Here is a 71,873-nt window from a genome sequence, read left to right as displayed (position 1 = left end):
AAACCATTTTGTTCTCAGCCACCGGCGGCCTCGGGCTGTGGAGGAAGTTTCTCGTGGCTGGTTTGATGGGTCCCCCTTGACATAGCTCAGTATGAAATAGCTCAGCACGGCTGCCCCATCTCGCCTGTTTATCCATTACTATGCGATTCTGTTTGACAGTTACCTCGGGTTGGCAGAGCACACTAGCTGGCTCGACCACAAGTTACCTGAAAGTATTGCAGCTAAGCATCCAAGCCTCTCTCAAAATCAGCCAGAAAAACAAAAGAAAAGCCATTCAGAAATACTTTTCAAAAGTTGTTTTTTCCATGTAAGACCCCTGTGGTTTATAGTTGCATAACTAGCAGCCATTCCAGGGGGGGGGGGCGCTTAGCCATCACTGCATCTCCATGCCAGAGAACTCTTTACCTGTTAAACGTCTGCCTGACAACGTCAAGCCAATGTGGCAGGAGGGGAAATGCAGGAGCTTTCTGGGAACTTATGAAGCTGCCTCTCTCTACGTCAGATCTTTCTTTGGTGCATCTAGTTTAAGCATTGCAGCACCGGATTTAGGGCAGTATGGGTGGTTTCTCCGCATAGGGTGCTGAGCTGGGGGGGGGGTGTTTGCAAAATAATAACAACAATTTTTAAAAACCTATATTCATACAGATACCAGCGAAAGGAGCAAGGCAGCAGTAAATCACCCAAAGCAAGTTGGAGTTAATTCTTTATTAGCGAAAGCAGGATCAGCACAGCAGGGTCAGACCTAATGAGCACAGCAACTCACCACTGACAGGTCTTACCCCCATGAAACAATTGCTGAGAATGAAGGTCTCTGCCTCCCCACAGCCACCTAAGTCCCCTCCTCTCTAGGGTTTTCCCCAAGTAATCTGAGACCACGCCTGCATGATGCTAACATCCTCTGTCCTTTTTATGCCTCTTCTGGTCCTGGGAGACCGGGGGAAAGGAACGTGTCACAGCAAATGTGGGAGACAGTTGTTTCAGTTCACCAGCCTCTAGCCTCTCCTGTTTCAGTTTCTGATTCTGAACTTCTCTCTGCCACAGACTCTCCCTGCTCACTCTTCAGTTTCCAACATCTCCTCTTCCCAGTCTTCTTCCTCTTCTCCCACTCATCGTTGTCCCACTACCACTTCCTGGGCCCTGAGCCTCCTTCCCTTGAGAGTTCCCCAACTGGTTCCTCCCACCATTCCTCTGCATCCAACCAGTGATGCCTCCTGAGAAGATCCATATTACCAAAGTCCACCCCTGACTGATGGGCTAGGTTTTAGGCTGACCTGATCCAGCAGGCTCTTCTGACATCTCCATGTTGTGCATGGATCTGGTTTTCGCTCCCAACAAAGAAGCAAGAATCAGAAAATTCTGTGCTCCTGTTTCTATTTTTGTCAGGCTCTGCCTGAGAAGAGGCACCCCCCTTTTCCCCGCACACTCATGCAGGAATGCCTCTCACCTGTGCAATGCATAGGCATGCCACCCAAACACCAAGAACACTTCCTTATTGCCAGAGCTATTATTTTCGCTCGTGCATGCAGCTCTAAACGAAGAACTGGTTAATTCAAACTAATGCAATTAATCTGCAGAGATTTTGAAAACGAAATGGGAAAGCCGGAAGCGGCCCTGCTGGAGACTTCCCATTGCCGTTTCGTCCTTTTAACAGCCAGCAATTTATTCGAACTACTTTGCAAGCAGCTACTACGCGGCGATGTAAATCACGGCAAGGAGACCTATTTCACACTGTGCGCTGGCACAGCCGGCAACTCCCAGGCGAAAGCCAACTGCCAAAGTATATACCGGTTAAGATATCCCTCAGCTGGTGCTGGCGTGGGTGGCCCCACCGCCAAGGCAGGAATAATTTAAAGATGCCAAACCAGCTGTGACTGGTGACTCTACCTGAGGTGGTGAGTTATGGTGCACAAACAGTTTATCCCCCATGCAGAGACTCAACTCTCTCTTTTTGGTCTGGCTCACAAATGACTCTCAGCTCCCAGCTCCCACCATGATTTCTGGCCTCGGCTGGGTACCGTTAAGCAAGAATTGCAGACTGCAAGGGGCGATTATTTGCAATCGGTTTGCTGCCCACTTTTTGGCATCCACACCAGAGTCTCCAAGCACTGCTGAGGCCTCGCTTCCCTGCAAATGGCTGGGAGCAGAATTAAAATGAAGGTGCCAAGAAAGGAAGACAGAACACGGGTCCATTCTACTCAGTATTGTCTGAACTGACTGGCAGCTGCTCTCTATGATTTTAGCAAGGCCGGATCAAGACCCTTTAGAGGCCCTAAGCGCTGAGAAGATTATGGCGCCCCTTATGTGTAATTCAAAATAAAAGCAATACTACACTGTAGAAACCACAGCATGGATTTATTGCAACACATGACAGGATCTGATTTCCTCACTTTATTTCAGTCTACGTTAGTAGGACACCCCCTGATATAAGTGGGGAGAAATTGTAAAAAGAGAAGAGAAAAATGGAGGAATTCTGTAGAGTGGAATGTAAGGAAGTCTAACAAAATTCTGAGTTTTCCCATGTTGACCACTTCAATGCTTTTCTTCTTTTTATGTCAAACATTCTTTTTTTAAAAAAAATCTTTTTTGTGTGTGTACTCCTCCTTTGTTGGTGCTCTATGCACAATGTTCAGTCTGCCTATTGGAATCCAGCACAGGATTTCAGAGTGGGTTCTCTCTTAGCCCTACTTGGTGCAAGGACAAGACAGCACCCAGCCCATTCCTTGGACAGGAGCTGTCTGGGTGATGTTAACTTAGCCTCCACTACACCTGAGAGCAGCAGGTTAGCGGAAGGCAGTTGGCAAGGGACACACAGCTTTGGCCACCCTGCCCGCCCCGCCCCCAGCACTTTGCCGCCAGTGATTGAAACTCCCATTGTTCTAGGAGCATTTTGCAGCAGGGAATATCATTAGCACAAGCAGTTTCTGAGCTCTGGGCGCAGTATTTCAGATTACAACTGCAGACTGAAAGGAAAGGAGGACCTTTTTTCCGCCTCCCCACTTCTGGCTACTCTCTGAAGACTGGAGAGGAGACCCTCTTAAGAATATTAGGGGGTGGGCAGGGGAAGGACTAGACCGTGTGAAAAAGGAACATAATATTTTAGCTGCAGTTCATTCGTTTTCAGCTTTGTATTGTTATGAAAAATGTACCCCAAAATGCGTTGCCTTTTAAGAAGGACAGACGCGGGTCGGAAGCTCCAAAATTTGCACTAAGTTCAGCTCCGCCGGGAAAATGACAGAGACCACACGATGCTGTCAGGAAAAACAAACTGATCCCTTTATTGCAGAATGCAAAGCTACAGCTGTAGGGTCCCTGCCTCTGGAAAGAAGGAAGGAACCCCGGAAAATGGTAAAGTCCCCTTATATACCCTCCTGTCCCTGCATGGAAATCTCTGGACTGGGAGGGAGGGGGAGACAAGGGCGACGGGTGGGGGATCGGATTAGCTGGGTGCGGAGATGACTTTCCTTTCAGATGGAGAGATGTCAATCGCTCTTCTCCTGTCGCTGATGGTGCTCCCTGTTGTTTGGCAGGAAGGGCAATCAGTCGAGATGGGTGCAGAGGTGGGGCAGTTCCTGGCAATTTCCGTGGGGTGGAAGTCCGCCCGGCAGGTGTTTTCCTCCAGGCCATGGAAGGGTGGGCTACGTAGAGGATGGCAATTTATTTGAATAAAGTTGTTCCAGCTAATCCCTCTATTGTCCGTGTGTCCTTGAATGGGTATAGGGTGGTGGTAGGGCAAGGTTCAGGTGGGTTGGGATCATACAGGGTTCATACAGAAAATATACCTGGGAAACATACCTAATACAGGGATTTCTAATTAAAAGGTAGCAGTCCTGACATATACAGTTCTAAGATATAAAACAGCAATTCCAATACAGAGAGATACTAGCAATTCTAATACAGAGGCAGCGGATAGAGATTTCATGGTAAGAGAACATATAATAGGCTGTATTATTAACTTGAGTAGAAAAGTGTCACTTTGGATTTGGGCGGTTTCCCCCCCTCCTTCTTCTGGAAACATTGTTTTGTTCTGGGCGGAGGGGAGGTGGAGAGGGGAAATGTGTGAGTTTATGCTAACTGTTGTGCATATGCAGATCCTTAAGCCTTCCTTCAGGCAGGGTCGCGTCCTAGCGGGAGGGGTGGGGAGACAGGGAAGATGGCATTGAACAGGATTCTGGGTATTGCAGCTGTCAAATTCTGTCACCCCTCTCTGTTCATTAATAATGGTGTCCTGCAACCCCCCCCCATATGATTTTATAACAGTATCCTTGTTATAAAAAAGCACACCTACGGTAGATATTCCGTAGTTGCACCCATAACCTATGTTTAAGGTGCCATTTAGCACCTAGCGTTCATATCTCAGTTTCTAACACTGCTTGCCGCCTCTCTCTCTCTCTCCCCCGGTATTTGCCATCTGAGGCTGCTGCATCCCTCTGCCCAGTGATCGGGCCGGCTGTGTCAAAGATCATTTGGTGTTTCGGACAAGCAGCCTCTGTTTGGGGTACATTTGCCCCATATACGGCGGAAGGAACCCCAGACCTTCTAATACTCTGGAGACACAATTGTTCTTTTGCCCTTTTCCCTTGTCTCCACACCTTGACCAATGAGGGAATTCTGGAAAGTTCGCCCCAATCTTGTGATGTTTCGACTTTACTGAGCTGGGTTATTTTTCTTATGGGCCAATAGAGCAACATTTGCTTTTGTTGTCATGGGTTGGTTTTATCCTGTTGGCTTTGCTGTTATCTTTTCTTTCTTTCTTTCTCTCTCCCCTCCCTCCTTGATTCTATTGTGCATTTTAATCATCTGAAAGTCACCTTGGGAGCCTGTGTTACATGCCAGAAGGCAGGATATGCATTTTTTAAAATAAAATAAAATAAAATACACCCAGGTGTAGAAAATATGTGGTTGTGGCAGAGAAACACCTCCTGTGTACATAACTCCATGTTTTATGTTTTGTTTCCTGTATTGCCTTCCCAATATGTTTCTCATTTGTGGCGGCATTTTTCCCACTAAGCATGTTTGAGCTGCTACAAAGAGGAAATGCATAAAGGTCAAAGGAAACAAATTCACTTGAAAAATGGGAACAAATAACGCAGCCTTGAAAAGCTGGGAAAGGGCTGGGGAGTGGAAGCTTTTCTGAGGGTTTTCTGTTTATTTGTTTGCTTGTTTCCTCCCCCCTTTTTTTGCTTAGTTCCCTCCCCCCCAATTGCTTTTAAATTGAAGTTTATTTCGGATTTTAGAGGCCGCATTCACTCCCAGCTGAAATGCAAACGCAAATAGTTCTGCAGCTCGAGGCCCCTGGGCCAAACCCGGCTCTCTGCAGAGGGCCGCTCCCCGCTCCCTGCACTTGCCAATCTAGCAGCAAAGTGTTATGGAAAAGTAGTTGCTAGTGAGCCAGCATGGATGGATGGTAGGGGTCAAAGGGCTCCAGTCTTCACTCCCTCCCCAAAGGCATAATTCTCACTAATATGCTACACCTGTGTCTGGACTGTACCACCTCAGACTATAGGTGGAGGCTAGCCCCAAATGCTCCTGAATTCTCTGCAGACAGAAGACTAGCATGTCAAGTAGATGGATTCCAGCCTAGAAAGGCTCTAAGCAACCTAGTTTCCCCCTTGGCATGCCATTTTTCTATGTGTGTGTGGGGGGGGGGCTTTTTCTTTCTGCATAAAGGCATCTGGCCAGAGCTAAACAGTGGAACAGATTCTCTCGATAGTTGGAGGGCTCTCCTTCCTTGGAGGTTTTAAAGCAGAGGTTGGACGGCCATCTGTCAGGGATGCTTTAGTTTTAGATTCCTGCATTTCAGGGGGTTGGACTAGAGGACCCTTGGGGGTCCCTTCCAACTCTATGATTCTGATCCTTATACAGGTAACCAGTGTGTGGGTCTGCTCAATTTGCAGCCCAGATGCCAAATGTCGATGGGGAACTTCAAGCACACCCAACCCCTCCCTTCTTAGGGCTCTTTATCTTTAAACTGGCCTGGGACCAGACGACCCTTCAAACTGAGGACTCTTTCAAGATCAATAAGTGTCCTCTGACAGCCCTTCAAATAAAAAGACTGTCCTGTGGTCAAAAGTGCTCTGACACACTGGATAAATGTACTGCTTTTATGGGTGCTTCTGTTTTCAAAGTACTGTGCACCACACAGATATTTTATGAGAGGGTGGCATATAAATATTTTGATAAATAAGACAAATAAATTCTAGAACCACACGTTCCAAAACATCCCCAGCCCATCTTGGTAAAGTACGTAAAGGAGGATGCAACGGGCATGGGGGCGTGGGAGAAGAGTTCTGCTTTTAATAGCCATGTATCATGAGACTTCATCGGAAGACCGCCGCCTTAGCAGTGATGGTTGGGTTTTTGGCAGAGAGACCTCGATGGATTCAGAGCAGTCCTTACCACGTGCAAAAGTGCGACTCACACACAAAGAGCAGCATAACGGCCAAACAATGTCCATAGTGCCTCAGCAACCAGGCCACAGCTCTTGAAGAGTATGTCACATTGCAAAACAGGAATGTAGGGCTCAGGAGCCTGTTCTTCGTTCTATAACCAGAACTATTTATGTTCACTCATAGAGAGGAATCTAATATTGCAGCTATCAATATTGTGCAGCAGGAATGAACAAGATGCATGGAAACGGACTCCTTTTGGAATAAAACATGGTCTTCTAGACCCATTAGATATCATTCAAAACTTTACTTGCAGAACGTTCCTCAAAGCAGAACAAAAATATCAAAGGTATATCCAAATAATTCCATACAATATTTTGTGCTTGTCCAGCACAGGCTCAGCATCTTATAAGAAATAAAAGATAATTCCAAACAGACCTAGAAGCTCTCTCTCTCTCTCTCCCAGCCTCCAATTTGCCTGGAGCTCTATTCACACTCAGAGAGGCTCATTTACACATACTCACTCCCCCTAAACCTGGGGACAAAGACTCCAGCCACCACCCTTCCAAGATAGAGATTTGCAACCAATACCTTCATCACTTCATCACATGTTCAAAGGAAAACATTCAGTAGAATCATAGAATCATAGAGTTGGAAGAGACCACAAGGGCCATCCAGTCCAACCCCCTGGAAACACCATCAAAGCACTCCTGACAGATGCCTGTCAAGCCTCTGCTTAAAGACCTCCAAAGAAGGAGACTCCACCACACTCCTTGGCAGCAAACTCCACTATCGAACAGCTCTTACTGTCAGGAAGTTCTTCCTAATTTTTAGGTGGAATCTTCTTTCTTGTAGCTTGAATCCATTGCTCCGTGTCTGCTACTCTGGAGCAGCAGAAAACAACCTTTCTCCCTCCTCTATATGGCATCCTTTAATATATTTGAACATGGCTATCATATCACCCCTTAACCTTCTCTTACGAGCAGAGAACATTCAAAGTTAGATATCAACCATGCTGCCATGGGAAAAACCTAATGTTAGCAAGACACATTTAACCATTCTCCCATACCCTCCAACTTTTATTCCATGAAATGAGAGGTGTCCTAAGGAAAAGCAGGACATTCCAGAATCAAATGAGAAACTGGGATGGCTTCTGTAAATCTGGGACTATTCCTGGAAAATAGGGACACTCGGGTCTGTTTCTACAACATAGCTCAGGTCCTCTGCCAGCTGAGTTGTGCATAGCAAAAGTGTGGCCCTTTGATGCAGCAAGTTCATAGGAAAACATTAGGTAAAGGTAAAGGGACCCCTGACCATTAGGTCCAGTCATGACCGACTCTGGGGTTGCGACGCTCATCTCGCGTTATTGGCCGAGGGAGCCAGCGTACAGCTTCCAGGTCATGTGGCCAGCATGACAAAGCTGCTTTTGGCGAACCAGAGCAGCACATGGAGGGTCTAAGGTTAACTAAGATGGATCACAACCACAGTGGTATCACCATACAAATACATGGTAGAAAAAATAGGGGTCGCCATATGCATGTTTGTGTTAAAGGTGGGCTGGGGTCTTGAAAGGTTGAGGACTGGTGGTCCACGTTGATGGGCAGGTGTCTCTCCAGGGTTTCAGGCAACACACATTCCCAGCCCTCCCTGGAGATGCCAGGGGTTGAATCTTGGACCTTCTGCATGCCAAGCAGGTGTTCTAGCATCTGTGGCCTTTCCCCATCTATGAGAGCATCCACTAAATGTTGGCTCCTTATTTTCTTGGATTATTATTATTATTATTTGCAGGATGGGGGACTTCGCCATATTGACTTATCCAACACCACTTGATTTATCCGTCCTCCCAAATCTTCCTTTGTCCTGGCTCTGCTTCTCTCGCCCCCCGCCCCCCGTTGGTTCTGGTGGCCCTCGGGCGGCATATTCTTTTATTGACAAGAACAACTTCCATACAATAAAGTGATTTTGAGCTGGAGTCCTCCTGAGAAGGAGGTATTAAGCAATAAATACTTGGTTAACGTCCCTCTGCAGCTGTTCTGTGTTTCGGTGGATGTGAAGACAACTTTAGCTTAAGATTTAGTGATTGAACACTCTCCATTAACAACAGTAGACGACGACCATCGATCTTCAAACCATCGTGTTATGACAATTTTGCCATTTAATTGCTTCCATGGGAGGAGGGCGCGGAGTGCGGGGGAGGGGAGAAAAGTTCCTAACGAACCTTTGAGTAGATCTGGACAGCTATTATAGGAGTCTTAAGTCTATCAGATAATCAAGGAGGGAAACGGCTCCATCCCAGTCAGATTTTCTTATAAAGCAGAATGCATGTACATTATCTGATGCTTTTGATATACTCAGTTGCTCTCTTTCATTTACTCCTGTCATTAGCAGGTCTGCCACCCTGTCTGAGACATAATATAAACTTGTCCACTTAGTGGTAATTATACAAAATGGGTCTATTAACCATTTCTGAATTCTGTGCAAACTTAAATGTAAGTGCCTCGCCTTCGGGTCCTCCTAGATCATAGATCATAGAGATATGCATAGAAGGGCTGAGTGGTTTGGGGCCACATCCGTACCACACATTCCAAAGCACCATCAGAACCACCGAACCATCATGGCTTCCCTCAAAGAACCCTGGGAAGTGTCGTTTGCAAATGGGGTTGGCCGCTTGTCAAGGACCTCTTGCACGAGGCATTTCAGGTCTTGATACCAAGGCCTGGCCTTACGCTCAGATCTCAGAGGCTCTTTCAGGCAAAGAAAGGCATGAAGGTTGGCTCCCACCATGGCTTGCAGGGAGCATGCAGCCCCTGTTTGGGCCAAGCCTGGCTTAAATCCAAGGAGCCTGAATGTCTGCCTTTGCTTCTTCCTTTCTGCACTTCGACCTTCAGCTCCTCTGGATCGCTGTAGCAATTGCCCCATGGGCTCCTAAGATGGAGAAGACACCCTTCTCCTAGCCTAGATTTAGGAACGGCAGCAACCAGGAAGGTCAGAAAATTCTGCTTGGCTTTCTTCATTTCCTTCCCCCCCTTTTTTTTGTTAAAGGAAGGGGCTGAAAGCCTCAACTTTCCGAAATATCTCGGCCACCCAGAGCAAAAGAAAGAAAAACACTTTCAGCCATCCCAGGTGATGGGTGACGGCCACTTGCAGGCCTAGACAGAGCATGACATCATTTCAAGAGCTGTCTCCAAGAGCTGAAAAACCAGAGTCAGAAAGAGACCATGGCTCCGATAGCTACGGCGAAGTCTCCATCCACCCGCCGGGTACCCACTCCCCCACCCCACCCCCCATGCTTTCATTTCTGCTGAGAACCGCATGGCAAAACTTACTGATTTTTGTCGCTTTGTTTTATCTCAACAAAGCCAAGCTGCCTTTAGCTGGCGCGGTTTGTTCTTTATCAAGCCATTCTGTTTATTGTCACTGCTCCGCTTGTGTTGCCATGCCTGCTTTTTATGTCAAGATACCCTTGAGTGGTACGGGGATAACAAACAGCTGCTGGAATGACTACCAGACAAACCCTTTATTTCAGGCCGACGCAGCTGCAGAGCGCGATTGAGCAGCCTCCCCTTGACATCCTGATCAGAAGCCGCAGTCGGGAGGAAGACCAGGAAATCTGCTGGGCCCTCGTTCGGGACGTGGAAGCCAGACCCAAAATCTCCTAGAAGAGCCTGAGGAACTGAAGCTGCTGATTTTATTATTACTTAAGAGAGAAAGCAAACGCCTAAGGACTTTGCCAAAGGGATCAAAGGACAACGCTCTGAGACCTCCAGCAGATTACCTATTGATTGATCACTTGCCTCGATTCGCTTGCACAAAGCTTACACGGAGGTTAGATTAGGTCTGCAATTGTCCTGATTGGTTTGCAGTCAGGTTATATGGTGACGAGAGCTCGGCCTGCGTTCATTCTGATTCGATTGCGAGGTGTTTGCATGTCTTCCTACAAATAATTTGTTGATCTCATTCTTTTCGATGCATTGCCCAGCCAAAAGGTCATTTCTCTCTCTCCCCCCCCTTTTTTAAAAGTGCATTTGTTGTGGCAGGTTGGCAAAGCGCTTTAATCCATTTAACTGAGAAAACCAAAATTAAAGTAAAAGAGCCATCCCTCCGACATCACCAATGGCTGCATTGTAAGAAATTCCAAAGACAAATGCTTGAAGTTTCTCTATTCCAGCAACTCACCCCAAACTGAAATGAAAGCTTTATTTCCAGTTCATCTCAGATCCCTTTTAAGTCCCTAACTACAAAGCCAAATGTGCACAATATTGCACCCGGGTTTTGCTCTTGACCAGTGCTTTCTTTTTCTTAAAAAAATGTTTAGGGGTACAGTGGTACCTCCGGTAACGGACCCAATTCATTCCGGAGGTCCGTTCTTAACCCAAAACCGTTCTTAACCTGAGGCGCGCTTTCGGGACTTGGCTGCTCACATTCCGGGGCAAAGTTCGCTACCAGGAGCACCTACATCCGGGTTAGCGGAGCTCATTACCCGAAGCGTTCGTAAGGAGGACGGTACGTAACCCGAGGTTCCACTATACTCTCATTTTGACTCAAGAACATCACCATTTTATAGTTCACAACAGGGAAAATACCACACATCCACATTCCACACTGCTTCACACATTAAATGCTTACTTCCGTCTGAGCAGGGCCATCTCTAGGCCCAGGCTGGGTGGCACAAGGCGCCAGGGCGCCTGGCCACCAGGGGCGCAGAAGGGGCGCCGATATGCTTCAGGACTGAGGAAGCTCAATGACCCTGCGCTACTGCCGCTGTTGGGGGGGGGCACCAGAGGATTTTTGCACCACAGCGCTGGATACCCTTAAGACGTTACTGTGTCTGGAAACACCGTGACAGGAAATGAGGCCACCATTAGGGTAGCAACAGAAATGACGATTCACCGTGCTAGAGAAGAAACTAAAAAAAAAATTAAATGTTTAGTTTCTTCTCCCATTAGATTCACAAAATGTTTAGGGGTATGTGTATACCTGCAACCCCCCGTCGCCCCCGTCGCCGCAAAAAAGTACTGCTCTTGAATCCTTCTTGAAAAAATACTGACCGTCTCGGGAATGCCCTGGATCTGTAGTCGGTGGCACAATATCAAATGTTCAAGACAGGTCTTCTTGTTCTCTGCAAACCATCCAAATTCTTGGAGACTGTCTGAGACATCTTGCTGCCTGAGGCAAAGGGAATTGTTTTAACGCTGGCAAAGGGACAGTGTCCTCCAGCACACCCGGGGGCAGGCAGGCTACTGTTGTACATGCCACGTAGCACACACATAGCTGTATTCTCCAAGAGAGGAATGACTGGGGACCCAAGTGAAACTGTCGGCGGGGTGGTCGCTGCTGCCCTCCAACATCTGCTGCCTAGAATGGCTGTCTCACCCTATTAGGCAATGGTGGTGGGACCAGCCCTGCAAATTCTGCAGGCAAGCAAATCAAAATCCATAAACTGCATGCAGCCTTCTAAAATGATGCAAGCTGAGAAAATGTTTGCCATTCTCTTAATATGCATTTAATAATAATAATAATTTGGCTAGCAATAGGAAGAGGGGAAAGGGTGCAGACACCCTGTCTTGTATCTCTGAAAATCATAGGGTCTAAGCCAGGCATCCCCAAACTTCGGCCCTCCAGATGTTTTGGACTACAATTCCCATCTCCCCTGACCCCTGGTCCTGTTAGCTAGGAATCATGGGAGTTGTAGGCCAAAATATCTGGAGGGCCGCAGTTTGGGAATGCCTGGTCTAAGCGGGCATGATGAAAATATACAGAAATGCTGCAATTTATGGGGTTTGTGGGGGTTTTTTTGCCTCCCACCCCTTTCAAATTGGGGACTCTATGGCTCTAAAGATGTTGATAGACTCCAACTCCCAATGGCCACAGACAGAACCATGTCTTGAACATGGGCAGTTACTCTTAAGAAGAAGGGCCCTGCAGGATCAGATTAAGCATGCATTCTGCTTCCCAGATGACAACTACAGTTCCCAGAGTTCCCTGGGAACTGGGATGGATTGTTAAACCGCTCTGAGAATTGTAGCTCTGGGAGGGGATGGGCGTGAGAACTCTCCGCACTTAACAAACTACAGCTCCCAGTGGTATTGTAGCACTTTAAACATATGTCATGAATGTGGCCTCAGAGTCCTTGATCTCACCCCTTGAAGGAGGAGGATCGAATCCAGGGGTCAGCAAACTTTTTCAGCAGGGGGCCGGTCCACTGTCCCTCAGACCTTGTGGGGGGCCAGAAAAATAATGAATTCCTATGCCCCACAAATAACCCAGAGATGCATTTTAAATAAAAGCACACCTTCTACTCATGTAAAAGCACGCTGATTCCTGGACCGTCCACGGGCCGGATTTAGAAGGTGATTGGGCCGGATCTGGCACCAGGGCCTTAGTTTGCCTACACATGATCTAATCCCAGGGCCGTGACAACACTGCTGCTGTTGCATTCCAACATTTGTTTGCACACGTGCCAGTTCAGCAACGAAAGTGGGGACAGAGCTGTATGCCTTGTGGCCTGCCTTGCACACTGAAAGCTAGATTATGGTCTGCAGCAGCAGCAAAAGACCAAGTCCAGTCATCTTCTGCACGTGGAAAGGGAGAGGGTGCCATCTTGTCCCGCATTTCAGGCAGCATAATGCCCTGAGCTGGCCCTGAAAGGCCTAGACATGTGGCCCATTTCTAAATTGAACTGTTTTGTTCTTGAGCTTTTGCTATCTTTTCTCTCAATCCCCAATTTTCACTTTTACATACCCTCCAACATTTCTCGGACGAAAGGAGGGACTTTCTATTCCACAATTATCTTAACAATGTTTTTTTTATTACCGGTATTTATACCCCGCCCATCTGATTGGGTTGCCCCAGCCACTTCGGGCAGCTTCCAACATATATAAAAACATAATTGAACGTTTTAAAATGACCCTATACTGGGCTGCCTACAGATGTCTTCTAAAGGTTGTCAAGTTAACTAGTTGTCTCCTTGGCTTGGGGGTTGCATAACTCCATACACACCAGCATTTCTCCAACGAAAATAGGGACGTCCTAAGGAAAACTGGGACATTCTGGAATCAAATGAGAAACAGGGATGGCTTCTGTAAATCCGGGACTGTGCCTGGAAAATAGGAATGCTTGGAGGGTCTGTTTTTATATTCCTTTACCTCTGAGTTTGCTGACGGCCATTCCTAATAGCCACAAGGCAGCCCCATGCCACTGATCAAAAACAAAGAGGGAAGGACTCTCCAGGCCTTGTGTGCTCTCCTTCTCTTCCTAACGGGTGAACAATTGTTAGCGACTGCATTTTACATTTTATCTAGTGTTCCCACTCAATCGCAGACATGCCCAGGTCCTTAGAAGCCCCCAGGAACAGATGCTCTGAAATCTTGACAAACTCCAGCCTTGCGTAAAAGGACTCCCGTCTCTCCATTTTGTTTCATTTTGCTGTTTACAGAAGGAAAAAGCTAGTGCCTTTCATTTCAAGGTGATTGGCCTTAAAATGTTATTCACAGGACCCGTGTCCTCCTGCTAAACCCACTCCAGTTTCACTTTGATTCCAGGCGCACTCGTCTTTATTGCTATCACAGCTGTTTGCCATAAAGCACTTGTTGCAATAATCTATTTATGTACAAGCCAATTCCCCCAAGGTCGCGTCACACTCTCCTGTGACCAAGAAACAACCCAGGCCTGGGAAGGCAGGGCTAGGGGATTCAGGCTGTATTTTTCTAGGGCTTCCATTCAGTTCTAGCATTTACAGACCCTTGCCTGCTCACCAGGGGAGGCTGAACTCCCACATTAAAGATATTGTTGAATTCTCCCCTTTATTTTCCTACATAAAGTGCAGCACTTGAGGACAATATTGCATTGTGTGCAAAACCAATCAGAAAGCAACTGCCTCTGCACCAAGAGGGAGCAAAGTGTTCCTGTGTGCAGAGATGCCCTTTCAGCGGCCCCTGCATCATGCAGGCAAGCCTATTCCTCCATCATAATACAGGGTGATGTTCTTTAAAAGATTTGTTGTTGTTTAGTCGTTTAGTTGTGTCCGACTCTTTGTGACCCCATGGACCATAGCACGCCAGGCACTCCTGTCTTGCACTGCCTCCCGCAGTTTGGTCAAACTCATGTTCGTAGCTTTGAGAACACTGTCCAACCATCTCATCCTCTGTCGTCCCCTTCTCCTTGTGCCCTCCATCTTTCCCAACATCAGGGTCTTTTCCAAGGATTCTTCTCTTCTCATGAGGTGGCCAAAGTATTGGAGCCTCAGCTTCACGATCTGTCCTTCCAGTGAGCACTCAGGGCTCATTTCCTTCAGAATGGATAGGTTTGATCTTCTGGCAGTCCATGGGACTCTCAAGAATCTCCTCCAGCACCATAATTCAAAAGCATCAATTCTTCAGCGATCAGCCTTCTTTACGGTCCAGCTCTCACTTCCATACATCACTATTAAAAGATTTACACAGTACTTTACATCAGAGGTGTGTAAGGTGTAGTACAAAAGCCAGCGTTTAGCCTTATTCTTCTGTTTACAAGTTCTGCAGTGTGTGCAACACAAGGTTCCCAAGATCTTCCATGCCAAATCTGTTAGAGTTCCATAAACCTTTATACCCTGCTGGTGTATTTGGAGCCTCTGCTCCCTCATTTGTGTGTTTAGTAAAATCAAACGAAGCAGGGTGAAATATTTCTTTTTATTGATAACCCTCTGTGTAACAGGGTTTTGGGGGTTTTTGCATTTGATTTTCTGACATGCACAGATTTTGAGCATGCAAATGCAAAATTAAACAGAAACGTGTGTGCTCTCGAGGTGGAGGTTTTGACCAGATGAAGCCGCCAATCTGGCCATTGGTCTATCTGGGCCGGTGATGTCACTGCCACACACCTCCCCAGCACCTGCTGCTCCTCATTTAATTGGAGATGCCAGGAGTTTAACCCAGCAGCTCCGGCATGCAACGAATGTGCTCTTCCTCTTAACTATTTCCCCTTTCTCTCTTTTTTCGAATCCCCTTCCCTGGGAGAGATGGCCGGGAGAGTGGGGGAGGACTCGGGGAATGTTCAAAAGCAAATTTGCTATTTTTGCACCGTGGATATGTTTCGGAGTTTCCAAAACCTCTCTTTCCTGATAACAAAGCATCTCTAATTCCCTGGTACCTGAGATAAGAAGGTGCCATTTGCTGGCAAGCCAAAGAATGTGTTCAAAATCGCATCAGGGGGAGTGCAGGTGATTTAAAGACATGCACATACCCCTCCCCACACACAAATATGCAAAGAGCCCTCCCCTGTCTGCAGTTCATTCGCTGTCCACTACGTGGCAGTAGTTTTAGCACTCAACCCACCCACCCCACCCCACCCCACCCCGCAAATGAAGCAGAGTTCAAGTGAGGGAACAGCGCCACCAGGGGAGGAGCTGCAGGGCTGCAGCCGCTGCGTATTTCTGGGGAATCTGAATGGAGGGGGTTTAATCAGACAGGGAGCGAGAGAGATAAAAGGAGAGGCTTTTCAGAACTGCCCATATATAAGCTCTGTGTTGGTGGGGTGCATGCAAGGGGGGGGGATGTGAATAAAATTTGCATAAGTGCCAAGCTGAGAACCATCCCCCTTAATCCCCTTTCCTACACTTGTCAGTTACACTCATGCTGGAGAGTTCAAAGATGTTTTACCGGATGAATAATTTACAGGAAAATGTGTTTTGTGTAAGTCTCATATTTCGCTTCACCTTCAACAGAACATTTGGGGCATATTTACTAATTTAAGACATGACAGGTGGCTTTCAAACGCGACACAGTATCTGAGAGATTCCCCCCCCCCCGGCCCTCCCTTTGCTTTGTTGAGAGAATGCAGGACTGCCTCGCAAAAGCTCGGGCCATGTTCTCGCACCCGCTATCCACTTTGGGGGCATCTTTCTGCCTCTGTTTCTGGAAGGTGTGCAGAAGAAGTCATTCAGGAACCAGCAACTGGCCGCCAGAAGACTTCTTCTGGGCCCAAAGGGCTGGTCTGCAACATCACCCTCACTGTTCCCTGCCTTCCATTATGCATTTCAGCCGCTTCCTACATTCCGCGCATCACAAAATACGGCCAGAGGCGCTTTGACGCTTTCCTCCCGTCTCTTCAGAATGAGCAACATTGGAAGCTTGAGGAAAGCCTACCCAACCTTTCCAGGAGGCATCGCCAACCTGGTGACTTCCAGAGGTTCTGAACTGCAACCGTTGGCTAAGGCGGTTGCAAGCTACAGTCCAGAACATCTGGAGGGCACCAGGGTGGAGTAGGAGCTAGGGCAGAGATAGGAAGCCAGTGGTTCTCCAGATTTTGTTGGGCCCCAATCTCCTCATCAGCACCAGCCAGCATGGAGAAGGGCCATGGATGGCCATGGGAGTTGAAGTCCAACAAATATTGGGTCAGCGGGAACACAAATATTGGGGGAACGGCTGAAGTGGGGGGGGGGGTAACAAAAGGAGCACAGTAGAGGACCTGCACCTCCAAGAGCTCAGAGCAAACCCTAGGCAAGTGATCTTCTCCCCCTATTAGAAAGAGCACATTAACCTTCTGATCTGGGGTAGAACAATTTTGGGCATCAGCAGAGCAAATCCTGGTGGTTGGTAAGGATGGGCAAATCTGTCAATTTCAGTTTCTCTTTTCCCCCCTAATAATAACTTTAGTTTTGCACATTTCCACATTGGTTTGCCATTTTTAAAAAAGTCCTCATGAAAAATTCAGCATTGTGGGAGGGTGCGTGAATGTGCATTTTTTACATGCAATCTTGCCTGATATACACTTTTTGGCAAGGCACATTTTCCCAAAATGCCTTTTTGCATTTTGTTCTCACCGCTATATGCATTTTTATGCACACTAGGGTGTGATTTTTGTACACCTTACTTGGCCAGAGAACAACATTGCAAAATTCAGAGGAGTGCAAATTTCAAAGGGCCTGCTGTGTTTTGGTACACATAGTGTTTGAGAAAATGTGAGTTTGGTAGGTTCACCTTTCAATGCAAACTGATAATTAATTCCTCCACCATCCATCTCCTCCTGCCTTTTCTCCCCTCCAGTTGGTCACTCCCTGCGGCTCCCTTATCTTGGGTTTCCAAAAGATTGGGGCAGTGGGCTTCTGTTCTTAGGGAGAATCCACACCCTTGAGAGTCAACGCTAGCTGTGCAGGCCATTTATTGAGCACTTTGTAGACAGACGGATGCGGACAACCGCCACCACTCAGTATTTATCTATTTATTTTTAAAATGGCAGGCTGCTTTTCAAATAAAACGTTTCCCGAAAGCAGATTAAAAAGAATATGCCCAAACAAATAAAGACCTAATACCATTTCCAAGCCAAGACATTTCAGAACAGTAACAAAGGGATGTAGCCAACATTTGTCATACCATGACCCATGGAGATTAATGGGCATGAATAACATTAAGGCCATTGATTTCAATGGATCGACTCAGAGTCTGATTTAGTTTGATACAACCGTTAATATATTACCAAAAAGGGCCATGAACTAACATAGCCATACTAACAATCCTAGACTGTATCCTTCTTTTGTTCCCATTCTTTCATTTGCCCCTTCCTTTTTCCTTCCTTCCTTTCTGTTTCCTGTTTCCTTCCGTCCTTCCCTGATCTGGCCATTTGATCAAGCTGACTATGACCTAGTTGAGGTGGTTTGCTCCTCCCTTTGCAGAAGCTGGAAAGCAAGTCAGGGAACCAAAGGTAAACCATTACATGCAAAATATGAACTATGGTTTGGTTGGTTTCGTATAGGCTGCTTAAAATAAAAAATGGCTTCCTAACCAGTCAGAATCTGTGGGCAGCTTTAAACCATATACCCTGGCTTGTTTGGAAGTATTAACCATAGTATCTCACCTGGTTCGGATGCAACAGGAAGCTGCAGGTACAGGTTGTTGGGATATCACCATTGGGAGGTCCAGCCGGCAGCTCCCTCTTCGCCTCTGTCACTGTGATTCCCAGGAAAGGCGACTCAGGGTCTCAGCAACCTGAGCACGCAATCGGCAGAGATGCCCACGCAGTTTCAGCGGAGACGATAAGGCAGCAGAGAGGCATTTTAAAGTGGTTTACTTACCAGGGGCGTAGCCAGGATGAAAATCAGGGGGGGCAAGGGGCGGGGAGCAAGGGCGGGGCCAAGGGGCAGGGGCGGGGCCACATCGGAGCAGCCCGAAATCGGGCTGCTCCGACTCCCTCCTCCCCCTCCGCGATCGGAAGGGACGAGGGGGAGCCAGGATCAGCCCGAAATCGGGCTGCTCCGACTCCCTCCTCCCCCTCCACGATCGGAAGGGACGAGGGGGAGCCAGGATCAGCCCAAAATCGGGCTGCTCCGACTCCCTCCTCCCCCTCCGCGATCGGAAGGGACGAGGGGGAGCCAGGATCAGCCCAAAATCGGGCTGCTCCGACTCCCTCCTCCCCCTCCGCGATAGGAAGGGACGAGGGGGAGCCAGGATCAGCCCGAAATCGGGCTGCTCCGACTCCCTCCTCCCCCTCCACGATCGGAAGGGACGAGGGGGAGCCAGGATCAGCCCGAAATCGGGCTGCTCCGATCCCCTCCTTCCCCCTCTGCAATCGCTGGGGCAGGTGGAGGGAAAGCCCCAGAGCCGCGCAAAGCGGTTGCCTGGCTTTCCCTCCGCCCTCCCCACAGTCAGCCGGCTAGAAGGGACGTCTCCCTTCTCCCTTGCTGGCTGTGGGGCGGAGGGAGGGAAAGCCAGCCAAACGCTTTGCGCGGCTCTGGTGCTTTCCCGCCGCCCGCCCCACAGCCAGCCAGGGAGAAGGGAGACGGCACCGGGCGGGCAGTGGGGCAGGCTGGCCAGTGGCCCTGCTTCTAGGGGGGGCAATTGCCCCCTCCTGCCCCCCCTGCCTACGCCCATGTTATTTACAGCTATATTACAGCATGCGTGAAGAGAGAGCGAACGATGCTTTCTCTCTTCCATCAGATCAAAAAGTACAGAACAGAACTGAAAGTACAAACGGAAATACCTAGACATGTGACATATATCAGCAGCAACATGCCTAAGCCTTAAGGTGGAACTGAATCTCCTGACACAGGTAACTAAGGCTTCTGTCAGGAATGAGCCAGCTCCTAATGTAACTTTACAGCCTGCTGTAGAACAGAGAGAGTTAGCACAGGCTGAACAGCAGTTCAGACAGGCGTGAACAGGAAAGGAGACAGTTCGTCAAAGCAAGAAGAGGTTGGAACTGATCCAATCAGTCTGAGGAGTCGAGGAATGGGAGGGCTGCTAGATAGGAAGCAAAACAAGAGACGTAAGGGGCGAAAGTTCAATATCTTCTGTAGAAGTCGTCTTCAGAAGGGTCATCTTGAGTAATGATGCCAGAGGCTTTGTCAGAGCCATCCAGAGCTATCTGTTTGTTTTTGCATTAAATCCTCCTTTTTAATTACCTACGCTTACTGTGTCATCAAGCTGGGAACCTGGACTCCTGACAGCTTCCTGACTCACACAAAGGATCTCATGCGCAGCCCAATTTATTAAGCCAAGACTCACTAGTCCAAACACAGCCTACTGTATATGTAATATCCAACTTTCAGAAACCAAAGCCAAATTCCGTTTGTACCTAATTTGTGAGGATGAGCTAATCCATAAAGAGGAGTAAAAAAGGAGTAACTAATCTCAGTTCTGTTGAGGGCCACATTTCCCAAGGGTAGTCTGTTGGGGGCTGCCTCCTAGTAGGGTGGGTGACCAATGGTGGGGAGGGTGAGAGCCAGGAGTGGGGATGCCACCTCTTTTTCTCTCTTTACAATACATACTTTTCCTTTCTCTTCCTTTCTGACACCCCATTTTCTCCCCACTCACCCAAAGGGAAAGATTGTTCTCTCCAGATGTCTGAGCTGAGGCCTTTTGAAATCAGACTGAGGACTTTAGGTTGACCACCACTGCTGTAAATAATTTGCAGGGAGCAATGACTCGATCTTGATCGGGACATGACCAGGCATCACCCCAGGACCCGATTGCTTTTGCAGGCTTTCAGGGTGCAGTAGAGAGTCACCCTATTGATATAACTGTTAGCGCTGGTTGTCTTATGCTTTGATTATTGCATGTCAGAAGGCGGTTTTAATTTTGCTTTGACAGTTGTGTTTTTGCATGCTGTGAGCTGCCCAGGGCTCTGAACAAGGAAGGAAAATATGATATAACGATAATTAACTGGTTAATATTTAAGAGCAGTCCTGGTGAAACAGACGAAATATCCACTCAGAGCAGAATCCTGTTTCCAGCTACACTGGCTGTGAAGCCGTCTATTTGAAGGCATCCTCCCCTTGAGGCCTCTCCAATCCAAGTTTGCTTTAAAGATAAAGGCAGGAAAACAGGTGGTGGGTCTTGAAATGTCCCATCAACAGTTAACAGCCTCCTCCACTATGATGGTATATATATTGTATTTCTATATAAATTACACTCGTACCTCGGAAGTTGAACGCCTTGTGAGTTGAATGTTTTGGCTCCCAGACGCCGCAAACCCAGAAGTGAGTGCTCCAGTTTGCAAACATTCTTTGGAACTTGAATGTCTGACGTGGGTTCTGCAGCTTCTGACCATACCTGCCAAGTTGCTGTCGGAGAAATAAGGGACTGGGCCGGAAGTAGCAGGCCGGAAGTAGCGCTGCCGCCATTTTGGAACTGGGCGGAGCATGCTCAGAAGTGACTTTTGATGCTGCTTTTCCCAGTTCCGAAATGGCCGTCGCGCCAGAAGTCGCACTGCAGACATTTTGGAACTGGGCAGAGCAGCATCAAAAGTCGCTTCTGAGCATGCTCCGCCCAGTTCCAAAATGGCCGCCACGCCAGAATAAACCAGGGGAAAACAAAAAAAATCCGTTTTTTCAGCTAGGAACAGCTGGAAAAAAGTGGATTTCCCGGGGAATATGGGAGACTTGGCAGCTATGCTTCTGACATGACAGGACATTCTGGGTGGTGGCTCCCTGCTTTGAGGAATGCCCTTTCTAGTGAGGTGCCTTTGTCTCCCTCACTATTAGCTTTTAAGAGAAATTTAGGACTCAAACATGAACCAGGAAAAAGAGGCTTGTGTGAAGCTGCTGGTTTATTAAAAAAACTTTAAGCAACAATACACACCTCTCATCCAAATCGTATTTATTTTGGGATCATAAAGAGACAACCCCCTGCTTTCTCTCACACACATAAGGGATTATGGAGGGAAATTAAATTTTATTTTCCCCACAAAAAGTTCCTGGAGTATTTGTAATTTGGTAGGCTTAATCCATTCTTGAGGGGATCCTGCACCTGCAAATTTCATCCACTTTGGCTAAAAAACAGGGAGCTGTAGCCAATTTTAGATTCCCCATTCGAGAACACAGAGTTTCATTTTATGCTGTGCAATTTAGAACCCAAAAATACAGATAGATGCAACTGAAGCAGAGCACAAAGCAACTCAGATGCTGATTCAAGGTAACTCTTGGGGCCCATGAATACTCCAGTACTGTATATGGAAGTTGCAGTTAGCAGCTATACCTAGTAGTCATGAACACTGTGCACTTCTTTTGAACTTTGAGCAAGCACCCTGGAGACACCGTTGGTGGATTATTTCAAAACCTAGGAAATTTCCATCACAACCTGTTGTGTCTCCTTTCATTAGGCAACCATGTGATCATCAGTCTGTAACAGCAAGTCTAGGACAGCAGCTGAACAACTTGTGACTCTATCTCTGGATCTTACTTTGCAATGGACACTTTGGAAGGGGAAAAACATTCCAGAAAAGTTACAAGCAGTTTAAGAGTTACAGGCAATTGAGACGGAAACATGGAAGGTGCCTAAAGAAGCCAGGCTGGCTATCTAAAGAACTTTTGACTGAGTTAAGATTTAAAAGGGATATGTACAAAAAATGGAAAAGGGGGGAAATCTCCAGAGAGGAATTCAAACATATAGCCAGCACGTGTAGAGACAAAGTCAGAAAAGCTAAAGCACAGAATGAACTCAGGCTCGCCAGAGAGGTTAAAAGCAACAAAAAGGGCTTTTATGGGTATGTCCGTAGCAAAAGGAAAAACAAGGAAACAGTGGGGTCACTCAGAGGAGAAGATGGTGAAATGCAAACAGGGGACAGAGAAAGGGCAGAACTCCTCAATGCCTTCTTTGCCTCAGTCTTCTCCAAGAAAGAAAAAAACGCCCGACCTGAAGAATATGGAGCAGATGATTCAGCAGGGGAAACACAGCCCAGGATAAGTAAGGAGGTAGTACAAGAATACTTGGCTAGTTTAGATGTATTCAAGTCTCCAGGGCCAGATGAACTACATCCAAGAGTATTAAAAGAACTGGCAGAGGTGATTTCAGAACCACTGGCAATAATCTTTGAAAATTCCTGGAGAACAGGCGAAGTTCCAGCAGACTGGAGGAGGGCAAATGTTGTCCCTATTTTCAAAAAGGGGAAAAGAGAGGACCCAAACAATTACCGCCCAGTCAGCCTGACATCAATACCAGGAAAGATTCTAGAGCAGATCATTAAGCAAACAGTCTGTGAGCACCTAGAAAGAAACTCTGTGATCACTAAAAGTCAGCATGGGTTCCTGAAAAATAAGTCATGTCAGACTAATCTGATCTCATTTTTTGACAGAATTACAAGCCTGGTAGATGAAGGGAACGCTGTGGATGTAGCCTATCTTGATTTCAGCAAGGCCTTTGACAAGGTGCCCCATGATATTCTTGTAAAGAAGCTGGTAAAATGTGGGCTAGACAATGCTACCATTCAGTGGATTTGTAGCTGGCTTACTGACCGAACCCAAAGGGTGCTCATCAATGGCTCCTCCTCATCCTGGAGAGTAGTGACTAGTGGGGTGCCACAGGGTTCTGTCTTGGGCCCAGTCTTGTTCAACATCTTTATCAATGACTTGGATGATGGGCTTGAGGGAATCCTGAGCAAGTTTGCAGATGACACCAAATTGGGAGGGGTGACTAACACCCCAGAGGACAGGATCACACTTCAGAATGACCTTAACAGATTAGACAACTGGGCCAAAGCAAACAAGATGAATTTTAACAAGGAGAAATGTAAAGTACTACACTTGGGCAAAAAAAATGAAAGGCACAAATACAGGATGGGAGACACCTGGCTTGAGAGCAGTACATGTGAAAAGGATCTAGGAGTTTTGGTTGACCACAAACTTGACATGAGTCAGCAGTGTGATGCAGCAGCTAAAAAAGCCAATGCAATTCTGGGCTGCATCAATAGGAGTATAGCATCTAGATCAAGGGAAGTAATAGTACCACTGTATTCTGCTCTGGTCAGACCTCACCTGGAGTATTGTGTCCAGTTCTGGGCACCACAGTTCAAGAAGGATACTGATAAGCTGGAACGTGTCCAGAAGAGGGCAACCAAAATGGTCAAAGGCCTGGAAACGATGCCTTATGAGGAACGGCTTAGGGAGTTGGGTATGTTTAGCCTGGAGAAGAGAAGGTTAAGGGGTGATATGATAACCATGTTCAAATATATAAAAGGATGTCATATAGAGGAGGGAGAAAGGTTGTTTTCTGCTGCTCCAGAGAAGCGGACACGGAGCAACGGATTCAAACTACAAGAAAGAAAATTCCACCTAAACATTAGGAAGAACTTCCTGACAGTAAGAGCTGTTCGGCAGTGGAATTTGCTGCCAAGGAGTGTGGTGGAGTCTCCTTCTTTGGAGGTCTTTAAGCAGAGGCTTGACAGCCATCTGTCAGGAATGCTTTGATGGTGTTTCCTGCTTGGCAGGGGGTTGGACTGGATGGCCCTTGTGGTCTCTTCCAACTCTATGATTCTATGATTCTATGATTCTATGAGTCTTATCGTGTAAGCCAAGCATGTGAATTAGCTCTAATTATATTATTCATATTTGCTTCTAACCTATCCCTTTGCAAGGACTTAAGATGGGCAAAAAGACTTTAAAAGCCAATTATAACCTGATAAAACCATGATAATATTTCAATTAAAATACATGTGCCAAAGCAAATTAACAAGACTTCATGACTGCTTAGGCCTGGCCATTAAGGGCAGCAATGCAAGTCTTTCTTGGCATGAAGAGGAACAAGTATGCCAGCCCAGCTTAAGACATTTTGCCGCCTGAGGCAGAGGAAAGGATGCTAGATTCCCCACCAAATTTAGGAGCATAGCACCCAGCACTGGTCATGCTATTTTGATGCCTTGTGCAGCACCTCTCCTACTCCCTAGCAGGAAAAATACTACAACAAACTGGGGTGACTGGTGACCACTGGGACTGGAAGACAAAAGGGAGCCCAGACTATAGCCAATGGCAGGTGGAGCCAACTGTGGCGATCAGCCTAAAGTTAAGCCAGGTTATTAAGGGTTAATCCAAATAGAATTGTTAGAACCCAAGGGGGAGGGCTCTGGCAGAGTATAAAAACCCCACCCCTGGAATCAGTTAGTCAGAGTTCGTGAAGGAATTAGTTGGGTAGTCAGTTGGTCGGTTAGTGAGAGTTTGTGAGGTAGTTGGTTGGTTATTAGTAGAGAGAGAGCTGGTTTTAAACATTGAGGTGAAGCATAGATGGTGGATTATAATCAGACAGGATAGAGAGTTTGTGAGCTTATTTACAAATATATATTTAGTTGTCTTTAGCGGTAATAGGCCGGTAATAGTATTAATTAGAGGTAATAGGCCGGTATAAGAAACATCTGTAATTTGGAACATTCTAAGACTCATACTGAAACCATTACGCTTATGTACGCACAATAAAGCAACATCTTTTTACTTTCACATTATCCTGGTCTGAAGTGTTTTGAGTGACAGCAGATATTTATTTTGTCGTTGGCGCATCATCAATAGACCGTAAAACGTCCGGGTCAGGGTGACCGCGACACCAACTAATTCTGGTTCCGTCCCCATTCCCTATCTTCTTCTGTGTTGAGTTCTGCAAGAGGCAATGCTGACACAGCCAATGCCACCCCCTGGACCAGCTGCAAGTGGAAACCAGTTTATGTTGGTGGGGCAGCACCCCATTTGCCCTAATGGCCCAGCCTGCCAAGTGGGAGGGTCAGCCCTAGTCCTCTATTTTAGTTCTTTCTCTGTAACATTGAGGACAGTGGTTCCCAAACGTCCCCCTCCCCATGGACCACTCAAAAGCTGCTGACCCCTGGGCAGACATCTTTGTGGTTTTTCTGCCCATTGCAGCAGTTGTAAAGTGCCGTGCTAGACATTGTTTGGTTTTGAGCTGCATCTTTACGGATGCACTGCAGAGCTCCCAAGGGAAGCTCACGGACCACTGCTAATCCCCTGCTTTAGGGGACACTCGCTGTAATGATCTCAGGCAGGCAAGCAAGCCCCGATAAGAATTAATGAGTCTCTGGCAGTTTTATGGTACGTTTATTTACAATTAGCATCCAGAGCGTGGCTCTAAGCCTGCCACTCTTAGCTATGAGTTGGTTCATGGGTAGGGAAACTAAGGCCCGGGGGCTGGATCCGGCCCAATCACCTTCCAAATCCGGGGTGGTCCGGGAATCAGCATGTTTTTACATGAGTAGAATGTGTGCTTTTATTTAAAATGCATCTCTGGGTTATTTGTGGGGCATAGGAATTCCCCCAATATATATATATATATATATATATATATATATATATATATATATATATATATATATATGTATGTATGTATGTATGTATATATGTTGTCCGGGCCCCCACAAGGTCTGAGGGAAAAGGCCCCCTGCTGAAAAGGTCTCCACCCCTTTCACAGCACTATATAAAAGGATGATGTCATATAGAGGAGGGAGAAAGGTTGTTTTCTGCTGCTCCAGAGAAGCGGACACGGAGCAATGGATTCAAACTACAAGAAACAAGATTCCACCTAAACATTAGGAAGAACTTCCTGGCAGTAAGAGCTGTTTGGTAGTGGAATTTGCTACCAAGGAGTGTGGTGGAGTCTCCTTCTTTGGAGGTCTTTAAGCAGAGGCTTGACAGGCATATGTCAAGAATGCTTTGTTGGTGTTTCCTGCTCGGCAGGGGGTTGGACTGGGTGGCCCTAGTGGTCTCTTCAACTCTACGATTCTATGATTCTATATGAAGGGTGCCAAAGTCCCATCCTTCCTCTCTTGTACTTCAATTGCATTTTAACCCTTCCAGCTCTTCTGGTGGTTGTACTTTGGTGGTTGAACTCTCCCCCCCCCAGCTATCAAAGGAAGATCCCTCATAGCCTCCCTGCTGGTTGCATAGCAGCCCCCTCAATGTCGTCTATCTCCTCCCCTCCCTCTGCCTGAGAGTTCTCTGAGTCTGCTGCTCTATCTGTGTCTGGGAACTCTTGATGAAGGGGGGCCCGAACTAACCCACTCCTGCTCTGTCTGTGGCTGCAATCCCTTGTCTCCAGAGGCGGGCTCTGGCTCCCTCTGTACTGGCATTCATTCATCTCCATCAGACTCTTCCCAGGCATTCGATTCAGCCATGTCCCTGACACCCACCTTGGTCAGGATAGCATTGCAAAACACATGTCCCCAATCCCTGCTCCTGGAAGGGACGGAGAAATGCATAGCACAATAGGGAGGTAGAGGGCAAACCGATAACAACCACACATTCTTCTTCTTCTTCTCTGGTGATCACTCGTTTTAACAATGAGTCCATAAGTGACTGCGGAGGCCAATTCTGGATCCACATGTCTTTCCACAGTGGGGACATTGGTTTCCAGGCGGGAGTTGATCATGGTGTGGATTTGCCAAACGTGCCTTCCTCTTAGCACGTTTCTCCCTTGCGTCCTGAGTTCAAGTATCTTCAAAGCCCACAACACCTTTGGTTAAAGGCTGTTCTCCAACTGGAGCACTGTGTTCCAATGGCATGAAGTAGTCACTTTGAGAAGACTACTTCATGAGAAGAGAAGAATCCTTGGAAAAGACCCTGATGTTGGGAAAGATTGAGGGCACTAGGAGAAGGGGACGACAGAGGACGAGATGGTTGGACAGTGTTCTCGAAGCTACGAACATGAGTTTGACCAAACTGCGGGAGGCAGTGGAAGACAGGAGTGCCTGGCGTGCTATGGTCCATGGGGTCATGAAGAGTCAGACACGACTAAACGACTAAACAACAACAACAGTCACGACAAACCGGTAGATTCCTATCTGCTGCAGCCTTCATCCACCTTCACAGGCGCTGTAACATACCACTTGTACAACCACACATACATTGAAGGAACAAGCAAGGGGCTCGCCCCACGTACTTCAGCACACCCCAGCCTTGCCTCCTTCTGCCACCCACAGGGGAAAGTCTTCTGCACTAACCAGGTGTGGTAAATAGCTCTGCGTCCTCTGATCCGGCTCACATGGAGGAGCTCGATGCACAGAGACCTCTCTCTTGCACCTGCTGGGGGTGTGCAACTCTTAGAGTGCTCCAGCATGGTGGCGAAACCCCTCAACACTTTTTTTCAACACAGGGGAGGGTCATGTAATGACACAGGTAAAGATGTGTAAACGCTAATGAGTGGAGAAGATGCTTTGGCATGAACGACCAGGTGGGAGGTAAGTGCATTGAGCAATATGTGTGGTTTAGTTTCTGGTTTTTGTGTTTTAAAGCATTACAGGGATGCCATTTTCTTCAGCAGCACTTGGGCCAACTTTGATGGCTAGGTCAGGACTAAGTGATCTGGTGCCCACCCATCTCTTTGTTGAACTACAGCTGCGATCACCCGGGACCGTTGGCCATGGTGTTTGGGGGCCTATGTGTATTCCAGGGGCTTGGACGATATGGCGCTTGGGGTCCCGTCCGACTCTACAATTGTGTGATGGTTAAAAGCATATGGACTAGAAACTTGGTTTCATTTTATTACTGCTATTTTTTTATAAGGAGCTGAAATAATTGCAGTGCTGGGTTCTACAAAATTGTGAACATAAAGAATCACACGCTACACAAAGCCTGGCTTATTCCAGACAAAGAGTTTGCATGAAAGAATCTGACTGAGAATGAATGCAATAGGGAGTCCTTGTCTGTAGGGTGGGGGCGGTTAATAATGCAGGAAGCACAACTCTGAAATAGTTTTCCACCCCCTTCTTCCTCGCCCCCCCCCCAAGAAAAATCAAGTACGCTTTTTGTGTATTTAAGACAAAGGCCTGTTTGGTGGATTTGACAGATGGTAAGAGGCTTTTAAAAACAGACTTGCATATTTCAGGTTTCAGGAGTGAACATACTGGCTGCTAATATGACAGGTTACAAACATCAGAAGATTTTGCTGTTAATTAGCCATTTGACAAATACCACATCCCAGAATCTCACTCAAATGCTTTTTTTTGTAGCACTTGGGCGACATCTGGTGGCCTAACACAGATGCTTTCGATCACACAGACCCCGTTTGGTCACACCATATTTAAACATTTCTAAAAGGAGAGAACACAGCTTCCCTCCCCGCCCCCCCCAAAAAAACACCCAGAAGCCCCAAAGGTGTCTCTGAAAGTGAAATGCAGCAATACGTGTGACAAGAGTTCAGCGAGATCTTCTGTGACTCTCACTTGGTTTACGAGCTGCCATTTTGAGTTCTTAAGGGAACAATCTTGTTTTCTCCTGCTCTGGAAGGTAGAACACAAACCAATGGGCTCTCATGTTACAAGGGGGTTCCAACGAAACACCAGGAAGAACTTTGTGACGGTAAGAGCTGCTCAACAGTGGCATGGTCTCCTTTGGAAGGTGACAGGCCCTCCTTCCTTGGGGGTTTTTAAGAAGAGGTTGGATGGCCATCTGTCACCGATGCTTCAGCTGAGATTCCTGCATTGCAGGGGGTTGGACTAGATGACCCTTGGGTCCCTTGCAATTCTACGATTCTAAGTCCTTCTCGTTCGGGGCACTCGGTGTGAATGAGTAAAAGCCACCGGCAGAGATCTTGCAGTGTAGGGAGCAGGGGCAAGTGGACTTCCCTATGTCTTTCTCCTGCCATCAACTCCAGCTTGGGTACCAATGCCCAGGGATGATGGGAGTTGCAGTTGCATCTGGAGGGCTGCAGCTCAGGGTGAGGCTTAGCCCAGTGACTGCCTGCCTTGTGCGCAGAAAGTCCCAGGTTCAGTCCCCCATAGCATCTCCAGGTAGGGATGGGAAATATTCCTTGCCTGGAAGCCTGGAGAACCACTGCGTCAGAGACTGGTTGAACCACATGAGGTGGGAGGCAACAGTCGGAGAAACACCCCACCCCCAGCAAGGGAAATCCCAGAGGAGGGTCAGAGCCCCGGGGATTGGTTGTGGGACACCGAGGAGAGGTCAGAGGGGGAAGATTGGGAGGAGGTGCTGGATGCCGAAGGGCAACAGGGTTTAGTGAGCAGGGCGAACTTGTGACAGAGAGCAGTTCAGACTGCTTTTCAAGAGGAGCAGACAGATTCGTGGAGGATAAGGCTATCAATGGCTACAAAACCATGGCACCTTCAAAGGCCAGTCACTGGGAATCACAGGTGGGAAAGAGTACTGTTGTACAAAATTATAAAACTGGAAGGGTCCTGGGGGGTCATCTAGACTAACCCCCTGTAATGCAGACTTTCCACTGTGAGGAGAGGCCTCACTTCCTGTATGTTTAGGTTAAAGGTAAAGGTAAAGGGGCCCCTGACCATCATGTCCGACTCTGGGGTTGCAGCGCTCATCTCGCTCTATAGGCCGAGGGAGCCGGCGTTTGTCCGCAGACAGCTTCCAGGTCATGTGGCCAGCATGACAAAGCCGCTTCTGGTGAACCAGAGCAGCGCATGGAAATGCCGTTTACCTTCCCGCCGGAGCGGTCCCTATTTATCTACTTGCAGTTTGATGTGCTTTCGAACTGCTAGGTGGGCAGGAGCTGGGACCGAGCAACTGGAGCTCACCCCGTTGCAGGGATTCGAACCGCCGACCTTCTGATCAGCAAGCCCTAGACTCTGTGGTTTAACCCACAGCGCCACCTGGGGTCCCTATGTTTAGGTTACGCTTATTTATTTTAGGCAGAAATATTTCTGGCTCCAAACACTTCCAAGTGAGTATCGTTATAAACAACTAAATGACCCTATGTACCGGGTATGTAGAATAGCTTGCCAAAAGCATTACTGAATTCTGAAGTCCCATTACTGAACAACAAAAGGTGATTTATTTACCTGTGTTATAACGTTGCTATAGTTATGAAAGGTAGGGGGGTTTTTTACATAAAAAAAAAATAACCACAGGAAATGCTCTTAAAATCTATTGTCTTCCCAAGTTTTGTACAGTCATTCTGTCTCGCACAAGAACTTTTTGGGGGGAGAACCATTTTCTTCCTTAGCAGTGAAGGAATTTTTAACACCACACTTTTAGGGAAGGACATAAAATAGCTTTATGAGTTAGATCTATGCCACCGGACCACTCACTGGCTATTCTTTCACCCAAATAAATACTTGATTTCAGCAACCAAATAATTGCCACGGCTCAGCAAATCAAGATGCTCTGCAAATCCACTCATAAGAAAGAAAGAAAGAAAGAAAGAAAGAAAGAAAGAAAGAAAGAAAGAAAGAAAGAAAGAAAGAAAGAAAGAAAGAAAGAAAGAAAGAAAGAAAGATCACTATTATATTAAATATAGCTCACCAGAGGGGGAAGAGGAGAAAAATGTGCCAAGATCAAATGGTGTCTTGATGAATATGTATTATCTGCAGGCCTGCTGCTTTTCCAGGAAAATGCCATTTGATTTCTTTCCCAGATAGACTAGAAACAGAACAGATAAGATCTTGATTCCCCCCCCTCCAACACTCTCTCCTCTTGCATAGAAGGAAGCAAGTCCTCAAATTATTTGGACATCTTGGCTTGCAAGAAATGGGTGCAGTTTGTTATAGTCACAGTTTTCTCTACCGGGCCATGCCACCCTTCCACTTTAAATATGAAAAACTGAATTTCCATGTCTTAAGTGGGGTGGGGGTTTTTTTTGGGGGGGGGTGTTGTGTTGTTGTTTTAAAACATTTTCCCTTTCAGTCATGTTGGGTTTTAAAGAGAGAGATTGGAAAACGTTGATGGACTGAAAATTCAAAGCAGCTGGTGATATATTTGTACCTTAAAAGAGGAGGATCACAAGTCAGAGGCCCAATTTGTGTGTTACAAAGTGCAGTCCTGTGGCAATTTGCCCAGATCTGGGGGCGAGGAGGACCATGTGTGTGTGTGTGTGTGTGTGTGTGTGTGTGTGTGTGTGTAGCAGTGCTTCAGTACCTAGCAGACCTGACTTAGCAGGTCACGAGTTCGAGAGGCCTGCCTTAAACACAAACATGCAGCCTCCCATACAGTTCTTCGGATTTCATCCCCGGTAGCACATCCCTCTGCGAGGAAGATTCAATCATCGCGCAGTTGACACTTGTTTACACGCCAGGCTCTTCCAACCCGCTTCCCAGCTGGGAAAAGCACTCGCGTATCGCACCAGTGATATGTAGCATGGATCAGGCCGTAAGAAGTAGAGAAGGGCCACTTGAAACTGCTTACACATTAAAACTTGCAGAAATGCGTCGAGTTGCTTTGTTCTTCCTCTTGCCTAACTGCAATTCATTTCAACGAGCAAGATTCCCCATGTTTTGGACGCGTCTTAAAACCAGAAAGTTTGGGGAAGATGTGATAACGGGAGCTGAAGTAATAACAGGATATACTCTACCCAAGGATCTTCTAATTTTGCTATTTTGATATATTAAAGAAAACAACCCAACCGAGAGGGAATTAATACACCATCCCTTGAGTGCTGCCAGAATTATTATTTGTCAAAACAGGGGGGACGGACGTGGATAACTGACACCTGGGACAAAGTATAAGAGGGTAAAGGTAAAGGAACCCCTGACCGTTAAGTCCAGTCGCGGAGGACTCTGGGGTTGCAGCGCTCATCTCGCTTTACTGACCGAGGGAGCCGGTGTACAGCTTCTGGGTCATATGGCCAGCATAACTAAGCTGCTTCTGGCAAACCAGAGCAGCACACGGAAACGCCGTTTACCTTCCCGCTGGAGCAGTACCTATTTATCTACTTGTACTTGACGTGCTTTCGAACTGCTAGGTTGGCAGGAGCAGGGACCGAGCAACCGGAGCTCACCCCGTCGCGGGGATTCGAACCGCTGACCTTCTGATCAGCAAGCCCTAAGCTCTTTGGTTTAACCCACAGCGCCACCCGCGTCCCGGTAGAGGATAGAAAGTAATATATGGAGAAATAGTCTTTTTCTAATGCACCCGAGTAATAAGCTACAGGATCATCCAACCCTCCGTTGTGTTACTTGGAACCTTGCAAAATTGAACCATTTCTTAAAAATATTTTGCAACAGAAATTTGTCTGCTGAGTTCGGTCCTAGATATCCTTTTTAGTTTTATCTGCTTTTGCTTTTTTGTTGTTGTTTAGTCGTTTAGTCATGTCCGACTCTTCGTGACCCCATGGACCATAGCACGCCAGGCACTCCTGTCTTGCACTGCCTCCCGCAGTTTGGTCAAACTCATGTTCGTAGCTTCGAGAACACTGTCCAACCATCTCGTCCTCTGTCGTCCCCTTCTCCTTGTGCCCTCAGTCTTTCCCAACATCAGGGTCTTTTCCAAGGATTCTTCTCTTCTCATGAGGTGGCCAAAGTATTGGAGCCTCAGCTTCACGATCTGTCCTTCCAGGGAGCACTCAGGGCTGATTTCCTTCAGAATGGATAGGTTTGATCTTCTTGCAGTCCATGGGACTCTCAAGAGTCTCCTCCAGCACCATAATTCAAAAGCATCAATTCTTCGGCGATCAGCCTTCTTTATGGTCCAGCTCTCACTTCCATACATCACTACTGGGAAAACCATAGCTTTAACTATATGGACCTTTGTAGGCAAGGTGATGTCTCTGCTTTTTAAGATGCTATCTAGGTTTGTCATTGCTTTTCTCCCAAGAAGCAGGCGTCTTTTAATTTCGTGACTGCTGTCACCATCTGCAGTGATCAAGGAGCCCAAGAAAGTAAAATCTCTCACTGCCTCCATTTCTTCCCCTTCTATTTGCCAGGAGGTGATGGGACCAGTGGCCATGATCTTGGTTTTTTTGATGTTGAGCTTCAGACCATATTTTGCGCTCTCCTCTTTCACCCTCATTAAAAGGTTCTTTAATTCCTCCTCGCTTTCTGCCATCAAGGTTGTGTCATCTGCATATCTGAGGTTGTTGATATTTCTTCCGGCAATCTTAATTCCTGCTTGGGATTCATCTAGTCCAGCCTTTCGCATGATGAATTCTGCATATAAGTTAAATAAGCAGGGAGACAATATACAACCTTGTCGTACTCCTTTCCCAATTTTGAACCACTCAGTTGTTCCATATCCAGTTCTAACTGTAGCTTCTTGTCCCACATAGAGATTTCTCAGGAGACAGATGAGGTGGTCAGGCACTCCCATTTCTTTAAGAACTTGCCAAAGTTTGCTGTGGTCGACACAGTCAAAGGCTTTTGCATAGTCAATGAAGCAGAAGTAGACGTTTTTCTGGAACTCTCTAGCTTTCTCCATAATCCAGCGCATGTTTGCTATGTTTTATATCTGCTTTTGCTATGTTTTATATTTTGCTATGTTCCATTTTTAAAATAGTACCTATTTCAAAATAGTCCGTATTTCCAGCAGATTTCCATGTGATACCATAGTGCTGGGTCTAAACAATAGTATGTAGGCTAAAGGTTTTAAAAAATGATAGATTAGTCTTCCCCATCTCACATCCCAAAAGAGAACAGTTGTGAAAGCACAGACCATCCCCTGTTCTAATATAGACATGGATACATTGCCTGAGATTTGATGTTAGGCATACGCAGAACAGAACCATTAAAGTCAATGGACTTGGGTCCATTGATTTTAATAGATCTATTCAAAGTACAGCTTAGTTGGCTATAGTCCATTTATCCTCTTTGGCATAAGTCCATTCCGGAGAAGTGTTATTTTCAAAGGGGACAACATGATCTTCCATTTTTTATTTAAAAAAACCATCAATTTGTTACAAACCCCAACTGTAGGAAATGCTCATTCCTCAAATTATAGAAGGTAAAAGTTTTGGGGTAATCTCCTGGTTTCTTGCAGCAGTACTGTGTTCGCATTGTGCTCTAAAATTAAATTCATAGCCTACCCATTTCTGGGGTCTGTGCTTTGATAAGGAAGACGAGAAATCCCACCCACCCCAAACACAAGACTGAGAGGGCACCAGCTTCCATTTCACCAAATTTGGGAGGTCAGGATGTTAATGGCAACAGTTTGCTCTTGCAAACGATGGAAGCCAACCCCTTTGGAGTAACTGCAGACACACTGCTTGGGGAATTCTGAAAGTTCTTGAGCCGACTGATCAAAACTCAGCCATGATTTCCCCTGTGTGAGGCTGTCCAAACTGCTCTGAGTGACGAAAAAGGGGTAAAGCGAAGCAGTGCCTATAAACAAGGTATTCAGACCCATCAGGGGAAAAGACTGGCAGAAAGACCCAGTTCACCAGCCTAGTCCAAGGATGATGCACAACCCCCACCAAAGGACCTTTCTATCGTGCATTCATGATTATTTGTGCTCATGACGGTGCCGGGGTGGGTCTACACAACCCCACATTCAATGCTGTGTGTGCCTGCGGAAGTTTGAGGCTTCGTTTCCAGGCAGGTCAGCGACCACACAGTGAAAGTGCTAACATCAGAGAGGCAGCCAAATGAACTTAACTTCTGCTTCAGTTCTCGGTTTGCAAGATTTCAGCTAAATATTGCAATATTCTTAGGGCAGAAGTTATGTGCAACTGTACCTGAATTGCTTAGGCCCAAGACCTCTTCAGCAATGTGTGTGTTGGTATGCAAGAATTATTACCTAATAATTAAATGATTATATTATCTAATTAGGGACGCGGGTGGCGCTGTGGTCTAAACCACAGAGCCTTGTTGTTGTTTAGTCATTTAGTCGTGTCCGACTCTTCGTGACCCCATGGACCATAGCACGCCAGGCACTCCTGTCTTCCACTGCCTCCCACAGTTTGGTCAAACTCATGTTCGTAGCTTCGAGAACACTGTCCAACCATCTCGTTCTCTGTCGTCCCCTTCTCCTAGTGCCCTCAATCTTTCCCAACATCAGGGTCTTTTCCAAGGATTCTTCTCTTCTCATGAGGTGGCCAAAGTATTGGAGCCTCAGCTTCACAATCTGTCCTTCCAGTGAGCACTCAGGGCTGATTTCCTGAAGAATGGATAGGTTTGATCTTCTTGCAGTCCATGGGACCACAGAGCCTAGGGCTTGCCAATCAGAAGGTCAGCGGTTCGAATCCCCATGACGGGATGAGCTCCTGTTGCTCAGTCCCTGCTCCTGCCAACCTAGCAGTTTGAAAGCACGTAAAAGTGCAAGTAGATAAATAGGTACCGCTCTGGCAGGAAGGTAAATCGCGTTTCTGTGCGCTGCTCTGGTTCACCAGAAGCGGCTAAGTCATGCTGGCCACATGACCCAGAAGCTGTCTACGGACAAACGCCGGCTCCCTCGGCCTATAGAGCAAGATGAGTGTGCAATCCCCGAGTTGTCCGCAACTGGACCTAACGGTCAGGGGTACTTGACCTCCCTCAGCCAATAATGCGAGATAAGCGCGCAACCCCAGAGTCGGTCACGACTGGACCTAATGGTCAGGGGTCCCTTTACCTTTATCTAATTAACACATTTAAAGCCCACCTTTTCTCCAAAGAGCTCAAGGCGGCATATATGGCTCTGTCCATCACCGTTTTTTCCTCCCAACAACCCTATGAGGTAGGTTATGAGATATTGCATTAGCCCAACGCCACCCCAGTGAGTGTTGCACCAGTTACGTTTGACTGGACTTAACCGTCCAGGGGTCCTTTACGTGCTTGAGGCAGGATTTGAATCTGCAACACGCTCAACACAATGGTTCCCAAACTTTTTCAGGGTGCCACTCTCTTGGTTCCATAAACTCTTCTCCAAAGCCCACTACCATAGAAGAAGCATTATTCAGAACAGTGGGTTTGCACAACCCACTAATTGCACATTTGTTCAAAAGCCAATTAAAACAAGTTTAATGTGTTCAACAAAATTCATGAACTTGATCCAGTGGTAGCTGTTTGTAATAGCCAGATAGCTATTTGCACCTCCTGCATAATCCCACCCCGATATAGAGGGTGGTACCACACATTTGGGGGACCACAGCTCTAACCACTAGAGAGCATTGCTGTACTGTATACTGATTATACAAATAATCAAACTGGAAAAGCTCCTTTAAGGTCATTAGAGCCAGAGAGCAAAATGGATAGTAGATGTCATCCAATACCCTATTCAAATAAAGTAAAATAAGCTAATCGGTTCATGACTGGTGCTATGAACCAGGGCAAGATTATATAAAATAACTCAAAAAATGCTTTGTAAGAATTGCAATTCCAATGGATGAGGACTAATGAGAAACTTAAAGAAGGGATCTACCAGCGGGGGTTTTTTTCTGGAAGAGACAAATTTAAAACCAAATTATGCCCACCAACTTCCCTAAGTGGCTGTTTTATTTCTTCTGCAGTTTAATAAAAATGGTATTATAGGCCAAGTTTCTACAACCGCTAATACGCTGAGGGAATGCAGAATTTGTGACATGAATATTTTCAAATTAAGATATTTCTTGAACAGCTGGTTGGGAACTCAGCAAAGGATCGAGGCAGTTGGGGGGTTAAAAAAAACTTTTGAAAATTATATGGGAGGTGAGGGTGCAAAATCTGCAACCGAGCATTGATGTTCACTGGGCAACCTTGGGGCGGTCTCTGTCTCTCAGCTTAACCTACCACACAGGGCTGTTGTGGGAATAACATAGGGAAGGACGAAGAAGCATGTATGCCACCTTGAGTTTCTTGGAGGAAAAGTGGGATATACACGATGGTGGTGGTAGTGGTGATGATAAATGTAATAATGCTACAAAATGGGAAGTAATGACTAGAATACCAGATACCAGCATATACATTGGGGCTAACATTAACAATTCTGCAGTATGTTCACTGAACTTACGAACCATCTGGTATCCTAACCCAACTCAGAATAGCTAGAATTTATAAACCAGTAATGACAGCTATTGGACAGCGCGGGAGTTAAGATCAGATTCCACTCACTGCTGGTGGAATTGCCCTGAAGCTGAAAAGCACTGACAGGAAATTATATATATATATGTAAACTGGTCATGTCCGTTGTTTTCCACTTTTCACCGAAACCGCTTGATAGCGATGAAATTTGGACAAAACGTCCCATGCGGATATGCGAGGGTTTGCATACCGTTTGCGTAGATAGATGTCACACCTATGGCAGGTAAAGCAGGTAAAACCCACTGTTCCCGAACACAGACAGCTGAGGATGCTGGGAGCACAGGAATTGTTGCAAAACAGCGCCCTCTAGCAATGGCTACACTGGTACTGCAACTAGGAAAGCTTCCCTCTCCACAGCATCTCGGCTTGGCTTTGCAGACTGGGCCAAGGGACCGGGATAGGTCATGGGTCAGAACAGGGTGGGACCAATCACAGGGATGAGCCTGGGGTGGGGGAGGAGGGGGCGGGATAGGTCATGGGTCGGGACAGGGTGTGGCCACTCACAAGGATGAAGGGAGGGGACAGAATAGGTCATGCGTTGGGACAGAGTGGGGGGAATCACAGGGATGAGCAGGAGGAGAGGAGGGGACAGAATAGGTCATGGGTTGGGACAGGGTGGGGGGGTCACAAGGATGTGTATAAAAGAGTTTGCAGGGAAAGACCAGGACATGCTTTTTGTATAACTTTTAAGCTTCTTGGAGGAAGGATTTGATGAAAAGTGTTAAAAAAAGAAGCAGCCACTAACTTGTTATCATGAAGTCTTTTAAGTCCTGCAAACATGTGTGGACTAGGCAGCTACTGCATTTCAAAGGGAATATGCCAAGACTGATCATCAGGAAAAACAAGTGTTCGCCTCTAACCTCCATTTTATTAAAAAAACAAACAAGCCAGTAGCACTACAAATTCAGGGGACAACATGCAAGGCCAGGATTCTTCTAAATGGTTGCTTGCAAAACCCATTAATCTTCAGTGCAAACATTGAGTTGTCTCTTTTACCGCCGATAGCCATTACACATAAATAGCAATTATTGTGCCTGCCATAGGAGCTGACAAGCTCCCTCTTCATGGCTTTGTATTTTAATCTCCTGATTTCTTAGCACTCACCCCCTTTAAGAAATATTTAACAAGGGTGCACAATTTCCTCTCCAAGGCAGGATTTTTTAATATATAAAGAAATGGAAAAGAGTTATGAATGCAATAAAGACAAGGATGTTACTAGAAGGCATACGTGATGAATTGCTTGAAGGCAGCGCCGGCACAAAACCTTGCAAAATAAAGGTCTGCAAGCCTTGCACATTTAATTTAGTGGACACTCCAGCAGGTGGCAAGTTAAAGCTAGTTTTTTAAAAAAAATCTGCTACATGACCTTTGTTAAGGGGATAGGAGAGAATCTTTGCACATGCTTCTGGAATAGACTCTTACATCTCCAGGACTTTGGGCACTGCACTGTTGGTGATTGCATGTGTACAGAGCGCCAAGAAACTAAATTACATTATTGCTCACTGGAGCCAGAGCTGAGATGGGATGGCAACAACAGAAACATGCCTGCACTGTATAGCCATCAGGGCTGGCAGAAGAAGCATAGCAGTCCAATAAATGTGATGGAATTAGAGAGGCCACTGCAGCAGGGAGGTGGCCACTCCAGAGCAAAAGCACTACGTAATCCATCAGGCTTCTGCCTCCTTTGGCAGTCACCGGGCAAGCAACTGTTCCATCAGGCTGCTGCAGAAGGGAAAGAAGCAGAGCCACTCCATCGGCTCTGCTGAGACCAGCTCCGTTTGCCAACGACTCCAACACGAGACCACCCCAGCTGCTAAACTTTTAAGAACTGGTGGCAGAATCTGCTATTATTATTATTATTATTATTATTATTATTATTATTATTATTATTATTATAATATCTGGAAAAACCTGTTTCAACTTAGGAGCATTGAAAAGAAAAACCATTTCTATTAGAATAGGAAAAGTGAATTGCAGGACTATCTGACCCTTGGGACACTTTCCAATTTTATGATCCTATGAGGTTTTGATGGGGGGAAACATGCAGGGATTTCTCAGTAAATAAAGTGGTAGAAAGAATACCCCCTAAATGAATGGAAGCTCTAAATGCCACTCTTATTTGAACTGCTAACAGTATCCATCGTCAAATCAGCAATTTCCCAGGAAGGTTCACACCGGAGTTCTCAAAATGAGGATGTCTCTAGCTGCGACAGGAAAATGTGAAATTGTGGGATTCTGTGGCTGGTCGAAGGGTCCCGCAGATTCAGCTTCCATTCAAGCGCAAAAAAAAAGTATAGAAGCCAAGTTGCTAGACCTCAGGATACACATACAGGCTTTGCCCAAGAGGATGGTGGGAATTTCATGCAGTGTAGGTGCTCTAGCATATTGCTGCCCGCCCCCCACCCACCCACTCCCGTCCAAAACTCTTGGCCTTTCTTTCTCAGAAAGCTTGAACAGAAGATCACACATTCTTCAAGTACGCAAAGTAACTTTATCCACATTTAAAAGTTTTATTCCTGGCACGCACACACACGCACACACGAGAGATTGAGAGAATTCAGCCTCAGAGAAAGTGATCACACTGGTCCAAAGCCTGGGGACAAGCGGACCACGCCAAAAGAAGGGGCAGGACTACAATGATGCACACGGGGTGAATCTAAGGCTCCCTGCAGGACAAGCCCCAAGAAGCAAGAAAACTTACAGATAGATAAAAGAGCTGTTGTCCTCTTGACCCTGTCACCGACAATGTCACCACAACAAACACAAGGAACAAGGGAGTTTGGGGGTGGGTGGGGGAGAGAGAGAGAGAGAGAAGTAAAGGAAGGCAGAGAGGGGTCAGGTGTGGCCTACAAATCACCCTGAGAATGGGATCATATTAAAAAAAGAGAAGACGACATTTCCAGAGCAAGCATAGGAGCAACACCACCAAATCCAACCGAACTAGCATCTCCATCTTTTATTAGTACTAAAGAGTATCGTGTACAAGGGATTGCTTTTGAACTGTAGGGTGATCTAGTAGCCATCTAGTAGAATTTCTCCCCCCCCCCCAAAAAAAAAAGTTGCAATGACTTAAAACTTTGCTGGACTTCCACAAATCAAATATATAGGCCAGTTTCCACCACACCCCTCTTCTTCCCAATATAATGGGAATTTGGAGCTTTTAAAAAGACTGAAGGAGGAATAGTCTCAGGTTGTTGGTTTTTTTAGACGAAATGTTGTAACTGCTCTTGTTATGGCATTGGGTTTCTTTGTACATTCAAAGCATTATTGCATCAGAGAGGGGGGGGGAATGGAACATGCATTTATGTTTTCAGACAAAAAAGTTTAACCTGTATTATTCTCTTCTGTTTCTAGCTACGTTTCAAAAGGTGCACCAATTCTACAGTTTTATACTTCTCATTTAGTCGCATGCTTTGCCTATGCGCATGCGTTTTAAGATAATAAATATTAAATACAGGAAAGAACATTAGAAAACGAAAAGAAAAGGGGGGAGGGAGGAACAAACGACTGACATCGGGAATATTTTGTGGCAGGTCCACCGGTTAAGGAGCATGTCAGAAAAAAATGTTTGAGGTAATTGTGTTGGCCACACTGCTCCGCCATGACTCGTTTTGAAATCCATGGAAGTTTCTCAGAAAATTCAAGTACACAAAATACCAGCCTGGGCTCTTCAAAAATGCCAAAAGGGGTAGCTTCTCTCTTTCCTTCTCTTCCTTTTATTAGTCTATTAGCCGGCATTCGCAGAGCTCCTTGTAAATCCTTTTTCGCACCCGAGGCATGTCTTCTTGGGAGAACTGAAAAGGCTGGTCTAAGGCGAGGCACTTGCAGTACTGCAGGGGAGGGGGCGGGGAGAGAAATGAGAGAGAGGCTTAGGAACCAGAACCAAAAATTATTACAAGGAAGATTCGATAGAGGGAGGAAGCCCACACAAAAATAAAATATAAAAATGATTGCATCCTTACCTGGAGCACAAAAACTCCACAGTCACTGTCGTTTTTCTGTTGTGGAATGCACTAGAAGGGGAAGAGGGGCGGGGGGGGGGGGGAAACGCAAACAAATTTCAAACATCCACAGAATGATTCCCCATTCAAGACTCTCCTCCAAATGAAAGCTGGGAGAGCAGCCTCCACATTTCCTAGCCACGCCTGTCGAAAGGGTGATTCAAGAGACAGAACCCTGGATGCACCAGGTGGGAAGAGAGCAGTCGCACTTGCAGGCTTCCTACAGGCATCCAACTGGCCACTGAGAGAACAGAGCGCTGGACCTGATGCTGGGATAGCTCAGTTGGTAAAGCATGAGACTCCTAATCTCAGGGTCGTGGGTTCAAGCCCCATGCTGAGCAAAAGATTCCTGCATTGCAGGGAGTTGGAATAAATGACCCTCGTGGTCCCATCCAGCTCTACAATTCTATGACTAGGCAGGCCTTGGGCTGATCCAGCAGCCACTTTTCTTATATACTCCTCTTCCTGGCACAAGCCCTTTGCCAATCAGGCTTGTGGGACACCTGTTCCAGGACAGGCAGATAACCACTTGCGCTCATTGACTGCTTGCAGGATGATCCAGTAGCAGCAAGCAAGGGATACCCGGCGGTTGCTGATCAACCACTCTCATACTTTTCTGCACTGTCTCACATCTCGACTCTCCCTACTTCGCTCTCGTCTGGAGCCAGCAAAGAGGAGTGATTCCTAGCAGCAATGAGGAGAGGAAAAGAGAGAGCAGCCAACACCTCATCACTTCTACCCTGTGCCAGGGAAGGAATGTTTTTGCAGGAGCAACAGCACCTGCAGACTCAGAGGGTGGAACTCAATGTAGCACTAACTCCCTTGTCCTGTCGGCACAAAGAATGCCCCCTGTTCTGCTCTTGCTCCCTAAATCTGTCCTGGAAGTTCTCCCAAACTTCTGGAACAGATTGGGGGGGAGGCGAGGGACACATACAAGTAGAGTGGGAATCCCTGTGATCCCAGAGCAAGGGTGGATTCATCCCAGGACCTTTTGGGATGAAGTCTACATCCACATCAACCAGAAATTCAGTTATAATTCAACAGCAAAACATTTCTTTTTTTCCACTTTGAAGGGAGGGAAAGAGTTCTAATTCAGGGATGGGGAACCTACAACCATCTCTGACCACTGGCCATTCTGGCTGGATCTAAGGGCCACAGGTTCCCCATCCTTGTTTTAGAGGATGGTCCTCTGAAGTAAATCAAAGCCAAGAGGTCACGACAGCCCATGTACTCTATACTCAAAGAGGTGCTCAGATCCTTGCATGGATCGGGCCAAGTAATTCAACACAAATACGCATTTTATAACAGAAAACAAATTACATCTCCCAACCCAGCACCGAATTTTTAATGACCTCAGCAGGATAGTTTCTCCTCAATTATTTCGAGTAAATATTTGAACATTGCTATCTGCTTTACACAGGAAGAATTTCTTTCGTGCTTGCACACTGGTGCCCGCAGAAGCCCAAATGTGCCAGATCAGAGAAGCATTTGTCTCTAGGCTTCCCGGGGGGGGGGGTGAGGGAGGGAGAGATTTCTGCATCTCACCTCCTTAACAGTTTAGAAAGCTACAAAGGCATAAAGCTATGGCAAATATAAGTCCTTTAGCGTGATTAGCCTGCATATTAATGCTAGTAATTTGAAGGCTTGGTACTCTTTTTATTTTTTTATTTTTATTTTACTCATCGGTTCTGTGAGCACCAAGCCCATGTGTTTCATGGTAATCTGTAGCAGGTGCTCAGAGACCAAGAAAGCTGCTCAACACCATGGGCCTAATCCTCAGCAACACGGCCACAAGCACTTTCTAGTGTTGGAAAGAAGGAAAGTAAGTTCTGGCTGGGTCTTAGTGGGGCTACTCAATTATGCCGGTGTTTCTCAAAGTTGGGTCCTCAGCCACTGCTGGATTACAACTCTCATCATCCCTGACCACTGGTCCTCCTCGCTAGGGATATAGGAGTTGTAGTCCCAACAACTATGGATTCAAGTTTGATAAACACTGGCATAATGCATGAAGTGACAAGTCTGTTTTTGCAACCAAATGACCATTCTACAGCCCCGTTTTTACTATGCTTTGGCACCCCACCCCCACCCCCGGCCAGTGCCTGTTAGCCCCGGCAACTAGTCCACCTGGTGTGTGTCATTATCCCATCCACCCCTCCCCCAAATTGCTACGTCCATGCAAGCTTCCCCCAGTGAATCCTGGAGACCAGTTTCATAAGTGTACAAGGAAGGAGAGAACTGGGTTTCTTAAGGGGGACTCCAGCAATACGTCCGCTGGGCCAAGTAGGACAGCTATCCACCACCTTGAGTCAACCCCCACAAATGTATTACAATTATTTATATCCCATCTTTCAGGATATGAATACTACCAAAGTGGCTTACAAGTAATATGAAATTAAATAGGTTCTCCTTTTATTTCCTCCATGGTGCAAATAGTCTTTAGATTGTAAGCATGGAGAGGCAGGGCGTGTCAAATCTATATTTTTGAACAGTGCAGTTTTAGGTACAATAATATTCAAAACGTATATTTAAAAAGGCAGGTGCCACAGTTGCATCTCTATTATTTTTAGGTGTGCACTTGAAAAACACAACGCAAGGATAGGTCCTGAATCTCCTGCTCCTTGCAGCGATTACAACAAAGCCAAGCTGGCTTTGAAACACTCCAGCTTTACTAGCACATCTTCCAGATTCTCCAGACATGAAAATCACCAGACACTCCAGAGGTTAGGTTATGTCCTAGACCTCAAACCGCCCCCAGAGCTGCACAAGAGTCACTTTTTTGGGGGGTGGGATGGAGGAGAAGTGAGAGAACTTCCTCATGCAGTAATAAAGCCTCAAGATGCCTCATTGTACCAGGAAGCCGTTGGGAGACAGCTTAATGTTCAATGACCCATTTTATCTCTTCAGAACTATTACAGGATATGGTTATGCAAGTCACAAATTCCCTCGTTTGCACTTCACACAACTTGTTCCCTTTTATCACTGCCAGACTACATCTGGTTGCAAGCGGCTGTCGTATTGGAGTAATGTGGATGTCTTGGTAGCTCGGGGGGGGGTTCACTTCTGCCACTTTTAAAGCCCCCTGCCATTCACTGCAGCAGCCCCCCAGCCACCTCACCCAACATGCCATTGCCTACAATCTGCTAACTCCATCCTAGCAAAGCCATGAACCCACAGCAATTTTGAATGTAAAATACTGCCCAACTCTAATTTCCCCATTCCACCTCCACCACAGATTCCCCCCCCCCATTTCACGATTTCATTTATTTCGCCAGAATTACAGTATATACCGCCTGATTGCAAACGGAAGAAACTAGTTTGTCTGCGGCTGAATCCCTGGGAATCCCTGCCCATTCTCACACAGAAGCAAGAGGCATCATTACAGCACAGGTAGCGCTTGTGACGGACAAGCCAACACCCACCCACCCCCCAAAAAACCCACTGCATAGCATCCTTGTTGCTTCCCATTGGTTACCAGCCCTGATGGTTATGTTCTGCCTCCCCTGTCAGAGGCAGCAATGTTTCTGAATAGCAGTTGCTGGAAAATGCAGGAGAGTGTTTTGTGCTCAGGTGCTGCTCAGGAGCCCTAAAGGCATCTGGCTGGCCACTATGAGACCAGGATGCTGGACCAGACAGGTCACTGTCTGATCCAGCAGGCTCTTTTTATGTTCACTGTGCCTTCCAGATGTCCCTGGACTCCATTTCCCATAATTCCTGAGCATCGGCCACACCAGGTGGAGTTGATGAGAGTTGTGATCCCAAAGAATCTGGAGGGCTACAGGCTCCCCATCCCTGCATTCTTAGTTTGGTGGTACATGTCACATGTTGAGGGTTTTCATAGCAAGCACTCTCTGGGCTTCCTGGGGAAAGGTGGAGATTTCTGACTTCCGGTGGGCATTGCGTGTTCCATCTTACTCTACAAAGCCATCTTTCTAAAAACCACACAGGTGGTCCTTACCTTTGTAACAGCAGTCTGCCAATCCTGAAGGAAATCGGGATGGTTCTTCTCTCTAGCTTCTGTCAGCAGGTATTTGCGTATGTTCTTTAAAGAAGAGGAGGGGGGGGGACATGAATAAGGGCCATTTGAATACTGCTATGAAAACTTCTTAACTGAGTGTTTCCCTGCAGAGGATACCTGTGGGTATAGTGAAGAGAGTTTTCTGCTTGGACTGGAGGAGACTGGGATTAATTCTGCAACTGCTCATCGTGTGAAGCTGGGACACCCCAAGCTCACAAGAACACCGAGCAGAATGCAAAAGGTAAAAATGAAATAAACACCATACACAGGGCCTTGAGATCTTTACAGAAGGAAGCAGGGTAGAAGCGGGATTGTTAAAGGGCATAAACTATTTGGAAGCTATTTAGGATTAATTTAGATACACTGGGCAGGAACTGTCGCTTTCGCAAATGTGGCGTATGCATGAAATGTACCGCTGGAGAAGCAGTCTTAAAATTATATAAACTCCTAGGGTTTGTGGCTGCAGCAGAGTTGCAAGAACAAAAGGGTTTGGGCTGAGCCAAGACAAGCTTCAAGACAAGGAAACGCTAACAAACAATATAGCACCTGGCCTGGGATCCTTGAGACTGGTATGTCTTATCACTTGCCTGAAGATCAGAGTCTAATTCGCACAACTTCTGAACTACATCTGGGCCAGTTTCCACACTGACAGTGCTCTCTCTTTTGGGCCAAAGAGTCCTGAAATGTGTAGATTAGAAGCTTCAAAGGATTACCGAAAAATCGGAGCCCTGTGAAAAGGGGGGGGGGCTAAGTGCTTTTTCTAAGGCTGACACTGTTTAGTAGAACAGCTATAACAACAAGTTGCTCTTACCTCAACACAGAACTTAAAGTGAATGCCTTGAGAGTCGTAAAACGAAATAATTCGGTTAGGGAGATTCACAGTAATTAGGGACCAGTGGACTTCCAGATGAATAGGAATTAACAAGAGCGTCTTTTTGAAGAGGTCCACCTAGTGAAGGGGAAGGGAGCAGCCATCACCACAAAGTGCAAAGTCATGTGCAATTCAGTTATAATCTGACAAAGCTCAAGACAGAATGATCCCAAACCATCATAGGAAGAGAACAGCCTGGAAAAGTTTCACCCTATGTGTATTTAAGTCACTGAAATGCAAGTGGGTAGAGCAGCCTGTTTTTCACAATTCACATTCTTCCTTTCCCTATACTATGAAATAAAAAAAAAACAGGGAGCCAGTGAAGCAGCAACAACTACAACAATTTCTCTTGCATATGACACGCCAAATTAAAATGTTCTGTTGTCAGGTGTAAAAGCATGCAAGTTGCGTTACTCTTGAGTTACAGTCATTGGCTCTACTCATTTGGCTTGGAAGGCCATTGTCTTGTCAGACTTGGAGCAGCGAGACCCAGGTTCAAACGGCCATTCAGTCAGTCACCATATCTAACTTTATAGGGTCATAAACTGCGACAAAACAACCACCCCTTAGCTCCTTACAGGAAAGAGAGCATACAAAATGTGATAAAAATCAGATTTTGGGGGCACATTCTGGTTTCTGACAAAGCCAAATTAAAAAGAACAAAACAAAACCCACTAGCCTTGGAGGCAGCAATGGTTAGCAGGCAAGCACTACACAGATGTTGAACTAGGCAAAACTTTCCAAGTGGAAGCAAGCCCTCTTGCCCCACCTGAAAGGGCTGGACCAAAGACAAAGGCAACAGCCGTTTCAAGTGCCTTTTGACTACAATTTCAGCAGCCATGGAAACATGTGGTCGTCGGCCCCCCAGCTGCTATTGGCCTCCCCTTCCCATCTGTCTTAGCCACCATGGCCCACTGTTAGGGGTGATGGGAGTTTCAATCCAACAGCATCTAGCCCCAAAGGTTCCCCCCATCCTTGGAGTTTAAGAGGTCCTTACCCAACAGACATGCCTGCGTATCAGCCACATGCAGCCCAGGCAGCAGCCACACAGGTATACATGCATGAGAACACACCCAATTATTTCTCTGCAATGGGTCTTGCACCCAGTGTTCTAAGTTTGGCAGCGAATGCAAGCCCCATCACTTTCAGCAGGCGTCTGACCCACTCAGCAGCTCTGATAGGGGCATAAAGGCTTGTCCATGGGCTAAGGCCCTTCTGGTGATAGCGTAACCGCACATAGCACTACCAACAGGCAAGATCTTGTTCCCAAATCTGCTCCAAGTATTTGTGGGACAAGCAGAGGTGAAATGTTCTTCCTCCCAACCCTCAAAAGCCAGCTCCATTCCTACCACTAGATGAGTCCTGATCTACGCACTATAAAGGCTACAGGTTGAAGAAAATTGCATTTTCAATGCTCCCCGCATAAAACACTCCCAACACAGTATAATAAAGCAGCACGTCAGCGAGAAAGGTTCTCACTCAGCCTACTTTCTGCTCTGTTGGTTTTCTTCTTGCAAGGAGTATTGGAAAAATATGACTCTCACCCCCCACCCCCTGCCTGCGATACTAAGTCCATGCTACTGCTTCGAATTTGCTCCTTTATGTAGATTAAGCCTTAGAGCTTATAGGCATTCACTTTGGGTTCCGTTTTCCTCCTCAGATGCAATTTATTTGATGCCATTTGCTTATTTAAACAGATGCTTCAATTTATTTATTTTTAAGACGCGCGGCCTTTACTGCTTTACATCTCTTCATGCTGAATTATTCAAAATCAATATTTTTTTGACAAGTGTGCTATGAGATGGCATTGGGTTTTAAGCATGAAATTAGCATTCCTAAGAGACAGCCTTCCGCACATGAACACACGCAGCAGCAGCAGCACAGCACAGCCAAAAGACAACGAAGGAGCTCTGCATTCTGCATCTAGCCTACGAGTGAAGATGTCGAAGGCGTATAGAGAGGTGGAAACAGCCTTGGGCGAGTGATGAGGATGGCAGCTTAATGGATAGGACAAACATTTCTGCAAGGCAGGCTGCATGCATTTAATACTTGATGCCACAAGCAAAACTGCTAAGGAACACGGAAGGGATGGAAAGGACCCAACTGTCTAAGTTACGGTTTTATGCAACAACAAAAAGCACACTTCTACGGAAAGGGATGCCCGTCCCATTGTACCTGGTATGCACACACCAGCAAGAATGCCCAATTCTGTAAGGCAAAGAATTAGGTACACTCCTACTGTTCTCAGCTATTGCAAGGAGGTTTCTACCTCTTGTGCCTGCAGAGAGAAGCTTGAAACAAGGAATTTCTCAGGGCAGCCACCCTTGCTCATGTGGTAGGAATGGCCCCCACCAAGCAAATAACATCCCATGAAGTAGTCGCCCAATACCCAAGATGCCAACTAGTGAATGGCCAGAGGCAAGTTGCCACGTTGCTGCTTTCACTTAAGAGAAACTGCTTCAGTTCAAAGTAATGGAGGTGCTTTCCCCAGCAACCAATTAAGACACCTGTTCCAACAAAAAGGTGTGGGAAGTGGAAAAACCAGGTACAAACTACTAAGGTTTCGAGACTATAAAATACTGGGCTTGGGTGTAGGAAGTCTCTGTTCTAAACCTGGGTGAACCATTTCTCTCTTTGCTCGACCCACCTGAGGATTACACTAAAATGTAAGGCGGGAGTAATGTTTAACATTTGCGGAGAGCGCTTGCAGCTGTTTGCACACATTATCTTGGTGAAGTCCTTAAAATCACCCTGCAAGGCAGGTCAGTATCATTGCCATATCAGAGGTGGGGCACACAAGCTGAAAGAGGCGGCTTGAGGCGAGATTTGAACTGGGGGCTTCCTGGTGCATACCGTAGTTTAACCTATACAAGCTCCTTGTAGTCATGGTGAGAATTAGCATTTGTTTTGAGGAGGAAGTGAGAGCAATCTTATCACGAGCGTCAAAAATCAGATACTCTTATTCTGGGGCAAAAGATGGAAAGCGAATGCACCCCAAGTTTAATTAAAATTCAGTCAGGTGAAACAGATGTTTGCTGCAGACTTCGAAATGCTGCACAAGCCATGAACAAAACAAAAGCAGAGATCTAGTATGCAAGCTAAGTAACAAAATCCAATTTAGCTTCCCATTCCAAGAAGCAGAACAGTACATTTCAATTTATGAGGCCCCGTTTTAAATGAATCCTTACAAAAGAGGATTGACTTTCTATCTCAAAAAAGAAAGACAAGAAAGAAAGAAAAGGAGCAGGGATGGAAGAGATCACATGCAATAGCTACTGAGGAGATCACATTTTTGCCAAAGCAGAAGTACAACAGATAGCTGAACCTCAAAGGGAGTTTGGGAACAAAATTGTGACAGCATCAGAGGGTGCAAAGGTTTCAAAAACAAGACAATTTCAAGTCAACAAAAAGAAAAATAAAGGCTGACTTAAATAATTGATTTACTCAATATTCCATCTGATAATTCATGTGCTTCTTACAAAGTGACCACTTGACCCATGTTATCAACTACTGTAAAAACAATTTCATTTACACCTGCTGCACTCTTATATACAGTTTTGAACACTTTCTTTTTTTACCTACAGAGGGCATGCCTTTAAAATATCCCTATAGAGCTTCTTTCTTATCAGCAAGAAGCCAAATCAGTTATGAGGCTAAGGATAGGACTGTAGGAAGCTGTGCTCTTATCTAAAACTTTGCCTATTGCAGTGTTTCTCAACCTTTTTTGGGCCACGGCACACTTGTTCCGTGAAAAAAATCACGAGGCACACCACCATTAAAAAAGTTTTAAAAATTAACTCTGTGCCGCCCTATATTATAATTATGACTGTAAGAAACACTTGCCAAATATTGCTTTCCGGCGGGTCAGTGCTGTGTATTGGCGGCCGCCAGGCTCGTTTGCACTGAGCTTTGGGAAAGAGGAGGAGAAATATTGCTTTCCGGCGGGTCAGTGTTTCTTTATTGGCGGCCGCCAGGCACGTGACAATGCAAATCGTCCTTCTCGTCGCCGCACGTCGTGGCACACCAGCCTGCGTCTCGCGGCACACTAGTGTGCCGCGGAACAGCGGTTGAGAAACGCTGGCCTATTGCTTCCAGCACTGCTTCTTTCTGCTTCACTCTGCCTTGGCCGACCCAGCCCTGCCCTCACAGAAACAAAGCGGCAAAACAAACAGGAAGTGCTCGTGATCAAAGGCTGGGATAGCTCAGCTGGTAGAGCATGAGGCTCTTAATCTCAGGGCTGTCGGTTCAAGCCCCACACTGGGCGAAAGATTCCTGCATTGCAGGGGGTTGGACTGGATGACCCTCGTGGTCCCTTCCAGCTCTACAATTCTATCATCAGCCAGATGGGCAGGGTACAAATAATAAATTATTATTATGAACAGGCTGAAGGAAGGCCTGAGAGTCACTGGGCAGGTTAGAGCAACCCTGTCTTTGCAGAGTCAGTATACAGTGCCCATGGACCGTATCCAATGTTCTCTGTCGACTAGCACAAAGGCGAGTTTTAATGTTGAGCAGAGGATGCCAACGCAACAACTACAATAGCAGAAACTCGTTGCAGAGGACTGTGCAACAAAATTACCAGCAACTTGCTGGTGCGTTCCTCTTGCGCAACAACATCCCGCTGGAATAAAATCTTTCGCGAGCGGAACAAGTTTACCGCTAAGCGACTTTGATTTGGGGCAAACATTGGATACAACCCTATGTTTCGAAGGTGGGCAAGACATTCCAGAAGTGGGCCCCACCAACAAAAAATGTTGGGAGTGCAGAATGCTCTCGTTCATTGTGTCAACCAGCTGCACTCCTTTTCCATGCCTCCACCTCCGTTTCCTCCCCCTGCAACAGTCAGTATTGCACACACAAGCCAAGCAAGCTCAGTTCTTGCTGGATGTTTTGGAGTCTCTCCCCCACTTAAAGTCCTAAAGGCCAAGTACTTCTGCAAGCCTTAAGTTTACCAAAGCCTGACAGTACTTCATTTTGCACACAGATGGTGACATTCTGGCTACATAAGGATAGCGAACTCCGTTCTCCAAGTGACCAAGTACATAGGATATTTGGGAAATGATCAACCTACTTCTTCATTCACACAGAAAAGTCTCAACATATCTGGTAGAGGCATTGATTAGCTTTATAGTTTAACGGCTGGGCTAGCTTTCCTAATATTAATCTGAATGTACAGTAAGTTATTCCTCAAGAAACACAGTATTTGTACATAAAATAAAAAGCTTATTGATTGATCGATCAATCGAAGGAACCTGCTTTTATTCACTGTGAAGTATTTCCGAGATTTAAGGATGTGCCTTAAATAAACATTTAATAAACATCTCAAGTCTACTTTAAGCCTCTCTGCAAACAAAGCCCATTTCAGTGTTCAGTTGTGATTTAAGCAAACACCTAGAATGCTCTGGAGTACTTCAGCCCAAACACTTTGCTACATGGCTCCATATATAATTCATAGTGCTCAGTTGCTGAGCTTCCTGTAGGTTGAGGAAGAAAAGCCAAGGCTGTATACTCTAAGGATGCCATCTTTTCCTATCCAGAAGCTTGCTAGACCCTTTCTTTCTTTCTTTCTTTCTTTCTTTCTTTCTTTCTTTCTTTCTTTCTTTCTTTCTTTCTTTCTTTCTTTCTTTCTTTCTTTCACACACATCTCTAAAAAAAACCAGTTGAATATACCCAGAGGTTTTTCCATCCCCCGTATTAGAGAGGAGCACTCTATCTGGCAAAGACTCCCTGGGCAGGTTTATTCTGCACTATCAAGTTTACTATATGGGGCTTGGAAGGGTATTTCCACTAGGTCAGTGATACCGGAGGGTAATTCCCCAGTTATGCGCGTTGCTGCTTAAGATTCCCAAACCACTTGCAACCAGCACTTCTAGCACAAATATGCTTTCCTTGCTTCTGCTTTTGGTTCGTGGCTATGCATATTCTGCAGCCAAGCCTGGGACCGTCTTTCAAGCAAAACCTGTGTTTTTCAGGAAGCTATGGCCTCTCAGATCTATCTTAAGCAGCCAAAGACACTCACTTACTTACTTATTTAAGACATTTACATGCCATTTAATCTTAAGCCCTCCTAAGTTATGTATTTTTTTAAAAAAAACACCAAATAAAGTTGAATTTAAAAATAAAACAATAAAAACTCATCATAAAACCAAACACTACTTTAAAATGCCTGCTGGAACAAGGAAGTCTCAGTCATGCGCCTGAAGTTCTGCAAGGAGGGCGCCTGTCTAATCTCAGCTGGGAAGGAGCTCCACGGGTTCACATCCACTACAATGAATGCAATGTGTCTAATAATTATGAGCCATGCATTTGAGTCATTGAGGACGAGCTGACTGGAACGAAATATAAGGAATCAGATGGTCCTTATGATACCCCGGACCCAAATTAAGGACTTGGAAATTAATACAAGAACCTTGAACCCAGCCCGATAAATTAGCAATACACCTGCCCTGTTCCTTTAATAAACAGGGCGTTCATTTCAAATTCATTCTTCGAAATAGTTCAATATTTCTCAGCTGTTAAGGGCTTTCAGAGCATACAGAAGCCTACCTTTTTAGTCCATCGTTTTACTCCGTTATATCCTTTGGTTACCAGCTGTCTATGAAAAAAGCTGTTGAAGAAATGAACCTACAAAAGGCAGAAGAGGTCGATGACTGATCACATTCAAAGCCTCCAGCTCTAGCACAATGAACTCCAGCTGAATGCAAACCAAGATCTGCTGCACCCCAACTAAGGAAGGTTTATTTTATTAAGAGCATTTTTATACCACAGTAAAAACCTCTTAACTAGTGAAGGAGGGGAGCTTCAGCTCATAAACCATGCTGTGTAATTCTGAAGGTCCGATTTTATTGTTTTAACTGTTTTGTTATGCTTGTTTTATTGCATATTTTAATTAAGAATGTTTTAATGCTCCAGTGGATTTGTTATTGTGTCTCTTGGTTATGTGTTGATTTACAGTTGTAAAACGCTTACATGAAATGTTGGCATGTAAGCAATATATAAATTAAATAATAATTGACGAATGTCTACACATAGCCAGTGAGTGCTCTAGAGCGGAGTTCATATGTAAATAAACAGCCAGCAGATTAAAGGATTGGCTACTCCCTCCCCCTGCACAAAGTTAGGAATAACTGCCCCCATAATTGCCCCTCTCCATTTCCCCTTAGGACTAATACTTTTAAGCCGCCTTTTTTCCCTATCCAGTTGAGCTACTGTTGCATTATACAGAACCAAGTAAAAGAAGCTCACCTTGTCAGGGACTGCGTCCATTATTAGCTCGCCATACATGTTGATAATCTGAAAGAGTTTAGAGAAGAAGAAAGCTTAAACTTTATTAGGGAGGAAAATCATAACATATTTTGTGAACCTCTCCTCTGCAATGCTCAATGTACCGTATATTCCGGCGTATAAGACGACTGGGCGTATAAGACAACCCCCAACTTTTCCAGTAAAAATATAGAGTTTGGGGTATACTCGCCGTATAAGAAATACGACCCGGCATATAAGACGACCCCTGACTTTTGAGAAGGTTTTCCTGGGTTTAAAAGTAGTTTTATATGCAGGAATATACAGTATCTGGTCATTCTCTGAATGCATTGCTAAAAGCCAGGATACATATAATGCACATTAAAAATAGATTCTGCACAATCCAACAACAAAGAAAGCTGAATTCTGCAACCTGAACGATTCAGAATGAATTAATTTACTTTGTTTTTGCTAGTAGCAATGAGTTACGCTGGAGACTGAAAGTCTTTTTCTCTGGAGGTTTATTATGCCACCTTTTTGGCTTCTGAGATTGCCGCAGCTACTGCTCACACACATACAAGATTGCAACTGTGAGGACTGGAATCCCACCCACCCAGTGTGTCAGATTTAAAACAAAGACTGCCCCGCATGGCAGCTCACTCCATCCTGCAAGAGGTGTGGTTTCTGCTCTTTAAAAAAAGATGCACATGTTCGTTTTGTACCAGTGTACTCCCAACATTTTTCCACCAAAAAAATAAGGGAAACATGGCTCTGTTCTCTATGGCAGAGGATGTCCTTTTCCCTCCAATTACATTCACATGGACAATGTATTCAGGAATAAGTTTACAATGCTGCTATGTCCTTCATTTATTTTATCTAAAGCATTTTTACTTTGCTTTTCAACCAAAAGGGCTCCCAGAGTGGCTTACATATGATTAGTTCAAACTTACTTACAGACTCACAATCTAAATTGCACAACACAAAAGCAGCCTGGGGGGAGGAGGGAAGACCAACAAAAAAAAGCAAACCCACACACCAATTATTAAAGTAAGGAATGACCAGATATAATATGCACAGCTTTACCTCTATGAAGCTCAGAGAGCCAGACTTGAGCAAACTGTGAGCTAACTAAGTCAGGTAGCTCACCTGTAGATTAACCTATTTGTATGTATCCAAGGAGATTAAGGGGCAATTTTTGACCTGCAGTTACACCCTGGCATTGAGGGAAATGACTCTGTGAGTGTATTGTAGCAGATTTGACACACGCAGAGTTAGAAACTCAAATATATAAGCTAGGCCTCCTTAAACCAGGATTACAGTTGCAAAAAAAGAATGCCTGGTTGCCATTTTTGGGCCAGACAGTTCAAAAATCGTATTTTTCCAATACAAGTTTTTGGTTTCTGAAAGTCATTCTGATTGTGCAGATAAAATATAATGGATAAAATTTTACAGGATGTGTTGCTAGTGTGTGAAAACAGTCAAGATCCAAGGATCCCCAGGCATGCACCTCCAGATGGTGGAGACGTCAGGCAGCATCCTGGCACCTTCACTTGGTCACAAGTGGCCAATAGCCAGGTGCAAAGTGCGTCTGGCACATTTCAAAGGCTGGACACATTACTTACTGGCTCGATATGCAGCAGATGGGCAGAGTCCTTTGTGGAGCAGAAATTCTCTTCTCAATCCAGAAAGAGGCTACTATTTTACATTGTATACAGATTTCCACAAATATGCAAAAGCATTTGGTATAACAGGAATCTAGACCTGACCACACAAGATAGGATCTAAGGGTGTAAATATTTCCCCCCCTAGACCGACAGACAGAGCCAGTTCCATGCTCACATATTGTCTTAGAGAATTTTCAAATCTCATTTTTAGGCAGCGATGCGAATCACCATTGAATGTAGCAGAAGGAAGGAATGTATGAGAAGGAAGCTGTCATGGTTATTTGCTTTACAATTTTGTCTTATTCAACTGTTGCAGTCAACCATCTTTGCAAGCTTCATTTTCTCATTCCGCTAAGAAAGAATGCAAATTTTGAAGGATGCACTAATCCTAGCCTGGATTACATGTTTCAAACCTAGCATTCCAATTCTAATTAGACAGTCTAGTCCTGTACAAATTAAGCCACTTACTTACCCCATAGCAATCTAACAAATTTGAACCCAGAACCAGATTAAGGGGGCAATTCTATAACAAGGTCTACTAGGATGAACTCCAACGAAGCTGAGAGGTTATCCTGTCTTAACTTCCTCAGACTCAACTCAGAGAGCCATTGGCTTATCTCCCCCACGGAAGGGCATTCCATAATATAGGAGCAACAAGTCATGAGGTCAACTAATGCACACATGACAGTGGCCAAGCCAACCCTGTTCAGGAAAGGGGTTATTGGTATATCAATGTAAGCTGTAAGCTCCTCACTGGAGAGATCACCTGAACCTCAGGGGACAAATATGGACCTAGGAACACCCCTGAATGTATGCACACACACAAACATGCACCAATCAATTATATTAGTTGTGACTTGAGTGGTTCCTTCCCTGCCAAATCACACACCCTTCCAGCAGTATGCCAACCGGGTAGGAGAGACTTTTGAATAAAAGTGTTTAAATAAAAGTTTTTTGAAAAAAGAAAAAGATGACATTGGATAGGCGTTTTATCAGACGTTACTGAAAATCAGGGAATTCTCGCGTTGCAGAGGACTCTACTGGATAACCCTTGCCTTTTCGAAGCTCTAGAACTCATTTCCCACAATAAGGCCAAGATCCATGAAGACAGGATAGAAGACGGTTAATGTTTTGCAACCTGCACTAAAGAAAACCCAACATCCCTTCAACCTGGAAGCAAGGCAACAGTACCACGAAGGTGTGACTGAAAGCACCATTTTAAGCAGCAGAACCTGCAATTGCTCTCACCTGGTCGTTTAGCCAGTTCTGACCATCCAACGTTGTCAAATCATCCATATCCAGCATGTGCTTGTTATAGAAGACCCGGAAATTGCAAGTGGAAGATTTGGGATGCCTCGTCTGATACTTCATGATTTCCTTGGTGATGAATGGCTTTCTGGAACAGGCAGCCGAGAAAGAGATAAGACAATGCGAAGTTATCCCAGCACATTTGACATGCAGCTGTGCATAGCCATAGGGAGCCAGTGGAATCTGGAATGTGAATCAGCAGAGCTAAGAATTATGAGAAAATTACTAACCTATAGGAGAAGTCTTCATTAAAGACTTCCTTTAATCTTCCCATAACATCCTTTTCACAGAGTGGAATTAGACTGCCGTATTTCTTCATTACATCATCTAGGAATCCTTATAAATAGAGAGAGGGTTTTTTTTGAAGAAGAAAAATTATGCATAGGAGCAGCAGTTGCATAGGAATCAGATGACTTATTTCTATGGTTGAGTTTCTATAACCCATTTTCAAGTCAGAATGGGAACAGTACAAAATTCACTTACAAGGTTGACAATGACAAGTCCCAGACTTGGACCCCTGTTCAAATAAGCCTGGACATACACTTTGTGCAGAGCCACAGTGTCTCTGTAGGACTGTGAGGGAGAGAATGCGCTCATGAAGGGCTTAACACCCACCCTAGTCCCTCCTAGAGAGCAAGAAGCATAAAATGGTTTCTAGGGCTTCCCTAAAATAAACCTTATAAGCAGAATACTTGTGATCCTAAATCCAACCCAAAAGAGAAGCATGCAGTCTAAGTGAAACGAATTTGCCGGGGGGGGGGGGTGTCACACTGCTGTAGTGCTTAATTACTTGCACCTTTGGTGTATAGCATTTCTAGGCAGACGAAAGAGTTTCCAATCATCACATCATCAATTTACATGGCTTGGGAGAAGAGATACCTACCCCTAACATCTGGATGAAATTGCGGTTCTGTTCACATACCGTTATGCTGAGGCAGAGATGGACAAAACATAAATGTGGAATACACAGCCCTTTAGATGACAGCAATCAAACTGCGTTTCTCAAAACTTAACATCTTAAATTTTGAAAGACCAGTTGGGGATAATTGCAGGGAGGGGAAGAAGCCTACAGAAGCGCAAAAATGAACCTTCCAGCCTCTGAATGCAGAACAGGTGTATACTGGCCCTGACTGCAGTCAACCCAAATCAATTAGATGTTCAGAGAAGAGAGTCATGGGAATGCAAACCAAATCAGTTTCAAAATTGTGGGCACCCTCTACTTACATTGTGACAAGGAAAAATATTTTTAAACCCATTGTACACGCCAAGTAACCACCGACACCATGGAACATTTCTAGCAGGAATTGCTACAAGCCAAGGACTCGATCACCCCTGCATTCCAGAATGGAATTGGCCTGCACCAGATGGATACCACTTAGGACACACCAACAGCCCAATCTACACTGGGCTGCCAAGAGGTGAGTACAGGGAATATGGATCTACTGAGCTCACAGTCAGCAAGTAGCTTCACTCCTTTCATTACCCATCTCATTAAGCACTCAGATTCTTATTTCAATATGGAAGACGGGCAACTCTAGCATGTATTGAGATTAAGCCTCCAGTCTGGGGGCCACAAGGAGGAGACAAAGCGTTCTGAAGAGTTAAACTGCCTCTTTGATTTTGGCTCCAACCCCCAATTGCGCCAGTCTCAATTTCGTCCCATAACAAGCCCATCAAATGAAACGCCACCACCGATGCACTGCGATTGCAACCCACTGGTTTATCATGCAACTGCACTATCAAAGGGCAGGCCTGTACGATCTGTAGCCCATCAAGCTTAAAACAGCCCAGCAGCCATTACTAAGGTCCATCGGGTACTAAGACTGCGGCTCTTGCAATCCCAGGCAGGCAAGCAAAAGCCAGAGCTTCGCTGCATTCCTGCAAAAGCCACAGTACTGTATGTGGCTTGGAGGATCACAAGAACGACAAGGACAGGCCAGCTGAACTGCTCTGTGTGCAACATCCTAATCTCAAACCCACAATAAATATAGCAAGATGTACAACAGTGCATAAAATGTCATTACAGAATAATCTGCAGGGACAGCACCCAGATTCATAGCATAAATAAACAAAACCAGCAATAAACATTAAGAGAGTGTTGGTATATACCACAAAGCCACACAGCCAACTGCTCGTCACTGACGCAAGAAGCTCTCTGGCTGCTTCTTTTCCCACTCTTTTGGGTCCCTGATTTCTGTCCTGTGCTTCCTCTCAGAGGCTCATCATGAGGGCTTTTACAGTACGGGTGATCTAAGAGCTCTGCGCCAAATACGTCCATGCTTATGGGCCCTTCCACCTCCATCTGACCACTGCCCTCATTTTGCGGCAGCTCCACGGAAACAAGCCCATTAGCAAAACCGTCGTTTGTGCCCAAATCCGCCCTGGAGGGCCCCAGCACTGTCTCGCCGGCACCCGTAAACTGATTCGTTCCTCCATCTCCTGGACCTAAAACCGAGATTTCTTTCTCCGTCACAGAGACGAAACTATCAGGGCAGCTGTCCAGTGAGGGTGCCTTTTGCGTTTCCTCCTTGTGCGCAGGCTGTGCTCCACATGCCGCTGCTGCTCCATGCAACTCCGGCATGCAGGGCTCAGCGATGCCATTTTGGTCTCTGGGCGCAAGTTCCTTGTAATGGAGCTCCCTGCACGGCAAGCATGCGCCCTGGGTGAGGCAGGCGTCGGGCAGGTGTGTTCGACTCTCCTCAATCAATGGTCCTGGCATATGACTGTTCATATCTGACAAGCTGAGCAGGTTCCAGGGAGATTTACTTTTCAGTTTCCAAGAGGGAAGCGAGGCCCCAGAACCACCCGCAGAGACTCCTCGGCGGAGGTCCTCTTGCCAATCTCTGCTTACTTTCTCCACCCAGCTCGGCCTCCTTATGCTCAACTTGCACGTCTTGCCTCTCCAAAACCTGGGACGAGATTTTGCGATTCTAATCCGAAACTTGACCACAGAAAGTTTCTTATACATCATAAATAGAGATCTGTTTTTTAAAGTACACCTTTTAAATCTATGCCTCCTCCTAATAGTCAGGAGGTCACAAGTTCCATTTTGCTCTAGGCCTTGGCAGCAGCACTTCCTTCTGGAGTTGTTCAGAACCTCAACGCCACTGTTTCCACCGTTATTGCTCTCGCCCACCTTCCGAGCAAGACCATCCTCCTTTACCAGGAAGGTAGTATTGCTGGTCTCGGTGCTGTACTGCTTGCTTTGAGAAGGCTTTGAGTCAGCTGTTAAACTGCAAAATTCATTCAGAAGTTCTTCGCTCTGAAGGGATGTGCCACCCAGCTCCTCTGCCACTGTAACAGGTCCTCCACTTTTGCACCAAGGAAAAAAGCTTCTGTGTATGTTTTGTGGGGAGGTGCAGTTTTCAAAGGGTACAACTTGCTGGGCGTTTGCATTTAGGAACACTTTGGGAGCCCACTTCCTCTGGAGCCAAAGAACCTTGCTTCTGTAGGGCTTAGTTTGTTTCAGGCTCACAGATGTCCAAGTGCCTCGCCTCCCTCCTTTAAGTAGAGAAAGACGGTTCCTTTGGAAGCAGTATTGCTTCAGCCCCCAAAATCCCACTGTCCATTTTCGATAACCAGCCAGCAACCGACTTCTCCGCTGTATTTTTCTCCTATGCTCTTTCATTTTTCTGCTGCATTATGATCTCGAAGTGCAGCTGCAACAGCAAAGGAAACACAAGAAAGAAACAAGTTACACCACATAAAACTTAAAAAGTTCCATCATTCAAAGCCCTCCAGCAACACAACTGTTCAGAACCCGTTTTTTGCATGCAGCAAGGTAAGTTTCCTAAGAGACTGCAGAGACTATGGCTTCTTTCCTGATCGTTAAAAACTTGCTGTTTGATTGGACCAGAGGCAACCACACCCTTGCCCATTGGTGCAATGCAGAAGAACTCAAGATCTCTCCTGCTTACTGATCTGTGTTAAAGATGTCCATTTCGCCCTAGCTACACTTGACATGGTTCAAATTTTGACTTCCGCCCCAATTTGTTGAGCCACTCCTTATTCTTTCAGTCCCTGATGTGCCCCAAATTCTGCATGTGTATTTGCATCCCTTGCTCACTGGAAGGACAGATCCTGAAGCTGAGGCTCCAATACTTTGGCCACCTCATGAGAAGAGAAGACTCCCTGGAAAAGACCCTGATGTTGGGAAAGATTGAGGGCACTAGGAGAAGGGGACGACAGAGGACGAGATGGTTGGACAGTGTTCTTGAAGCTACGAACATGAGTCTGACCAAACTGCGGGAGGCAGTGGAAGACAGGAGTGCCTGGCGTGCTCTGGTCCATGAGGTCACGAAGAGTCGGACACGACTAAACGACAACAACATTTGCATCCCTTTGCAAACCAGATGTTTATTGTGCTGCCAGGAAGGAAAGAGGTTATGGGAATATTTGAGAAAGGCATGTTGGGAAATAAGCTACTTTTCCTTTAAAATCTGGTGGGAGAGCAGTGGCTAGCAATACAAGACAGTTTCTTATCCCAGGCGCAGATGTCCTCAAAATACCACTAAGCTCAGGGTCATGGCCCTATCTGCAATATGGCAGCAATGCTAGCCTACCTTGCAGGGTTACTGAGAAATTGTTTGTGAAGTGTTTCTAACACTTGAGGCATTATTCCAGCCTTCCCCATCTGGAGGGAACAACTTCCATCAGACTGAGCCAGCACAACTGGGAGCTGTGATCCAAACCTTCTAGAGAGTACCAGGTTGTGAAAGGCAACACCATACAAATAATTATTATGTAGTGTATAACCTCACCCATAGCCAGTTTGAACAGTCTTATTTTTTCAGCAGTGAAAAATTACACAGTGTTGCAGGCTATTTGTAACTGGTTTTATTATTATTATTTTTAAAAAGAGAAGACAACCCATGTATGCTAATCATAATTAGAAAGCAGTCAGAAAAAAGAACAGAAATTGTCATGTGTGTTTACAAAGAAAAAGGGGGGAGAGAGACCTTAATGACAGGACATGGGATTGTGTTGGATCCCATTTTTGTTTTTTTAATTAAACTATGCAGGTGGTTCGGAAAAGAGCTAACAAATAAACAAAATTAGGAAGCATTAACTACAGAGCAAAGGGGCTAGATTGAAAGTTACATTCTGCCTAAATAGCCCAATTAAAATTAAAATGTGCTCTTGAAAAGAATTGGATTTCTGTTATTCTTTTCAGGTAATTAATTTGTATATTTAAAGAAGATTTATAAGAATTATTGTATTTAAATTAGTTATTAGTGCATAGGTTTAGCTACTGAGTTGATTTATTGAAGAACTGTATTTAGAATTTGCAGATATAAACTTTACACAATCTTTTTTAAAAAAAAATTACTACTTGTTTAGTCGTGTCCAACTCTTCATGACCCCATGGACCATAGCACGCCAGGCACTCCTGTCTTCCACTGCCTCCCGCAGCTTGGTCAAACCCATGTTCATAGCTTCGAGAACACTGTCCAACCGGCGCTGAATGGGATTTTTCCAGCCTTGCTAACAATGTGTATTTGCAGTTTTATAGTGTTTTTTTTCACTATATTTACAGTTTTATAGTGGAAAAGTCACCATAAAACTGCAAAAACAAGCAAGGCTGGAAAAATCCCATTTAGTGACTTCAGTTTACTTTGCTCCTTAATTTGAGCCTTATTTGTGTGTTCTGATACCCCCGCAACATTAGATCTGTGCAAGGGAGAGTGCGGACCAACAAGCAGCTTTGCCTCACCTTGCAGTCCTTGTCTCCCTTCATATATTGGAGGCAAACGTCTGCAAAAGGGAGCAAACAGGTAGGGTCACCTGTGAAATTTGGAACTCCTGAAAGATCAGGCTTCCAAGTTGCACAGGGAGCCTGGGCAAGGAGAAATGACTCTTCACTTCAGGGCAAAGTGACAGGGTGCAGTTAGAACACTCACTCCAATTCCCCTTCATCACATGAGGAATCAGGATGCATAAAGGGCTCTATAACATCCTGGAAAAGACCCCCCCAAACATGCCAACACCTGGACAAGTACTGTGCTTCCGAGAACTATGAACTATGCCCACCATAAGGGAGACAAAAGCAGAACTAGAAGTTCTGCCAGGAAGTAGATAGTAGTTTGATGTGACAGTGGAAACTTAAGCCCTTCACTGTGACCCAAATTGTTCATTCTTGGCCTCTTTATTTTACCTTGGCTTTATACTGCCAGCGTCTTTTACAGACATTTCCTTCAAGTCTCCATCAGTACAACCCCCCTGCCATGGTGATGTGTAATGCAAGAGCATGAACAATGAAAGCTTCTTCTGTTACAGTTAGACACAGGAGCAATCGGCAACCAGTACACTTCTTGAGAAGAAGTGTATGTTGATTGGTGCATAACTCAATACAACAAAAGTCAGAACAAAGGCGAAGGAAGGAAATAAGGGGGAGATAAGGGAAAAGCAAGGGAGGGAAGCTTAACAGCCTACAGGAAGCATGAGAGTCATACTTTCAGGAACTGTCAATGCCTGCTTGCTGAAGAGGTTTGATTGGAAGGAAGGCAGGTGGCTCGCTCAATAGAAATGGCGAAAAAGTAATCCTTTAAGCATCTCTGAAGTGAAATGAAAAGTACATTTGGAGGGTACCCAGTGCTTTCCAAAATGTGCAGCTGCTGATGAAAGTGCAAGAGAGGATCAAAAATAGCTTCTGTTGCACACTTGAGAGCAAGAGGAAGGAAGGAAGGAAGGAAGGAAGGAAGGAAGGAAGGAAGGAAGGAAGGAAGGAAGGAAGGAAGGAAGGAAGGAAGGAAGGAAGGAAGGAAAAGCCAAGGGCAAAGGCAGTGGTGCTCAGCAGCCCACATAACCTTCTCAATACACAAGAAGCAACTTATTGCCTCTCAGCTAGATATATTTTCCCAGGCTCAAATAAGCTACCTTTCAAGGTTGCCATGCTATGAAACTTAATGTGATCTATCACTTGCCATGTGCTCTTAAAAATCAGTGCAGCTAGGGCTTCTCTTCAGGAGTCAGTGTGGCAAAAGTAGGAGCGTTAGATGTCAGAATATAAGAGCCATGCTGGATCAGACCAGACACCTGCCTAGTTCAGCATCCCACTTCCCACAGTGAGAAACCAAAAGCATATGGGAAGCATATGGCAAGACCAAAAGTAGAACATTGATAAAACTGCCTTCTTCAATTACCCCACCGCCCTGCTCACAGTTGTGAAGAATATTATTACGTTATGAATGGTCCGTGCCACCATTAAGAAAAAGAGGTAGGAATAGGCCAGTATATATATGTGGACTGTCCCTGGATTAAGTGACTTTTCTTCTTTAAGTTCTCTGGAAGACCTGGGTTCAAATCCCCACTCAAGTCATGAAGTTCACTGAGTGTTACTATCCTATATATGCCTAAACTTAAGTCCCACTTTGCTCTCTGCATAACCTGTTTTGCTATGGCTGGTTACAACCCTCCAAATACCACTAATTGCAAAAGGAACCAATTACCAGTAAATTCTTTACAAAAAGTAAATAAACAGAGAGTACTGCCACATTTGGGACGGGGGGGGGGGGGCAAGCCAACTAGCCATTCTGTTTTTGCACCCATAACCCAGGTTCCAGGAGGCATGTGGTGAACAGCTTTTCCACCCCAGTTTCTAACTGCCTGTCTGGTTGCTTTTAGATTCTCAACTTCCACCAGGTCCAGCCAGTATAGCCAATGGCCATGAACAATAGGCATTGGAGTCGAACAATATCTGGAAAACGGCATTGGTTTGTCTAACTCTGCTTAGGGGGTGGGAGAAAAGTTCTGAGTATGCGCATACTATTAACATTAAAATGGCTTGCTGCTGCTCTTTCCCCCATTCCCATGCCAGTATCAAAAACCACAACAAAGCATGAAGATAGCAGCACAAACAGAACAGAAAGTTCAACTCATTAGCCTCTGTTTTCACTGCTCAGACAACAGTGAGCAGCAGAAATTCTTATGCATGGAAAGTTCTGCACATTCAAAGAGGCTGTTGAAGCCTTCCTAGAGTTTTGCCCACACTTTTTTTTGAAGCTTTCTAGACAATAAAAGCTTCAATATACTTTCCACAGAAGGGCAAAGCATCAGGAGTTCTAGCTGACACACCATGAACTGCACAAAATCAATTCATTTTACACATTTAAAAGTTAAAACTATATCACACCAGTGATTGTTTTTAGGAGACTTTTGTATGTGCTGCACAGGACATTTTTGCAAACGAGACATTTTATTCTAGTACCAACATTTAAGGGCTGACCGCATCATTGGCAAGAAGTAACAAAGGCAAACTCCAAAAGCAGAAGTGGACAACTTACTCAGTGCCAGGGGGCAAACTGGAAAGATGTGACTACGGTAGAAAACAGTTGCTAATGAGCGGTTTTTGCTACTTTAAGTAGTTTAATCAGCATGAAAATGAGAAAGGATTGAAACAAGTATATGTGCAGCAGAACTTATTTGGACCTCTTTTAACCAAACTTTGCATGATTCTTCCCAAGATCAATGGGTAGGTTTTCATCCATGCTCTGATATATTTGGACACCATTTTGAATAATGATGGTTAATGTAAACTAAACCTTTCAAAACTGCACTGTTTTTTTTGGGGGGGGGTGCATTATAATTCCCATGCAACGCTTGGCACAAATAAGACCGCTAGTACAAAACTGACTGAAAAAATATTATTTCTGACCGGCACAGCAGGTGGGTATTTTTTTCATCCTTCCTTAACCATTGCCATGGGGAAATCCCAATTCAATCCAAAAACAATTAAAATGGATTTAAATACTAAAACATATTCAAGTATGTAACACTGCACACCGAGGAGGGGCGCTGCATGTTATTATCCCACCCTAAATAACTGAAGACTCCTCATACTATTTTGTTATTTTGTTCACTGCCTTAACTACATCAGCAAGAGAATTTCTGCAGATCCTCATGGTATTTACAGTGAACTTACTTTGCAAAACTGGTAGTGCACTTCTTGCTGAATCAATCTCTGCTGGTGAAGCACTATGCACTCTTGTCATTCTGCACCAAGCTCTCAACACTAAAAGTTATTTTATACTTTATATTTTAAAAAATTCGAAAAAAGATTTGTTTACTCAAATATACAATATGCTTGGGTGCTGCATTCAAGGATGCTCAATAGAAGCCACTATCTCCATTCTCCCAATCTGTTCCTTCTCCTCCTCAGTTTCACACACCTTTCTCCTGTACCTTGAACAGTATGATCATCAAAGTATAGGACTCCTGCCCAAGTTCTAAACTGCTGAAGATCTAGTTACTCACACGTAAATAGTTTCATTTTGCCAGGCCCTTTCAGCAGCCTTTATGGTGTAAACTAGGCACATCCCTGAAGTCAGGTGAATATGACTTGTAAATTACATGTTAGGCCTAAGATTATGGGGTCAGGAAGAACAACTTGCATCAGCTTCGTCTCCTTCCCACCTGCATCACCTCCACCACAGATGCACTGTCATGTAGTTCATCTCTGCACATGAACTTGAAAGGCGTTAAGTTCTCATATCAACACCGAAAATGGTCTGCAAAACAACTTTATAACTCTCGTCCTTTAGATTTTTCAAATAAGAAACTATGAGGCCTGTAAAAGGAGGGAAATACAGAAAAGCAGAGCCAAGACTGTCCAAACACCTTAAAACTAGCAAGATCCTAAATCTTGTTCTTCCCTCCTCCAATAAACTGTATAAATTGGCCTAGGGCATCCTGGAATGCAGGGTCTCTATATGTCTCATTCCTTTCCAGCCCAAGTCACTCAATTGATTTTCTGTACTTCCCATACATCCCAATCCTATACAAATTTACTCAGAAGAACCCACTCCTCCATTTCAGAAAAATTTATTTCCAAGAATGCACAGAACTTCAGGTCACTTGAAAAGAAGTAGCACTCCATTACTGATGCCATTATTATTTCTGCATATCTTGCAAACGTTGCTTTAAAACTCCCTGTTCTCACTAGTTTAATCAAGAATTGTTTAAAACTCACAGGCTTTCTGTGACATATCAAAGCACATATGAATTATAATACATGCTTCACAAATTTAAGAATGCTTATAAGTACTTCAAGGTCCAACCTGCAGAAACAGTAACTGAAGTTACTTCTTCATAATATTTGTTATTTTTGTTATTGTTTTAAAAGATCTCTGATCTGCATAGACCTCAATGGTAACCCATAAAGAGGTTAAAATACTGTACAGAATATATATATATATATATGTATGTGTGTGTGTGTGTGAGAGAGAGAGAGAGAGAGAGAGAATATAGATGTGATATTATGGAAAGACCTCTGCTGGATGCCAAGGAGAGCCACTGCCAGTCAAGAGTAGACAATATTGGGCAACACGGACAAGTAGTCTGGCCAGGCATAGAACAGCTTGCACAAGCAAAGATTATGAAGCCAATTAAACACCTTGCATTGAGCAACAAAAGCTTTTAATGAATCAACAAGGATTTAGAGGTGTTCTAAGCCAAGTTAGAATTCCTCAATAGAAGCTACAAAAATAGGGCCTTTTTGGAATTATGTATTATGACACAAACAAGAGTTGAATATAAGCTACTTTAGCCAAATGTAGCAAGTGTTTCTCTCCAATTCTGAAGAAACTGTGACAGATATTATGTAGAATTTGCATTTTGCTTCAGTATGAATTAGGTTATAACTACTGAATTCACTACACTTTCTAGAATTCCACCAAAACTAAGGAACAAAGGGGTCACTGAGATTATGACTGTTGTTTTTATATTGCATATAATAGGTAAAGGTAAAGGGACCCCTGACCATTAGGTCCAGTCGTGACCGACTCTGGGGTTGCGCGCTCATCTCGCATTATTGGCCGAGGGAGCCGGCGTATAGCTTCCAGGTCATGTGGCCAGCATGACAAAGCCGCTTCTGGCAAACCAGAGCAGCACATGGAAACGCAGTTTACCTTCCCGCTGTAGCGGTTCCTATTTATCTACTTGCATTTTGACGTGCTTTCGAACTGCTAGGTTGGCAGGAGCTGGGACCAAGCAACGGGAGCTCACCCCGTCACAGGGATTCGAACCGCCGACCTTCTGATCAGCAAGCCCTAGGCTCAGTGGTTTAACCACAGATAATTGCTCCCTGCTCTGCTCATGTCTAAATACTTCTTGAAGGTATTAGTGTATATTCAATACAAACAGCATGCATATTTATAAGAACCCAGCTCCACCCATGACCAGGCTCTTTACCCTGGGAATGGTCAAAGAGACATTACCAAGTCACTTGTGGCACAATGGGGCACTGCATCTGGCTGTTAACCAGAAGGTTGGTGGTTTGAGCCCATGCACGGATAGCTGCAGGCAGGGTTCCTACATTGCAGGGGGCTGAACTAGATGACCCTTGGGGTCCTTTCCAACTCTACACAGAGTAAACTTCCGTTGATGCAAAGTCCAGATAAATGAGTTTGGACATAAGAAAAGCTGTGCTGGATTAGATCAAAGGTCCATGTATTCCAGCAGAGTGTTCGAAACTCCCATTGTTCTAGGCACATTTTACAACAGGGAATTTCATTAGTGTGAGCAGTTTCTGAGCTTTGGGCGCAGTTGTTGTTTAGTCGTTTAGTCGTGTCCGACTCTTCGTGACCCCATGGACCAGAGCACGCCAGGCACTCCTGTCTTGCACTGCCTCCCGCAGTTTGGTCAAACTCATGTTCGTAGCTTCGAGAACACTGTCCAACCATCTTGTCCTCTGTTGTCCCCTTCTCCTAGTGCCCTCAATCTTTCCCAACATCAGGGTCTTTTCCAAGGATTCTTCTCTTCTCATGAGGTGGCCAAAGTATTGGAGCCTCAGCTTCACGATCTGTCCTTCCAGGGAGCACTTAGGGCTGATTTCCTTCAGAATGGATAGGTTTGATCTTCTTGCAGTCCATGGGACTCTCAAGAGTCTCCTCCAGCACCATAATTCAAAAGCATCAATTCTTCGGCGATCAGCCTTCTTTATGGTCCAGCTCTCACTTCCATACATCACTACTTGGAAAACCATAGCTTTAACTATACGGACCTTTGTCGGCAAGGTGATGTCCCTGCTTTTTAAGATGCTGTCTAGGTTTGTCATTGCTTTTGGGCGCAGTACTGTGCCTAAAATTTCAGATTAAAACTGCAGTGGAAAGAGAGGAGGACCTTTTTCTGCCTCCTCACTTCCAGCTACTCTCTGAAGAAGAGACCCTCTTAAGAATATCAAGGGGGTGCTTAAGAATATCAAGGGGGTGAGCAGGGGAAGGACTAGACCATGTGGAAAATGAACATAATATTTGAGTAGCAGTTCGTTTTCAGCTTTGTATTCTTGTTACAAAAAAGCACACCTAGACATTCTATTGTTGCACCCTTAATCCAGGTTTAAGGTGCCGTTTAGCTCCTAGCTTTCATATCTCTGCTTCTAACACTGTTCTAGTATTCCATTCCCCAGGGAGCCACCTAGATGCCTCTAAGTCCACAAATAGGGCATGGAGGCAAGAGTCCTCTCACACTGCCACTCCGCAACAGGTGGTATTCAATGGCAGGGTGTCTCTGAATCTGGTGACTTCATACAGCCATCATAACCAGTAACAATACAATTTATGGAAAGTAAGGCTCTCCAATCCCCTTTAAAATAATCTAAACTAGCAATCACCACAGTAGCTCTTAACAGCCCAATTTCATAAAATTATGTGTAAAAAAATTCATTGTCTGTCCTGAACATCCTACTGATAACCTCAAGTACTAGTATTATGAGCTAGGGATAAAGGTATGGTTTCTAGCATTTCTTTGAATGAAAGCACACAAGAAGACATAAATGTTTGCAAGTATCTGAGGAAATACTCAGCTCTTTCCCTTACAGTGTGCATGAGCAAAACATCTCTGCCTTTGGTGAAACGATGCAGGAAAGCTTTTTCGCATATCTCATGCATAAAAAAAGAAAACCAGACTACAGTACAGGAATTCGGTCCCTCATCCCTTCATACACACCTTTACCCTATAAAACTATGAACCCTATAGTCTTTGCTGTGCACTATACAATACTTCATACCATGAATCTCCCTGCATGCTCATAGTACTCGCTCTCCTTCCCTTGCGAATCCTTTGACTTAGCATCTTAAGCCACATTCTCATCTATAAGCATGTCTGGGCACACGTAAGCATATTGCCTCATAGTCACCCCTCGTTTCATATTCATCTTTCCATCTTCCCTCATCTCAAACATAAATAAGTAGGTTGTCAACACTTGGGGGTAGTTATCTTTTTTTTATTATCTATATTATTATAGTCTCTTGAATGTCATATGTTTTGATGGGTAGTATATACAGTAAACATTATTTCCACATCTTTCCCTCTCACCATATGAATTAGTTCCTGCTGCCGCTCCGCATTAACTGTTCCCATTCTCTCTAATGAAGAGCCAGCAAAATCACAAAACATTTTTGTCCCCGGAGTAGCACTAAAGAAATACACCCCACTTGCTTAGCAACAACAAATTCCCAGACACATCTCAACAGCCCCCTTTCCCATGGGAAAACCTCAACTGCTTTGCAAGAAGAGAAGTGCTAGCAACCAAGACCAGTATTCAGGGATGATGGGAGTTGTAGTTCAACATCTGGGGGCCCGAATTTGAGAAAGGCTGCTCTTGAAGGATGACCTTGAAGCAAGGCACCCACCCTCTCTACTCTAGCCTGACCCCTCCCCAAGAAGGCCAATTCCCACATAAGAGCCCTTCTGGATCAGGCTAATGGTCCATCTAGCCCAGCATCCTGGTCTCCCAGCAGCCAACCTATGGGGAAGCCAGAAGACATCACACAGCTGCAGCAGCAACTCTCCCCATTTGCGACTCCCAGCAAATGTCATTCAGGGACATGCTGCCTCTGAAAGGGGAAGTAGAACACAGCCATGGTTGGCTAGTAGGCTTATCCAACCCCATCATGACTCTGCCTCATCGTCTTTTAAAGCCATGTTGGGGTCACCACTACCTCCCATGGAAGTGAATCCCAGGGTTAACTATGCCCCCGTGTGTGCAGAAGAGCTTTCTTTTATCTTCAGACTGGATAACCTCAGGTTCTATTATTATTATTATTAGTAGTAGTAGTAGCAATCTCAATTGGTAGAGCATGAGACACTTGGAATCAGAGAATCATAAAATAGTAAGAGTTGGACGTGACCCCGAGGGTCATCAAGTCCAACCCCTTGCCACGCAGGAATCTTTTACCCAACATGGGGCTCGAACCGACGACCCAAAGCCTCATGCTCTACTGATTGAGCTTATCCAGGCCCACGTTGGGCAAAAAGATAAGACTCCTGGCATTGCAGCGGGTTGGGCTGGATGGCCCTCGTGGTCCCTTCCAACGACAAACGTAATGACCCAAGGGCATGCGGTCAAAAGACAAAAGAAAGCCCTTCCACACCGGGGGGGGGGCACGGTGACGGAGGGAGAAAGGAAAGCTTCTCCGGCCATGCATAAAAACTTATCACGTCGTCATCCCTTCCCTGGCCCACCTTCTTTCCGAACTAAAAAGGGGGGAAGCCCCCCGCCCGCAAAAAAAACCCACCGTTATTATGAGCAAGGAATCGAAAGGTTTCCAACAGGAGGCCGCCGCCCCCCCCCCCGTACCTCAGGTCAGGGGGGCTGACTAGGCCAGATAGCCTCTCTCCACCCTCAGGCACTACCCTTAGCACGGCCCCCTGCGAACCTCCTCGGCCACCCCACCTCTGAGAATATGGGGAGGGGGGCGTGAAGAGAAGGGGAAACAAAACACACGGACCCCGCCCCCCACCCGCCCCTTGAGCCGCCCGTACCTTTGTCGCTTGGCGCATCCCGGCCGCGAAAAGGGGCCTCTCCCCGCCCCCGCCAAACACCCGCCTCCCTCTCTCTTTCCGCCCCCCCCTCCTCCCAACTCCACGAGCGCGACGGCGACGGCAGCCGCTCGGCGACACCTCACGTGGGTCCGGTTCCCACAACCTACACGGCAGCGGCCGGCCCAGCGCCTCTATACGTCACTCTCCCGCGACGAGAGCTTCCGGATTGAGGGGCGGAGGTGGAGGAAGTGAGAGGGAGGGGAGGAGGAGCGCCTTCTTGCCGGTCCTGTTTGCGCATGCGTCCCGGGAAAGTGACAGAAGGGTAGGGCGGTAAGGGCTCCCACCATCTTTTAGTTCGGGAAAGGGAGGAGGAGTGCGCATGCGTTTGGGGGAAAGCAAGCGGGGAGGAAGGTTCGGCCGTTCTCATTGCGCGTGCGCGGTTGGTTTCTCGTTGCTAGGAGATGGGTGAGTTTCCACCCCACCCCCATATTTGCATATTAATTGCTGGGGGCGGAGGGACGATGATGGATTTAAAGATCAGTAAAGTATAACTTCTTAAAAGAAAAAACAAAGCAAAATAACCATTTAGAGATAAGCCCTTTATCTCTAGTCATTTAAAGATAATAATCATTAAATTAATCTCGACTAATTAGTCATTACTTTCGTGCTGATGGTGTGCATTTAATCTGACGATATTTTGCCACCTAATTTGTGTTTAAACTTTTTGTTAATTAGATT

At 45.6% G+C, this 71,873-nt stretch overlaps 1 protein-coding gene and 1 non-coding gene across 3 annotated transcripts; one reads left to right on the top strand and one right to left on the bottom strand.

Moving 5' to 3' along the window:
* Positions 1-40,215: 40,215 nt before the first annotated feature.
* On the bottom strand, positions 40,216-71,374 carry SENP5 (SUMO specific peptidase 5). Of its 2 annotated transcripts, none has more exons than XM_035133434.3 (10): positions 71,303-71,374; positions 58,485-60,034; positions 56,606-56,711; positions 56,316-56,463; positions 53,407-53,454; positions 52,708-52,785; positions 46,102-46,239; positions 45,231-45,314; positions 41,237-41,287; positions 40,216-41,104 (listed from the first exon to the last, which is right to left on the bottom strand). In XM_035133434.3, the coding sequence occupies exons 2-10, from the start codon at positions 60,001-60,003 to the stop codon at positions 40,994-40,996; spliced, it is 2,283 nt and encodes a 760-aa protein (XP_034989325.3). In that variant the 5' UTR covers positions 60,004-60,034; positions 71,303-71,374; the 3' UTR covers positions 40,216-40,993. The 2 variants fall into 2 exon arrangements, with proteins under 2 accessions (XP_034989325.3, XP_034989322.3); XM_035133431.3 differs by having other exon boundaries at positions 71,136-71,348.
* TRNAR-CCU (transfer RNA arginine (anticodon CCU)) lies at positions 41,544-41,616 on the top strand. Its single transcript has one exon. It is a non-coding gene; the product is annotated as a tRNA-Arg (tRNA).
* Positions 71,375-71,873: the final 499 nt, after the last annotated feature.

This window comes from Zootoca vivipara, chromosome 5 (genome assembly GCF_965207765.1).
Source record: "Zootoca vivipara chromosome 5, rZooViv2.hap1.1, whole genome shotgun sequence".
In the NCBI taxonomy this organism is placed as follows: Eukaryota; Metazoa; Chordata; class Lepidosauria; order Squamata; family Lacertidae; genus Zootoca; species Zootoca vivipara.
Note: the sequence above shows the minus strand (reverse complement) of the source record. Positions and strands in the feature narration are given on the sequence as shown.

Excerpts from the sequence above, each read along its gene's own strand:
- SENP5 (XM_035133434.3), bottom strand. The coding sequence starts at position 60,003 with ATGAAAGAGCATAGGAGAAAAATACAGCGGAGAAGTCGGTTGCTGGCT. Across the intron at positions 56,464-56,605 it reads AATGAAGACTTCTCCTATAG|AAAGCCATTCATCACCAAGG; the intron begins GTTAGTAATTTT and ends TGCCTGTTCCAG. Across the intron at positions 46,240-52,707 it reads TAAAACGATGGACTAAAAAG|GTGGACCTCTTCAAAAAGAC; the intron begins GTAGGCTTCTGT and ends CCCCTTCACTAG.